The sequence below is a fragment of the Castor canadensis genome, chromosome X (assembly GCF_047511655.1).
Source record: "Castor canadensis chromosome X, mCasCan1.hap1v2, whole genome shotgun sequence".
NCBI lineage: Eukaryota > Metazoa > Chordata > Mammalia > Rodentia > Castoridae > Castor > Castor canadensis.
In genome coordinates, this window is record NC_133405.1 from 23,573,998 (window position 1) to 23,646,086 (window position 72,089).

The 72,089-nt window shown below is 37.0% G+C and overlaps 1 protein-coding gene, 1 non-coding gene and 2 pseudogenes across 2 annotated transcripts; 2 read left to right on the forward strand and 2 right to left on the reverse strand.

The window, feature by feature from the left end:
• The first annotated feature begins 2,420 nt into the window (after positions 1-2,420).
• LOC109675590 (5'-AMP-activated protein kinase subunit gamma-2 pseudogene) lies at positions 2,421-3,352 on the forward strand (annotated as a pseudogene).
• A 15,334-nt stretch (positions 3,353-18,686) lies between these two features.
• LOC109675589 (olfactory receptor 1S1-like) lies at positions 18,687-19,636 on the reverse strand (annotated as a pseudogene).
• Positions 19,637-27,608: 7,972 nt separating this feature from the next.
• LOC141420000 (small nucleolar RNA U3) lies at positions 27,609-27,815 on the reverse strand. The gene has a single exon (XR_012444715.1). It is a non-coding gene; the product is annotated as a small nucleolar RNA U3 (small nucleolar RNA).
• An 11,934-nt stretch (positions 27,816-39,749) lies between these two features.
• LOC109675592 (olfactory receptor 5AR1-like) lies at positions 39,750-40,673 on the forward strand. The gene has a single exon (XM_020152267.2). The coding sequence runs from the start codon at positions 39,750-39,752 to the stop codon at positions 40,671-40,673; it is 924 nt and encodes a 307-aa protein (XP_020007856.2).
• The last annotated feature ends 31,416 nt before the right edge of the window (positions 40,674-72,089 follow it).

Below are 72,089 nucleotides of genomic sequence, written 5' to 3' on the forward strand. Positions count from 1 at the left end.
CCAGGGCAAATACAGCAATGTTGTTGGACTTGGGTCACACACTAAGGGGAGAGCACATACAGTAGGTATGGGGATAGGTAAAAAAACCCAAAACATGAAAGTGTTTAATGTCCCCACTGCAGAGGAACTAATACAGTAGCCTTAAAGCAACAGAGGTCAACATGAGAAGGGGATCTGGAACCAGTGTAAAGGTCCTTTAGAGATGAATCAGTTTGCATTGTAACACATTTGTGCATGGAAGCAATGTTAGGAATCTCTCTGTATGGCTATCCTTAACTAGCAAAAATGCCATGTCTTCTCTTCAACAAAATTAGAGATAAGGGCAGAACAGGTTCTGCCTGGAAGCGAGGGGGGAGGGGGTGTGGGGGGGGGCAGGAGGGAGAAATGACCCAAACAATGTTTGCACATGTGAGTAAATGAATAAAGAAAAAGATTCTTTTCACCTTTTTCAAGTGGGGTTGTCTTCTCATTGTTGAGTTTTAAAGTTCATTTGTGTATTTTATATATGAGTCCTTCATTGGATGTGTGCTTTGCAAATATTTTTTCCCAGTTCATGGTTTGCCCTTTCATTTCTCTCTTTTAAATAACTCTCAAGGGCATCATGTTAAGTGAAATAAGCCAGACTAAGAAAGAGCAATACCACATGTTCTCTCTCATGTGTGGAATCCAGATCTTAATAAAAAAAAGAAAAAGAAGAATGGCATGATTTTTGTGGTGGGAACTGGCAGGAAAGGAGAGGGTAAAGGGGGTGAATATGCTGAAAGCAAAGAATAATGAAACCCATTTAAATTGTTTTCAAAAGTGAAGAGGGTAGATAAGAAAAAGTAATAGAGGGGTGAATTTGATCAAAGTACATTGTATGCATATATGGAAACATCACATTGAACCTCCTTTGTACATTTAATATACACTAATAAAAATAGAAATGGCCAACCAAAAGATGTGCAAAACAAACAAAAATGTTAGTTTTAAAAACTGAGTGAAAGTTATAATAAAGCTGTTGCAAAGCAACCTTGTTTACAGGGTAGCTCAGACAAAACATAAATATAAAAGTGTCATTGAAGTTTTAAAGTAATTATTTATATTAAAATGACAACTTTTCAATGAATCTAATGACATAAACTGATAGGGTAAAATGTTCAAAGACTTCCACATTCAAGCTCGGTGTCACTGCATGTGCACTCGGGTGGGGCAGGCAGCTGCGATGACATATTGTTGAATTCGGACATATGGCACCGTGATCTGAACATGCTGTACACTCACCTTATGTCACATCACCTGTTCCATACCAGTGAATTCATTGAAAACTAACAAAAATTTCAGGACACAGTGTACTTAATGACATACAGGCTTTAAGCTCTTTCTGATGAAAGTCTGAAAACTGTCTTTTTTTTTAATTTTAATTTTTTTTATTCATATGTGCAGACAATGCTTGGGTCATTTCTCCCCCCTGCTCCCACCCCTTCCCTTACCACCCACTCTGCCTCCTCCCTCTCCCCCCACCCCCTCAATACCCAGCAGAAACTATTTTGCCCTTATTTCTAATTTTGTGGTAGAGAGAGTATAAGCAATAATAGGAAGGAACAAGGGTTTTTGCTGGTTGAGATAAGGATAGCTATACAGGGCATTGACTCACATTGATTTCCTGTGAGTGTGTGTTACCTTTTAGGTTAATTCTTTTTTGATCTAACCTTTTCTCTAGTTCCTGGTCCCCTTTTCCTATTGGCCTCAGTTGCTTTTAAGGTATCTGCTTTAGTTTCTCTGCGTTAAGGGCAACAAATGCTAGCTAATTTTTTAGGTGTCTTACCTATCCTTACCCCTCCCTTGTGTGCTCTCGCTTTTATCATGTGCTCAAAGTCCAATCCCCTTGTTGTGTTTGCCCTTGATCTAATGTCCACATATGAGGGAGAACATACGATTTTTGGTCTTTTGGGCCAGGCTAACCTCACTCAGAATGATATTCTCCAATTCCATCCATTTAGCAGTGAATGATAACATTTTGTTTTTCTTCATGGCTGCATAAAATTCCATTGTGTATAGATCCAAAAGATCTCAAAAGAAAAAAACTAGACAAGGTGGCACACACTTGTCCACCTCAACCACAGCAGGAAGCATAAAATAGGAAGATTATGGTCCCGGTCAGCCAGAGCAAAGTAAGCAGAGCAAAAAGAGCTGGAGGCATGGCTCAAGCAGTAAAGTGCTTACATAGCAAGCACAAAGCCCTGAGTTTGAATCCCCATACCAGAAAGCAAAAACAAACAAAATAAAGCACTTCTGCCCTGTAAAAGATGCTGTTCAGAGAATGACCCACAATCCTAAGCTATCCCAGCCCATATCTTTACAGGTGTGACCTGCCAGAGGTGGTAAGGGCAAGTGTGGTGAAGGAAGAACTAGTAACAGCCCAAGACTCCCCAAAAGCCAGCATGATGAAGAAGCTAGAGTTGGAAGAGGAAGCAGCAGAAGACTCAGAAATTGGTGTTTACATGCAGTTCATGAGGTTACTTAAACATTATGAGATGGTTCCAATGACTTCAAAGTCTATTGTGTTCAATACTACATTACAAGTTTAAAAAGACCTTCTTTGCCTTGGTTTCAAGCAACACCGCCGTGGGAGAAAAAAAGCACAGAGTTTTATAGTAATGCTAACAATTACAGATTTCATCTATATACTACATAAATACTATACATCACCAGAGGTATGACCTTATGAATTTAAGAAGCATTTAAGCCCTTAGTGAACATATCTCCAGAGGCAATCCTCTTTGATGCTGTGTACTCATTGACCAAAAATAAAGTCCACAGGTTGTCAGTTATTGGCCCCACTGGTGGGAAAGCACTTTTATACTGACCCACAAAAGAATTCTCAAGTTCCTCCACCTTTTTAGGCCTTGAATGTCAAAGCCTTCCTTCATGAGTATCACCTGGAAGAGCTTGGGACAGGGACATAGTGCAACATCGCCTTTGTACTCCCAGACACTCTTTTCGTCAAAGCCTTGAATGTATTTGTGGAAATAAGTATAGCAGCATTGTCTTTGGTGGATTAGTCAAGAGAGGGTGTGGCCAAATATTTTATTCCAAATGTGGTGCTGCTGAGAAAATATACAATAACATAGACATCACAGTAACATGGACCTTCTAGCACCAATTGCTGTGTTTTGAAGGTGTCAGGAAATTCAGTAAGCTGGAAACACTAGAGACCATCATAGACTGAATCATTACAACCAAGATCCATCGGCTGGTGGTAGTAGATGAAGCAGACAGTATTGTGAGTAGCACCTCCCTGTCAGACGTTCTGCAAGCCCTGATAACCACACTAGCAGGTGCCAAACGAAAACAGACAGAAACAGAGTGAGTGCCATAAACAGATGCCTTCATTGGATAGCATGAAGTTTCTGGATCACATTTTGCCTCACAGACACAGGTAGCAATAGAAGAGGGTAAAGTGGCTAAAAATGTTTACAAAGTTTAGGGATGAGTATTTTTTTTACAGTGGCAGAATTGTAAAAAAAAAAAAAAAGAAAGATTTTACGTTTGAGGATTCAGGCTTACATTAAAAGACAGTTTTCACACTCTGGAAAAAATTTGGAGGCTACTTTTTAAAAAGCTAAACATTGATCTACTATTTGATCCAGCAATACCACTCTTGGGGATACACCCAAAAGACTGTGACACAGGTTACTCCAGAGGCACCTGCACACCCATGTTTATTGCAGCATTATTCACAATAGCCAAGTTATGGAAACGGCCAAGAAGCCCCACCACTGACGAATGGATCATTCTTCTGATCTCAGCCTCCCAAGTAGCTACAATTACAGGCATGAGCCATAGGCACCCAGCTGATAAGGCAGAAGTTTTTAATTTTAATGAAGTCCACCTTAACAGCTTTTTCTTTCATGTATTATGCTGTTGTTGTGTCTAAAAAGTCATCACCAAATGCAAGATCATCTAGCTTTTCTCTTAGGTTCTTTCTAGAAATTTTACAGTTTTGAGTTTTACATTCAGGTCTAAGATCCATTTGGAATTAATGTTTTGAAATGTGTAAGATTTATGTTTTAGATTCATTTTTTTGCATGTGGTTATCCACTTGCTCCAACATGATCTTTCTCCATTGAATTACCATTGCTCCTTTTCCAAAGATTGGTTGACTGTATTTGTATGGACCTATTTTAAGGCTCTCTATTCTGTTCAATTGATCAATTTTCCAATTCTTTGTTAATATCACACTGTCTTAGTTACCATGACTTTATATTAAGTGTTGAAGCTGAAAACCATCAGTCCTCTTTTTCTGTCTCCTTTCAATATTGACTATTCTGGCTCTTCTGTCTTTACATATAAAATTCAGATTAATCTTTTCATAGCCACAGAATACTTGCCTGAGATTTTCATTGGGATTGCATTGACTCAATAGACAAATGTGGGAAGAATTGAAATTTTGCATTCACCTGCAGTATCTGTTTAGATTTAGATTTTCTTTGAGTTTTCATCATTTTTATAGTTTTCCTGTAAGATCTTGTACACATTTTGTTGAAAGTATGCCTGAGTATTTCGTAGTTTTGCACTAATGTAAATGATGCTGTGTTTTCAAATTTCAAATTTCAAATTCTGAATTTTCATTTCTAGTATTTAAGAAAGCAATTGTCTTTTGTATTTTAATCCTGCATGCTGCAATCTTGCTGTAATACTTTATGATTTTCAGGATGCTTTACTCCTGTGGTCTTACTAATTAGCTTGGACTTCCTGTGTGATGTAGGATAGTAGTGGTGAGAAAGAACATCTTTGATTTGTTCCTGATAATAGTGAGAAAGCACCTCGTTTTTCACCATTAAGCTGGATGTTAGTTGTAAGTTTTCACAAGTTGAAGAATTTCCTTTTATTCTTAGTTTTCGGAGAGTTCTTATGCTTTCATGTTGGGTCTTATCAAGTGCTTTTTTAATGTCTATCAGTAGAATTTGTTCTTTAGCTAGTTGATGCGATGAATTGGATAGTTGCAATAAATCATGCTTGCCCATGTTGTATAATTATTTTTGTACATTGTTGGGCTTGTTTTACTAATATTTTACTGAGGATTTATATATATATATGCATAGGAAGTTCATCTTAATAATATTGGTCTGTAGACCAATGGTAATTGGTCTGTAGCTTCTGTTTCCTCTGATGTTTTTGTCTAACTTTTGGTTTTAGGGTAATACCGACCTCAAATAATGAATTAGGAAGTATTCCCTCTGCTTTGCTTTTCTGGAAGATATTTTATTTTTATTTATTTTCCTTCTGTTTGTTCTACCCTTTATTTATAACCTCGCCCTCTCACTGGTACCAACCCCCAAGCAGGATCTGCTTTACCTTCCTATCCTTTGTTTTTGAAAAAAGACATTTTTGTTTGTTTAAGATTGATATACAGAGAGTTTTGTTATGACATTTCCATGTATATATATATTGTATGCCAAATTAATTCATCCCTTCAATTTTTCTCCTTTCTGCATTAGTCCCCTTCTTTTGGTGATTCTAGAAGATATTTTAAAGAAATGATATTATTTCTTCCTTAAATATTTGGGTGAATTTACTAGTAAATTCATATGGACCTGGCATTTTCTATTTTAGAAGACTATTAATTATTGATTTAGTTTCTTTCATTAATAGTGGCGTATCCAAAAAATCTTCTTCTTGTGTGGGTTTTGATAGATTATGTATGTGTAAGAATTGGTCCATTTCAGCTAGGTAAATAGAACTCATTATATTCCTGTATTAATCTTGAAATCAAGAGTCATGGAATCAGTAGTGATGGAACCTTTTTCATTTCTGATACTGTCATTTGTGTATACGCCCCTTTTCTTTAGTTAACCTGTGCTGATATTTATCAGTAATATTTGTTAAATTTGTCATTTATCAAATTTATTATTTTTAAGTAACTTGTTTCATTAATTTTCTCAATTGATCTTCTGTCTTTTGTTTCATTGATTCATGCTCTATTTTTTTGAGACAAGGTATTTCTATGTAGTTCAGGGTGTCCTTGAACTTACTTTGAAGCCCAGGCTGGCTCAGTCTCCCAAGTTTTGGGATTACAGGCATATGACACCATAGCTCATTCTAATTTTTATTATTTCCTTTGTTCTACTTACTTTGTACCCTATATGACTTTGTCAACTTCCAAAGTTCCATCTCTTAATACCATCACCTTTGATGGTTAGGTTCCAATATATGTGGTGGGGAAGGTGAAGTTGAGAAAAAACATTCAGATATTGCCAGTCTCAGTATTTTAGTGAGCTTAAGGCTCTGAGAGTTTAGCTTCAACATTGATCCTTAGTTTTTACTCCATCTGTTAGATGAGATAGGGTATCTAAATGAGATTTGAGTTGGGTATTTCCCTTCACCAGGTTTGGTTAGCTTATGGTGAAAAGACAATGGACAGAATGGAAGAAAATATTAATAATTACATATCTAATAAGGGGTTTATATCCACAATATAAAGAACTTTAGTAATTCAATGCTAAAAAGATAAATAACTCAATTAAGATTACCCAAAGACTTGGGTAGATATTTTTCTGAAGAAGCTATCCAAATGACTCATAGCACATGAAAACATGCTCAACATCATTGTCACTGGGGAAGTAGAAATCAAAACCAAAGCGAGATGTCACTTCACACCGAGCAGAATAGCTAACAAAAACAGATGGGCAATAACATGTTGGCAAAGGTGATAAAATTGGAATCAAAACTCAAATACATTTCTGGTGAGAATGTAAAATTATGTGTTCACTTCTTCTTTTTTTTTTGATGAGACTGTTATTTGAACTCAGGCTTTCGTGCTTGCTAGGCAAGCATTCTACCACTTGAGCTACTCCACCACTCCTTTGCATTCACTTTTGAAAATAGTTGGATACTTCCTCAAAAAGTTAAAAATAAAATTATCATGTGACTAAGAAATTTTATTTCTAAGTATATATCCAAAATAATTGAAAATATATATTTACACAGAAACTTGTGCTTGAATGTTTATAGAAACATCAACCATTGAATAAACAAAATTTTTATATTCATACAATGAAATGTTATTCAGCCATTTTAAAGACTGCAGTACTGATACATTCTAAAGCATGAATTATGCAATGTGAAAGATGTCAATTTTAAATACCACATAGTGTGTGGTTCTATTTATGGAAAATGTCCAGAACAGACAAATCTACAGAGGCAGACAGTAGATTAGTGGTTAGGGAATAAATACTGACTGCAATGTGCAGACACTGACTTTTGGGGTGATGAAAATATTCTTAAATAAGATAGGAGTCATAATTGCATGATCTTATGAATATATTTAAAACTGCTAAATTGTAATCATAATTTTAAAATTAAAATACGTATGCTGGTCTATGTCATAAAAGTTTGGTATCACATCAACCCTTTTCCCTATAGTTCTGAGGATATACAATACGTGGCCAGTTATTCAGAAAGGATTATTAAGTTAGCTGAGTAATTTTCATGATATGACAGTTACCTCCAAGTTAGTTAGGTACCTATGAAAACTTAAGAATTGTTCCTTAATTGGCAACTTGGAAAATCTTTGCTCCAATTGATCATCTGAGTGTATAATCTTAATTTTTGCTGCCAATAGTTTATCTACAAAAGGAAAAATAATATTCATACAGTCCTAAATTAAATATATTATACTAACTCCTCCAGATTTGTATTTTAGTAATCAAAGCAAACCTTCAGCGAGCTATACATTGAGACCACACTATTTTGTCTTTTGTAGAATTGCTTTAGTGAAATTATCCTTTGACATAATGCTATCAGCCTGCATTGAAGTATATCATCTAAAAGAGTCCTGTGAAACTACCACTTATGGTACTTCTCTGCTTCTGAGGACAGTGTTCTCTGGGACATATTTTCCAGTTTTATAAAGACCTAGCATACAAATTTCTCTCTGAATTTGATACCAGAAAACCTTTTCTTATTAAAATTTTGTTCCATAATACTCTTCTGAACACTGTGACTCTTGTCACCAATTGTGTTTTTCCCTTTGCTTTTGCTACTATGTACCTCCAAAATATTTTTTGGGTCATTTGTTACCACAGTATAGAAATTGCGATATATGATTTGCACATTAACCTTATTCATGACTTTTTGTGTATCTTGTAATATACTTAGCTATGTGATACCGCAAATAAATTTTTTGTTGGTAGCATGATAGATGGCTACTTTGATTTAGAGAAGACAGCGAGACAGAGAGATCCTGTCAATGGCATTAGATTCATCATGTCAGCCACCAGTTTACTCAGTTTCACAAAGTCATGCTATTGCCCAAAAGGGATGGGAATAGAGACAAACGTTTTATCTTACATTCACATCCTACAGTCATCATTGTCATATTATACCCCATTAATCAGTAACCAGAAAGCGGGATCATATGTGCTGAAAGTGAACATGTTATTGTTGGCATGGTTTACAATAGTATTATGCCTGAAATATGAAGGCAACTTAAATTACCCAGAAGTTCAGTTGATGTGGGAATTTTAGAATATTTATTAACTCATTTCAGCAACATTAGCATTTTTATTTGAAATATATAGTTAAATAGGAAACTTGAAGAATAATTATTTGCTTCAATTGTTTGTACCATCACACTGAAAATGCCAGAAAAGTTTCAGCTGTTCCTTCAAGACACTATATGAATAGGTCATGTTATGCTTAGTAAATGGGTTGATCCTTCTGGAAATGGAAGGTTTTACTGTTTGATTGATTGATTGAATTTTTCTCCTTTTCATTAAATTGTTTGGTGTCATGGCAACCTAAGCATTGTCTCTTGCTTAAGAAGAGAGAAGATCATGACATTTTTATTGCATGTCTGCAAGAATGACAGCCTTGACAAGTCCTTCCTTGACATGGAAAAGTGTAATAATGTGCCCAGACACCTGAGGTTGTGGCATTTGAGTCATTGGTGAGGCAGGTGGTCAAATAACTATGATCCTTTGCTGTATGAGTGTTCCAGGAAGTAAACTTTTTCTTGACTGGTCTTTACAATGACCATACAACACTTCTTTTTCCTGTCATGCTCAAAATATGGTCCATAGGATATGAAATATCTCAATTAAAAGAGAAATAACTAATACCTGAAAATATGGTATAAACATCCATGTATTTTTAACTGGAAACTTCTGGATGATAGATCAAATTTTGCATCAAGATATTTTGTCATTGTGTTGACTGGGCATGGTGACGCATGCCTACATAGGAGGCTGAGGCAAGAAGATGAAGAGCTCAAGACTAGCCTGGGCTACACCACAAGATCCTGTCTCAAAAAAACAAAAACAATAAATAAATAAAAATAAAAAGATTGTCATTGTGTAAGTATTACCAGTATGATGACTTTTCAGTTCACAATGGATATACACAAAAATGAGACTATATTACTTACTTACCCTTAACAAGAATGGGTATATCTATTAGATTTGTTTTCTGAGAGTGGAGAGGAATGACCAGAAAGTCAGTTGCTTGACAGAGCTCCCAATTTTTACTTCAAACTTTTTTCCCCAGTCTCATCTCTCCTATTTCAGTAAATGAAATTGTCAGAAAATCCAGTTATTCAAGCCAGAAAACTGGAAGTTATCTTTTTATCCTCTTCTCCCTTTACTCCTTGCTTGAAATTAACCAGAAAATACTGTGTTTTCACTATAAAATTTGTTTTGAACACAGAGGTGTCTCTCCATGTTGTTCTGTTAGTATTTCTCTCATACTATTATATATAACCTGATCACTACAGCTCTAATTTTTCCTTTCCCTTTCTGTAGAATCTTTTCTCCATTCTACCACAAGAATAATGTTTTAAAAACCATAAATAAGGATGCATAACTTCCATGCTTGTATCAAAACTGCTGGAAGCCAGTGGCTCATACCTGTAATCCTATCTACTTGGGAGACTGAGATCGGGAGGATCACTGTTCGAGACTAGCCCAGGCAAATAATTCCTGAGACCCCATCTCCAAAATAACCAGAGCAAAATGGACTGGAGATATACTGCAAAAGCAGTAGAATACTTGCTTTACAAGCAAAGCCCTAAGTTCAAACCCCAGTCCCACCAAAACAAACAAGTTAGTAGATTCTCAATGTATTATAGTAAAATATTAAAGCGGAAGCATGGTTAATGGATGGGGTGGGGGTCTCCTTACTCATCCTTTCTGATATCTGCCTTGGGTTGTGTTATGACCGCTCATGATGACAGATGGTATCAATGAGTCATGTTTAGAATACTGGTCCAGAATTAATGAGCAGGAGTTTTCATTGAAATATCAGCTCTATCTCACTGGCTCTTCTTTGGAACAGACAGGAAAAGGGCCTGAGTCAGAGTTTGAGACTGTCAGCAGCCTAGCAGCCAGAGGAAGCCAAGCACATCAGGCAGGGAGAAAACTTTGCAACCAGGCTGGCTGGGAGCTCTGCCCAAAGTCAGGAGCTCCATATGGGTGCAAGTGAGCCACAGGTGTCTTTCTAGGCAGACCTGGGGATAAGCAGTCAAAATTATGAGGTTTCCTGGGGTAGAGGGGCACGGAACCTGTGCAGGAGTTGAGCAGCTAAAAGAGTCTGCAGCATTCTGTCTTGGGTGGGCTCTGGCCTCTGGCTGGAGGGTTGGTTCTGCCTGGAGCCTTCACTTTCTTTTCTGCAAAGCTTCTCTTCCTGCCACCAGCATGCAAGTGACAAAGACACAGTGCTGTCTAATTACCCCTGCCCTTGATGACCCTGGCTCCCGTGGGATGAGGACCAGGGACCCACCTCCCACCCCCAGGTCAGAGGAGATCACACCTGTTGGCATCACTCAAAAGAAGATGGGTCCATTTTTAATAGGGTGCTCTCATCTCTAGGTGAGTGTGGAAAGACTGTGACAGGAAGGAAAATAATTGCATTTTCTTCCAAAGCCACCAGAAATGATTTCTACTTTAATGGTGAAAACAGGACTTCTTGCGTCTCTAGTCATTTTACATCACAGGCTGTAATGAGCGAGAAAATGTCTTTCTTTTAATAGCGAATCCTCTGATGCTTCCTGTCTGGGAAGGTAAGTTGATGCGGCAAATTATCGTTGTTGAAGGGAGAGATTGAGCCAGTGACAATATCCTTGCTTTGTCCACTGCGTCACTTAGCCCTTGTTAGCACAGCAAGAAAATTTGCTCATGTTTGCAACAGGACGTTTTTGGCAAGGGTGGCCATCAGCAGGCACGGCCCCACCCAGAAGCAGGAGGAGAGGGAACACATTGTGCTCCAACCTCTCCCAGTGCCACCAGACTCCTTCAGCTGAATCCACTATGCACTCATAGTGCATAGTGTTCACATTCTTATGGGACATTCTAGTGCTTTTTGATGTTCCTTTACTTGGGAAGGCTTACTTCACATGCATTTGTGTGTGTCCTTCACATCACATGACTGACATTTAGCAAGTTTAGATTCATAAGTATTTTACCGTATATCAATGGAAATCAAACTTTCTTTGGGTTTTAATAGAGTTGTGGGATATTCTCTTCAATAGTAATCAATTAAATTTTGTAATGACACTATTGTTAGGAAATACTTTTACCTTATTATTAATCATAAGTAGGATGTTTTAAACCTAAGCTAGCAGAATTCTCTAGCTCAACCCTTCCTTTTTCTGTTGCTATGGACATACATCTCCAGGACGATTATCTAAATAGTCTTGCAATTTTGTGGATTGCATAGACTTTCTTGCTTATGTGAATTTCAAGACCCAGTGAATTTATAGATATGCTAGGAAGGTATGTATTAAGTTAACCTCAATTTAGATTTCAAATGTCTACTCTGTAAGTGGTCCATAAAGCTGCACTTCACTACGAAGAAGAGAGAAAAATGCTTGCCTATTAACTTTCAAAACATTCAATTAGTGTTATTTTTGTAGACCTTTATTGCACGGTAACAAGGAAAAGATGTAAAGCTAAGGCAACTGCCTGTGTGACACCTTGTTTGACTTTCTGATGACTCCTGAAGGAATATTAAAAACAATATGCAGTTGTACATAATGTTTGAAGAATACATTAGCTCTAAGGAAACCCACACTAGGGTCTTATTCCTGACCCAAGTGGTATGGTACCCCTAGGACTTGGGATAACCTAAACTCACAAATTCTTCTATTGAAATTTTGATTTTTTTCTTAGCTTTCTTTTATAAACATTACAAACTTAATATTGGTGTCAGGCAATATTTTTTATCATGAAATTCACTAATGTTGAGGTCAGAAACAACTTTGAAAGCATGTGGTTTAATCTTATTTTGCAAATGGGAAATCTTGAGAACAAAGAGGCTCAGACACTCATTGAGATTCTGTAGAGTCCATAGCATTGCTCCATGACAACAGGTAATTGGCCCCATGGACATATGTACTGAATCAGCTCATGCCACTAAGCCCTATTATTGTGTTTATGGCAGAGTCTATTAAAATGTATCCTCAACCCCAGACCTCATTCACCTTCCACACTGCAGACTTACATACTGCTAAATAATGTGCTGTAGTATCTGGTTGACTTCCCTTTGGGGCAAAATATTGAAAGAGGTGAATTTTACGTTTGACAATTAATGTGAGAGACAGGTGCTTCACTTACTTATGTAGTAATGGACAATTACAGGTTTCCAAAGCATAATAAAATGTAAATCTCAATCTTCATCTAATAATTTTTTTCATGCCCTATGTTTTGAAACACAAAAATCTTTTAAGATGGATTTTTCAGTTCATAATTTAAATAGACATACTCTTCTAGTATCCACATACTTTGGTTTATAACCAATATACACTGGTCATCTTTGACTCTGTCCTGTATGGAAGTTTGTGTTAGTGTTTCCCAAAATTGATTGTCTATCAGAATCATTTGTGGATACTTTTTATATTGGAATGTACACAATACATGTGGGTTAGAAAATAGTATGTCCTTAATAACTAATGCCTTAATGGATACTTTTTTTGTGTTATTTTCCCCAAAGTTCAAACACATAGCCAAAAAGTATGAAAATTTCTCAAAGCATCTACTGTATACAGAACATTAGGCTATGTTCTATGACGTTTTAGCTGTGAAACTTGTATTGGGACAATGTAATGATCTAGTTGCCATGACATGCCAATTTATTTACTGTTTTCTGAGATGAGATCTGAAGGAGGGTCTGTACAGCTTGCGTTTTTTTTTGAACATTCTTGTTTTGAGTTAATAAACTATAACAATTATGGGTAAAGATGTACAAAAGAATCACAGTTTGTTGAAAAATTTGTTTTATCTAGAAGCACATGTGAATACAAGTGTTCTGTTTTGGTTGTTTATTGGTATAAACAGTTTCCTTTTTTAAGAAACCTTGATCTGTTGATTCTTATCAACTTTAGTCACATTACCACACCACCATGTACCTTTTCCTCAGAATATCATTAATAGATTTTTGTTTGTCCCCTGCAACTGCCTTCAAGATACTGGTGAATTTTTGTGCAGAGAAGACCATTTCCTCTTCCTGTTGTATGGTCCATTTACAGGCATTTTTGTTTTATTTTTGCAGTACTGGGTCTGAACTCAGGACCTCCCGCTTGCTAAACAAGTACTGTACAAGCTGAGGCATATTGCCAGCCTAAATGCAGACATTTTTGCTCTTTGTGACTACTGAATATTGTCTTCTAGCTTTTCTTGGCTAGAAACTTTATAGAACAATCATATATTTCCTGCTCTATCCTGTGCCAATCCCTGGCTTGTACTAACTCCATGCTGCATGTATGGAGTTATGCATGCTGGGTTTCACATACACGCACACACACACACACACACACACACTATTCTTCTTAATATTCTCTGGTCCATTTTCTACATGGTACTATTTCCTTTGTTAAACTCCATTGTCTAATATTTAAGAAAAACAGAAATGGTATATTTCTTTAAAAGGTTCCTTTATAAAGTTCAAGACTAGCCTGAATAATAAGTACACAAGGAGATGCTTAGAAAATTTCTTATTTTTCTTAATATGTGATACATAATTCTATTACCTGTATTATATTATATTAAAATGAAATTTTCCTTTGATTCTTCATATAATTCTATTTTTTCCACATTTACTTTCAAGTTATCTTCTTTTTCTCTTTTGGACAAGTTTCTAATCTGTGTTTTCTTTGAGATAAATTTCTAGAGGACTTAAATAGGGTTAATGTCTTTTTGGGCCCTAAGGTCTAAACATATAAGGAAGGAAGAGAGGGAATTTACATTTAATAAGCATATATTATGTGCCAGAAAATTTATAGCCAATATCTTATTTAATACCTGAAGCACATTACTAAGATAGTTATTATTAATCTCATTTTTCACATGTAGAAATTGAAGCTAAATAAATGAAGTGACCTACTCAAAGCCTTGCAACTAAGAAATTGCAGGAAGTTGAACTGAAAGCCAGGTCTATCTGCCTCTGTGTCTATTAATTTACTCTAAAAAATTCTCCTTCATAATAATTTTCAGTAAGCATTCCATTCTTTGCTGCTTCAAAGCATAAAAGCATCATTTATCATTATATTTATATTTTTTTGTTTAATTGTTGAGTGTTCTTCATTAAGATTGTTTGTCATAGACTATAGTTTCCTAAGAACAGGATCTATCTTCTCTGTCTGGTATTGAGAACATTGCAAGTGTATGTATGTAAGATAGATAGATAGATAGATAGATATTGTGTTTCTTAATTTCTTCACATGAAATCTCATAAGTATGTTATGTAGTCTTCCTTTTTTGTATTTCTGAGTCATCTCAAACCATACCCTATAGGCTACTATTGACTTTACCTACCAGTGAATTTGCTCTGGCTATGGAATACACAGTCAGATATACTGAATTCCCAGATATTTTGAGATTGAGTGATTGATTTATCTTAGGCCCCAGTCAGACTCAGGATAATCCAGTCCAAGATCTTGGAGTTTTAAGCAAAATTTTATTTATTCATTTCACAAGTAAATTTAGTTACTATTTTGTGAAATACACAAGGGTGGAGAGTAGAGCCTTAGAGATGAAGAAGACACAGCCCCTTGTTTCTTGAAGCCACATGTTCCAAATTCTCCCTTTCCTCCAAGATAGTAAAATCAGGAACATAGAGGCAGGACCTTCTCTTTGGTAGTCCCATTTGTAACTCAGACACTACATGAAAGGATTTTCTGTCATCTCTTCAACATCTTAAGCTAAACACCATCTGCTCTGGCCTTTTTTGACCTGATGGTGTGGTCTGAACTGAAATCTTATTTTGTTATTGTGGCAATAGTTCCATCTTATTAATACTTCTTTCTTTCTTTATACCCTAACTTTGGGATATATATATATATATATATATATATATATATGTATATATATATATATATATATCCCAAATATATATAAATATATATATATCCCAAATATATATAAAAATATATATCCCAAATATATATATATGTATATGCTTTGTGAATGTGTTTCTGGGGTGGGAGAAACCACACACATAAATCAAATCATACGTGAATATATACATATACACATACTGCAACAAGAATTGTGAGTGGTTTAGAATGGGTGAGTGACAAGATAATATACTCCCTAGGGCATAGGGAACCTGTAGTAGCTATTAATAAAAATTTTTGCTTCCTACCGGAGACCAAATTTCTACACATGACCCAAGATAAAGTAAGACGTACACTGAAAGAGCCAGTCCTCAGTTCCCCTGCCTCAGTTGTAATCAGAGAGCTCTGATTTTATCTTTTTAATGTGCATAAACCCCTATCTCAACTGATCTCAATGTAAACTCTTAAGAGTAGAGACACTATCCATTCCCTGTACAAAACTTCCTGGCCAGTGGTCAAGCCCTTATGAATATTTGTAGTATGTAGCCTGTTCTCTAATATGGCCACACTGCTATGGTCTTGTCCCACCATTTGGTATTATTTTACCAAGAATCAGTTGTGTTTTTTCCAAAACGTGCTCATGTTATTTGCACTTGTTTATATAAGGTATGTTTAATTAAAAGTATATGTACTAATGTAATTTGAAGGCAACAAAGTTATTTCTGTACAAACTAAGCTACATGCACTGAAAAGACTTAATCAGGTCACTAATATAATGTTGAATTAGATGTAAAAGATTTGGGACAAATTTGAAAACTACCCTAGGATGATTATACATTTATCTTGCTCTTGGAGCTTGCTTCATTTTAAAGAGACTAAATCAGAAGACAAACAAGGTTGATGTATTATTGGTTAGGTTTATGTAAAAAGTCTCATGCAGAACTCAGTAGATCCATAATCAAAGAAAGGGTCTCATCTCTACATCCAAAAATTTGCTAAGGAATGTATCTTTACATGATGTAATTTATTTTATTTTTTTATTGTTGTGCTGAGTGGGGGTACATTGTGGGATTTACAAAAGTTTTTACAATGTATCAAATATATCATACTGAAGTAATTTAAAATAGACTACTTTGAAAAATAAAGTATTAAGGGTATTTGGGTTTACTTAATGACTTTTTTATTCAATTGATACTTAAATTTATTAACCAATAGCAAATCCTAGTTTTATTGACTAACAAAGGTATTTATTATGTAGAGTCCTGCCTAAGATTTTATGAAGAAGAGGAAGACAAAGGAGGGGAAGGAAATGGAGGAGGATGCAGAAGAACAAGAAGAAGAAAAGGAGAAGAGAAAAGAGGAAGGAGGAGGAGGAGGAAGAAGAGAAGAAGTCCAGTGCTTCTCCAACTATTTTAAAGTCAACTTTTTATTTATTTATTTCCAAATTTTCATACACTCATCTTTTTATAGAATAAAATTAAAATTTCAGGTTAATGTGAACTTTCTCCATGTTTCTGAATGGTCACTCTCAATTTCTCAAATTAACTCACCCTGATATCCTTGTTGACACATAATAGTTTTGTTATTAGCACAGCTCTGAAAACTACACTTAGAGTAGCATTGACTAGACCATTATGGTGCCTGTGGAACCACAAACCCACACACCCAGTCCAGAAAGGTCCCATGAAATGAAGATCCAAGTTAATTCAACCTGGGCAGTATAAGTCAGCAAGATACATTTTGGTGGTACAACGTGCATGAAAGCTGAAGTTGATTCCATGATCAAACATTAGTACAGATACAGCATAAAAGGGCCCAGGCATCAGGACTTAACTTCCATATTCACACAAAAGTTCTTTCATTCTTCAAGCCCTCATATTATGTAGGTCTTATGTCTCTTTTGATTTCTTTTGAATTCCTGGCATCTATCTAGCATGGCACTTTCACAGACATCTGTTTCAGAACATTTTAACTGCAAAGTGTCCTGTATAGTCCATGGGAGTAGCTAGGAGATAGAAGTTAGTATAACTGATTCACAGATTGTAGCAGAAGCTACAGAGATTTATTGATTCATCTAAAAAAAGTCAGAAGAAGATAAACGAAACCTAAATTTTCTAGTCTGAAAAATGACAACTTCCTTATTCAATTCAGCTTACTGAGTACCTACTCTGCTTTAGGCATTTCACTCAGACTACAGCTACAAAGCTTCATAAAACACAATCATCTACCCCATCCTACCAAAGCTCAGCACATCTTGAATAATATAAGCAAATATCCTATTAATTTTAATTCATTTTGTTAAGTGATATAATATGGTACATGGAGTATTCATCAATGTACTAGTGGCTGGAGATATAACTCAGTGGTAGCTTAGGATTCATGAGACTCTGGGTTTGATCCTCAGCCCCCCCCTCCTATAAAGAAAGTGTTATAGGATATTACAGGAGAAAAGTGAGCAGTTGTACCCAGAAAGGTATAAAAAATATGAAAGATTTGAGAGATGTAACATCTGAGAAGGGACCTTAAATATATTGATCATCTTTCAGAAGAAAGAGTGGAACACACATTCGAAGGAGAATATAAAACATGTACAAAGACAAGAGTTATGCAGATAAATCCATAAGCTGCTCAAGGAATGATAGTGCTCAGAGTAGCTAAAATATATAGTGTACAGATAGTGGGAGCAGAGTGAGTGATGTTCCACACTCCAGGAAATGTAGGTGGGTTCAGGTGGTAGAGAATCATAAACTTTAACTGGTGAGGAGACTCTGTACAGCTCACAGCAGTGCAAGAGACACGATTGCTTTTGGCTTAGTTTTTTCTTCTAGTACATACATTTGTTTCTTCTCCAGCACACGGGAATACTATAATATGTACCTCAAAGGGTCATACTGAGAATTAAGTTATTGTTTGGAAGCTGTAAACTTCAAAATGGTATTGTCTATGTCTATACGGCATTTTAAGCTCTTACTATCAGTTTCTGCCTCCCTCCCTCCCTCTCTTCCTTCCTTCCTTCCTTCCTGTCCTCCTTTCTTGCTCTTTTCTTATTTACCATCTAGCATGTAAAGTTTGATGTAGAGAGACAAACACAAACTAAAAATTAGAAAACACTTATCAAACACTGACTATTCACGAGCTTATTCAGAAAAATATCTGTATGAAAGTGGCAAAGACTGTGGGATAAAGGAGTGTTTTGTTTTCTTTTGTTTTATGCTTTTTATAGTGAGGTGAACCTAATTTAGAGTCTTGGGCCTGGACTGGAGGCAGGAAATTGATGGGAAGGAAATTGCTAAGAGGGCACAGTTGTCTGAAGCCTTGTAACCTTTGTATGCCCATTCAGGTCTAAGAAGTTGATTTAAAAAGTTACTTATGACAGGGCTCACCAACTGCAGAAAAAGGTTTTGCTGCTGGATAGTCTCCTCAGTGCTCTTTTCATGTCTCTGTTCCTTAGACTATAGATGAAGGGGTTCATCATGGGGGTTACAACTGTATATATGATAGCAGCTACCTTATCTCTGTCTGCTGAGTAACTAGAAGAGGGGAAAAAGTAGACCCCAATGATGGATCCATAGAAGAGGGACACAGCTGAGAGATGGGAGCCACATGTAGAGAATGCTTTCTACTTTCCCTTGCCTGAGGGAACCCCAAGCACAGTGCTGCCAATAAGAGCATAGGAGACAAGAATGAAAGCAAAGGGGATGAATATAACTGCTCCACCAATGACTAGGATTAGCAGGTTGTCGATTTGAGTATCTGAGCAAGCAAACCTTAAAATGAGTTCCAGTTCACAAAAGAAGTGTGGGATTGCTCTCTGATCACAGAATTAGTCTGTGGGATTAGCAGACTGAGATGTTGTATTGAGACAAGGTTGGAGATAACCCATGAAGTCACAACCAGTAGGGCACAATGCTTGGGATCCAGCAATGCAGCATAGCGCAATGGATGACAGATGGTGATGTACCAATCATATGCCATGGCTGCCAAGAGAAAATTGTCCAGGTCTACCAGAAGCATAAAGAAATACATTTGAGTAAAACATCCTGCAAAGGAGATTGTTGGACTCTTGCTTTGAATGTGTGCCAACATTTTAGGGACTGTAGTGGTTGTGAAGCAGATGTCAGTGAAAGATAGATTGGCAAGAAAGAAGTACATAGGGCTGTGGAGGTGAGTGTCGCTGATCACAGCCAGGATGATAAGTAAGTTTCCTACCATGGTGACTAGATACATGCATAGAAACAGAATGAAGATGGTCTGAACTCACAATTCAGACCCCACTGTGAGTGCCAGGAGGAAGAATTCAGAGATAGTAGTTTGATTTCCTTGGTGCATGCTTCTGCTGTGTCTATAAAGGGAAAAAGTCAACTTCACTGTAAAATGGTAACCCGACACAAAAGCTCATAAGTGTATTATACTAGTGTATAGAATGGAATCAGACCTTGGAACAAGACAGTATTGGATTGTATTCTCTCCCTACTAAAGTAGCAGTTTGATGAGGGCATAGATTTTGATCTATGTTTAATGCTCTATCTCAGTGCTAAAGATAGTGCCCATTACATAATAGAAGATCAATAAATATTAGTTGGATTTAAATAAGTATGAATAAATAAATGAAAAAATGACCTTCTGTATTGATAACTCGCTATTTCCGAGTCCTTGTTATCTGTGCTTTTCTGAGCCATTTTGTCAACTTTAAAAACTGGAGAATATCTATCTTCCAGCATGTTGTGAAGATTGCTGTGACACATACAAATATTCAGGCCTATATTTTAGCTATTGCTGCACAAATAGTAGCTGCTGTCATTCACTAATTTGGAAGAATTATAGGCTCTAAAGGCAAAAAGAAACCTCCACAGAAGATCTGAACCAATCCCTATCTTTGGGCAGGTGAATATCCAAAACACATGTGATGATGTAGCTAACTACTTTGTAGTCCTCCAGAGGGAGAGACTCCACAATTCTCTTCCAGCATCTGATCAAAAAAATGCATCCTCTAAGTAATTCACTTGCTCCTCACATCTTCCTGAAATCTCCTCTCTTTTCACACTTCAACAGGGGAAAGTAGTCACTTCCGTGAAGCACAGCAGAAAAGTCTTGTAGGAATGCCCATTGAAGTAAGCAACAGAGAGGTAGTGTTTAATGTCTTGCACCACACTATTTGTAGAGAAATATTGGGCAGAAACAAGAATGAAGAAAGTTTAGATGTAACACTTTAGAAACTGGTATTTACATGACTTACTATGATGTAGGTATTTTGCTAAGTACTTTAGGTAGATTCCCTTATCAAATATTCACCACAACCTTATGAAATAAATAGGACTACTGAAATGCCCAATTTACAGATGGTGAGCTCAACATATGAAAAGGTTAAGTTGATCAAATTGATACAAAGTTAGTGTAGTTGAGTTAAGATTGTGAGCTCAGTCAATACAACTTTAGAGTCCTCTTGCTTGGCCACTATGCTATAAAGTCACTACAGTGATTATGGCTTCATTTTGTTGGGAGATGCCATGATCAATATTTGTTAAGCTTCACCTATGTTCCAGGTACATGAGAGCTTGCTGGGCCAAAATTACACAGGTAGTAAGTGAGGGGCAGAGTTAGACTTTGATTTTTGACTCTAAAGTGTTTTTTGTTGTTGCTGCTATAGTTGTGAAAGTCTAAATTAGATCAAATGGACTTACAAATGGGAAACTGTCTTTGCATATTCCAATCTGCTTGTCTTTGCTTATCCTAGGTTGCACCTTATCTGAACTATTCTATATGCTGCTGGAAGATCCACTTTACATGCATATTTCTTACTTGAGGGCTTGTCAACTAGATTAACACAACTAGACTGCCATTGTGTAAATTCACATACATTTGCTGGTGTGTTGTTTTGCTTTGTGTCCCCTGTGAAAAAAAGAGGTTGGTAGCACTAACAAATAGTTGCAGCAAGATTACAGGAAGAATGCTGCACTTATTTCATAACACAATTTTTCCTATGTACCATAACAGTATCATTTGCATACTAACAAATAAATGTGCTAATTATAAATCAGGAAGGATCAGGTCTGGTGGGACCTCTGCTAGGCAACACTTAGCCATTTCATGTGTACAGAATGTACTGAAAATACTAAAGTGGCATATTATGTACATGTAATCTAAGCTTTTCATTAATGCAGATTGTATTAGCAAGGTTTGGCAGCCCACATTCCTGATTTGACCTTCAAGGCATCATATTAGCTAACTGTATTTAACTAGTTGTTCTCATCTACTCTCCTCAAGATGATGCTATCTTTTACAACCAAGCATATATCTTGGTTGTAAATTGTCATTCAGCCTTTACATTCAAGTCACTAAGTTAGCATAATATTTGTCATTCAGCCTTTACATTCAAGTCACTAAGTTAGCATAATATTTTTGCAGTGAACCTGGGAAGCATATGTTTTTGTTTGGGGATTGATGCTCCTCTTTGATGGGACTTACCTAGATTTTTGTGGCTCTTTCCAAAGCTATTCCATAAATAGACAGTTACACTTTATCTATGTTAAAAAAAAAGTCATCAATTTTTTTCCAGCCTCTATGTGAACCTTTTCTCCAGCTAATACACAAAAAAGACAGAAAAGAAGGCAGGATCAGGACTGAAAACCTCAATTGGTCATGTTGTCTCTGCTTCTGGATTTAGAATAAGGATCACCTTAGGACTCAGGACACAATTCTGAAGGCTGCTTATTAGAAACCAATTTCAATTCTAGCCTCTGTGGACCAAGTAGTCCCTGTTAGGATATGTTGATGCTCTTTGAGTTTCTGGTATGTTAAAAATTATAGTTATCTATAATTAAGAATAGAAGTAAACTTTGTATCCCTACTTTATTTTTACTCTAGTTAGAAAAGAAAATATCAACTTTTAGAGAAAAATTTCACCTTCCCCATGCTTAATAGTTGCCTTTTGCATTTCTATGTATGACAATGATTGAGGTGTTGACAATTGACTAAGGTGTTGTTTGGAAAGCTTTAACAATGAAAGTAAAACTAGAGGGCTTATTATTTTTTCATTCACTATTCTAAGATCCTCAAATGTATTTAAATTATTTTCATAATGAAACTGTGAAGTAGGTAAAATTATGATCCCTTTTTCACACATGTTAAAACTGAGGACAAAAAAGTGAGTGATTAAACCAAAGCCATACAACTAAGTGGTAGTGGAGCCAAGTTCTTACCAAGCCACTCTTGCTTTAGATCCCCTGGTCTTAAGCCCTATATCACACTCCCTCTTAATAACCATGGGGGAGCAGTAGAAAAATGGCATACATAGAACTCCACCAATTATATTCTCAAACTTCCTTCCTATTATTCTCCCTCCCTTCAATCTCATCAAATGTCCTCACCATCTATCTATTCAACCCTACATGTAATGCTATACAACTAAACCTAGAGACGACACTATTTTTAAATCAAGAGATGATAAATATTTTAACTGCTCTCTTTTTCCTTTGTGTTTCTATGGAGGGATGTCCTTGCTTCTATTAAAGGACAATCCATCTTATTTTCTGGATCCCATTCTTATTGCCTTGCCAGAAGACTTATGCCATCAGGTAACTTCTTCCTTGTTTATATCTTCACCAAATCCTCGACTGGACTCTGCCTTTGATTTTTAAACGTGTTCTAGTCTTTTCAATGTTCAAAGTAACCCCTTGATACTTCAGCACCCTCAGTTGCTAAAAATCTCATTCTTACCATCAAACACAAATTTCTTGTATTATCTACATTTCTGTCTCTAGTTCTTCACCTCAACCCACTCCAATCTGTCTTCTGCCCCACACAACTCCACTGAAATAGCTCTTGATAAGGTCACAATGACACTCATGCTGCTAAATCCACTCTTCTTGGCAACTCAACAGCATTCACCTCAGATGATTGCCCTTCTTCATAATGTATTCTCTTTCCTTGGATTTGGAGAACCCTCACTCCAAATCACTTCAATCTCTCTTACCATTCTTTCTCCATCCCTTAATGACTTTTTATAGAACATTTAAATGTTTATTGTAATGTTACAAAGCTTTCCTTGCTCACTTGAGTCTCTCCCTAGAATAATATCTACTTCTTGACTTCAATTACCATTTTTATGCTTATAATTCTCAGTTTCTTACCTCTAGTTTAACTTTCTTCTGAACTCCAAAATGATACACTTATTTATTTCCATATGCATATCTCATAAGCACCTCAAATTCAGTATTTCAAAACCAATCTCATTGTCTAATTACCCCACTACCTTAAGCCAACCTTGATCTTCCTCCATTTTTCCTGACCTTAGTAAATTATAGCACTATCATTTTTTGTCATTTTGACACCTCTTGTCTCTCTTAAGACTCAATTAAGTCCTATAGATTCTCCATTTTTAATTTCTCTCAAGTGTATCAACCATGACACACTGTTTCAAGTCATCCTCATACCTCTGCATGTACTTTTGTTCCTCTGAACAGTCCCCACACTGATACTTTTCAGTGACTTCCTGTTTTTCTTAGTTTAAGGTCCAAAACTATTAATGTGGCCTATAATGCCCATTACTGTGGCCTGTAAGTCTTCTGATTTCTTACGTTGTGCTACTATCCCTTTCTTTCAGTTCTTCTGAAAGCCCAAAGCTCCTGTCTGCTTCTTTGTTCTTTCCTATGCTTGTATTCTGTCTGGAAGGCAATAACCTCCCGATCTGGATCATTCATGTTCTGATTTCAGATCTCAATTTAAATACTCCTTCTTCAATTAGACCTTATATGATCACTGAATATTTTAGGTTAAATTCTCTTGCTATAACTCCTATAACCTCTTGCATATCTCCTATGAAGAAATATTTATTGTAACTATGTATCTTTCCTAGTATCCTATAAATTCTAAGGGGAGAAGGACCATGAGTCTTTTTGCTGCATTCCCAATGCTTAGAACAGTGCCTGGAAAATAGTTGGTTCTCAATAATTTGGGAATGACTTAATTAACCAAAGAATAGAATTTATATAAAGAAGAATTACTTTGGAGTGGCAGTAGAGATCATGGAAAGCTTTAAGGAGAAAGTGGCTTTTTAAATGAATTTTGAAGAACTCAAGGGGAGATTGAGCATTTGAGACAATGTTATAAAGATATAATAGAGGCAGGCAGTGTGAGGTTTCAAAGTACAAGACTTGTACAGGAATTTAGAGTTGACCACTGTGGCTGTAGCACAGAAGAGAGCTATGTAGAATTTGAGACTGGCCATGGGGGTTGGGCAAGATGTGAAGGTCTTTGTGTGTCCCGCTTGAGTAATGATGTCTGGCAGCATCAATGAAAAACAGCAAATGTAAATTTATTTTGTGGAAAATTCAGAATTCAGAGCTTACTAAATAGGTACCATGAAATAACTAATATCAGAAACACGAAGCAAACCCATGCATGGTGGTGTACCACTATAATCCTAGCACTCAGGAGGCTGAGGTAGGAGGATTCAGAGTTTGAGGTCAGCTTTGGCTACAAAGTGAGTTCAAGGTCAGCCTGAGCTACATAGTCACAAGATCTGTTTCAAAACAAAATAAAACAAATCAAATACACACCAAAATGACCACAAATAATTGCTTTTTCCTTTGTGGCTCCAATTCCCTGTTCTGAGCACCCTAGAGATCTAACTCACTCACTATTTCTAGTGACTGGAGACCGTGTCTTAGACCTGTCTGACTTCCTAAGGCACCAGAGAAATGGCTGAGTATAAAAACAGAGAAATGGGGAGTCATGTCTGGCACTCACATACCCATCAGCACAATTCCCCTGGCCAGTAGAAAAATAGTGTCTTTTCATGCCCCCTTTCTATTCCTTTTTCAGTTTGGTAAATCACATTGCAACTTTCATTGGATTTGCCATTTTTTCAGGAGCCTTGGACTTTCCTAGAGGAGATTTGTAAGTCTTTGGGCAATTGGTATTCAATATTGTAATGTCTGATTTTTTTAAAAAGAGGCATATTTGGAAACAGAGGACACTGACACTGACCTTTTCTCTGAGTGGCTGCCTTTGCATACGTCATAGAAAATGCATTTAGGAATTGCTCATTCGTGAGGGCTGTTCAGAGGCAGAAGAACGGAAGTGTCCTGGGAATTGACAAGCAGCAAAGCAGTGCAGAAAAGAACAGGGACATTCAGACATGATGAATGGGGTCATTTTTGCTTTGGAAAGATTAGTGTTTCCTCATTTGGAGGATGGATCCATATACACTTTTGCTCTTGGTTAAATATGCATTTGTTTGTTTGACTTAGAGGATCATAAACATGCCCGTGATTTTAGTGTCATTTCTGTTCTCAGCTATCAGAGTGACCTTTGGAAAGTCCTCTCTCTGGGTATTAGTTTTAACTTCTTTAAAAAAGGGGATGAGATTAATTATCTCTACACTCCCTTCCCACTCTGACATTTGACAATTCTATGATTTCTAATTGGGTACATTTATGCATGTTGTGGTGGAAACATGGTTGTATATGACTAGAAGGTGGGTAGCAGAAATAGGACAATTTCTTTTCAACTAACAGTAGGTTTTGTGTATGTGTTTTGATGTATAATTCATGAAGTTTCCCAATTTCCTGCTTAGAGAGAGTCCATGACAATAAAATTACATTCTGCCTAATGTGTTCACTAACGTTGTATGTGTGGGTAGGGGGCTTATTACAGAAGAGTGTTAGTTAAGAGGGGTCACCTGGAGGTGGTAGTACAGGTAGGCTCCTGTGTGTGAGGAAGAAATGGGAGAATGGGTAGAAAAAATATAAAACAGCTTTAAGTAATCCACTGAATAAAACTTGTGAAATGGTTATGAGGTTGTTAACCAAATTGGAGTCAACTCCCACTTATTGAATCCCTCTGAAGGGGCTCACCAGGCTATCCATCCATCCATTGCTTCATAATGGGGAAAGGAGTTAGGGTTGAAGCTCTTGCTCAGGATGAGGGAAAGAGGAAATGATGCAAGTAAAGTATCCCGTAGGTCCCCTTTCTTCTCCAAATCCCATGCAGTTGGGAGATGAGGCCCAAGGATCTGATAAATCCTTTTCTTACCTTCTTATCCTCTCCCCAAAACATCCTTAGCAAAAAAGGAAACACTGGAAAGACTGAGAGAGCAAGGACCAGATTAACTATAGCATCCATGCTCCATCCAAACCCAGGCATTAATTTTTTGCTTCCTGTCCCCTGTAGAAGTGTTCCCACTGGTATGTTTCCTTTAGAAGCAATCATATTTTCTTTCACTCTCGGGTCACTCTTTAATGATCAGTTTCATCAAGGCTTCATTGGCAGCTACATACGGGTGGCACCAGGACATAAGAGGATTATTGAAGTGTAGTATCAGAAGGGAAGTATTTGGGAATCAAGGTTTAACCACTTGGCTCTTAATTTTGCAGACAATTGTAGCTTCTATTTACCATTCAGCATACAATATTTGACACATGAAATATATTTTATTCACCCTTAGTTCTATGTTTCCCCACAACTTCAGATTATTGTGTCAGTGAAAAGAAATGCAGGAAAGTGAAATTTAGAACACATAAAGCATAGGTAGTCAACACCATAATCATAAGCATCTATGTGGAACTTATAAGTCAGGGAGGGCAAATGCATGCACATGGAAAACTGTGCATCCCAAAATTTGTGGTTTTTTTAAAGCAACAACTGAACAAGAGCAGACAATAGAATGCAAAATGGAACAACTGAGGGTTTTTGTCATAAAAGGTTTCCTAGAGGACTTACATTTTGGTTAAGTGACAGTTCTCATACCCACAATTGCTTCATAATCAGATCATTGGGACTCTTTTCTAGTCAATGTTTCGATCTCAGTAGTAATCTGATATTTTCAGTTGTAGTATGGAATTGTTAGTGTATGTTAAGTACTATTTATTGTCATGTGGGTCTTAGGGAGCACACTGTCCTTAAAGACGGCTGGCAGGGGAACAAAGTGCTTCCAAGCTTCTAATTGGCCTGAGAAAGGATGAAATTTTGCCACCTGAAGTGCCAAAAGAACAAGTACACTGTGTACTTCTTTCTTAATGAGATTTGGAGGTTTTTGGAGAAGGGGGAGTCTTCCTTATTTTTCAGCTACTTGCATAGAATGTCCAGGAACATACAATTGAGTTCTATTCAATTCTATTCTTCAAGTGCAGAGTGAAGGTCACAATGACCCAGAATTTTAGCAGTCCTTAAATCTCTGTTGAATTCTCTCAGAGCCAACCTGAAGCCCAGATCTACTGGGACAATAGCTACATCCTCAGAGGGAGCAGTCTTCTGCTGGGGGACAATAGTTATGTGTCCCAAATCTGGCTTGAAATATTTTTTTTATTACTCACCCTCTTCCCCCTCCAAGAGAGGGGAAGAACAATCATCAATGGCAAATGGCAGCTGTCATACGGCAGCACCCAGAGCTGGCTTCATGCTCAGGTGAGGACGTTGTCCCTCCTCCTCGTGGTTTCCTGTACTCTATACGATCAGAGAAACTTCTCTAGGAATGAACTATAGAAATGATCCCTGAAAATATAGTCTTTGAAATCTTATATTCTGTGTGACTTGGAGCATATTATTTTCCTAATATGTTTGTTAGATTTCTTATCTACTAAACCCAAAGAAATTCTTTCCCTGGCTATGGAACTTGATCCTATCAGGTGACTTTAGAATATGACAATCTTTATATTGATCACATAATGGTTTGGAAAGGTAGTAAGATGGAGAGGGAAGTGCTGGGTTTTGGAAAATTGGAAATGTAGTCCTGCTTCGGTGAGCTCCACAGATAGACAAATCTAGACTAGAAAATGATTAGGGACTCTTTCTTCTATCAGCTCATTGCTGCCGTAGACTTTATTGTGTTCCCCCCAAATTCATATGTTGAAGTACTAACCTCTCAAGAGATAGTATTTGGAGATGAGGCCTTTGGTAGGTAACTGGGTTTAGATGAGGTCATGAGGGTAAAGACCTCATGATGGATTAGTACCCTTATAGGAAGAGACACCAGAGAGGTAGTTCTGCCATTCTTTCATCTCATGTCTCTCTCTCTCTCTCTCACTCCAAGTGAAGAAATAGTGAGAAGGTGACCATCTGCAAGCCAAGAAGGGAGCCCTTACCAGAAACCGACCATGCTGACATGCTGACAATCTGATCTTGGACTTCTAACCTCCAGAACTTATGAGAAAATTAATTTCTGTTATCTAATTCACCCACACTCTTGCTTTTTTTTATTGCAGCTGAGTGGACCAATGTAATTTCTATTCCCTAAATAGGGCCTGTTGTGTGAACTTCAAGAGAAGGAAGTTTAATATCACCAGTCTAGGTTAATGTTCTTGGGAATCCCGAAGAGCCTGGATCTTTAAGGGTCTTCATTTGCAGGGCAACCCAAATTAATATTATTTCAGATAGTGAAGAACTGGACTTGATTTTCCAACTCTGTAGCAACCAGTCCCTTTACACACACACAACTTCATTTAACTCTGTGTATTTCTTCCTCACTATTTTTTCATTGCTCCACATTTGCTACACTGCAGTCATAGAAACAAAGGTGCTAGAGGACATGGTAACAGCTTTAAAATATTTTGGCCTCTTTGGGGTATGACTGTGATGAGTCTGTTTATCCTATTCTTCTTTGCCATGGGCTACCTTTTGAATTCCATAATATATGGCCACCATATCACCGTATATATCCTGCAACTCTATTCCATTACTGTGTTCTTTAACAACTATGAACTGTTGGCTGATAATCCATTAATAAATTAAGGCAGTAATTATTCAGCACCTATGACATGCAAAGGTCTATGCTTTCTTTCTTTCATCTCTCTCTCTCTCAATTTTTTGCAGTAGTAGGGATGGAACCCAGGGCCTTGTATATACTAGGCAAGCACTCTGCCTCTGAGTTGCATCTCTAGCTCTTGGATTTTTGAGATAAGTTCTTGCTGTGTAGTTCAGGCTTGCCTGGAACTCACTAATGTAGCCCAGGGTGACCTCAAACTCTTGATCCTCCTGCCTCAGTCTCCAAAGTGCTGGCATTATAGTCATGTACCACCATGGTCCACTAAGGCTCTGCTCTATATGCTGCTATAAAGATCAATAAGAAACATTCATTTTTTTGCCCTTATTGTGCTTGAATTTTAGTTGGAGATAGAGATAATAAATGAATGGGCAAATGAACATAAAAACATAATTCTATCTTGTAATAATTTGTATGAATAAAATGTACCAGAGAATTGTATACCAGAGAATCAGTGTTGTTAAAAGTAGTAAGAAAGATAGATGACGAAGTCAAAAAGTGATCAAGGACTATAGTATGAGAATTCCAGAAAGCTATTGTAAAGAGTTTGGGTTGAATTTAGAATGCAGTAGAAAACCTTCAAGGGGATTAAAAAAAGGGTAAAGGGGTTTAATTTATACTTTACAAAAATGCTTCTGGCTGCTGTCTTGAGGATGGACTGCTAGGGGCCACAGTGAAGACCCCTGCAATAGACTGCAGTAGTACTCTATGAGAAAGGTGGTGCTGAATTGGACTAAGCTCAGTACAGGTAAGGTAGAGAGACTGGATGTCCTTTCAGAGTAAAGCAGGAAGAAATTTGATGGGTTAAAGATAATAGTGGTACATATTGCTGTGTAATTATGATCTTCTTCGGGGCTCTTACTTTTGACTTTCTACTCAACTTCCATCATTCAAATATAATCTTCTCTTGGTTTCCAGTGTTTTTAACTTTCAACCCTGTATGCCTTAGAATGGATCTACTTCCAAAAATTTTGCAGTTTGAGGGTGGGAACCAGCAGGATGGTGAGGGGAGAGTAAAAACAGAGGGTGAAGGGGCATGAGTATCATTGAAGTGATTTATACACACATATGAAAATAGAATAAGCAAAACCTGTTCAATTGTTTTAAAAAGGGAGGAGGGGGAGAAAGAGTAACAGAGGGAGTGAAATTGATTGTAGTACATTGTATGCATGGTAGATCTTATTTTTAGTATTTTTTGCAGAGCCACCATAGTACTCTCCATAATGGCTGTACTAATTTAAATTCCCACCAACAGGGTCCAAGGGGTTCCTTTTGACCACATCCTCACTAGAACTTGTTCTCTTTTATCTTTTTGATATCAGCCATTCTTTTTAAAATCTTTTTTTATTATTGTTGTACTGGGAGTACATTCTGACACTTACAAAAGTGCTTGCAATATATTATAGTTGAATTCGCCCTCTCCACCATTCTCCTTTATCCCCTCCCTCCCTCCCCCCACTCCCAGAGTGGTTTTGCCAAGTCTCATTTTTTTCATTTACATTCTTAAGTACATAGTATTTGCACCATATTCACTCTCCTATACCCTTTCCTTATATCCTCCCCTCCCACTGGTGCCAACCCCCAGACAGGACCTGTTGTACCTTCCTGTTCTCCATTTTTGAAAAAAGACATTTTTGTTTGAACAAGATAGCTATACAGGGAGGTTCATTGTGACATTTCCATGTATACATGTATTACAACCTGAATTGGTTCATCTCCTCTGTTTTTCCTTTCTACCTTAGTCCGCTTCTTATGGTGGTTTAAAAATTCTATATTCATTCTGTATAAAGAGTACATCAAACTGGAGGTGTGGCTCAAGTGATAGAGTGCCTGCTTTGCAAGTACAAAGCCCTGAGTTCAAACCCCAGTCCCACCAAAAAACAAATGACAACAAAGATGAGAGTACATCAACCATATTCACCTTCTTAATTTCCTTCTTTTACCCTCCTGTTCTTTTATGTGACCTCCTCTTAGTGTGACCTGTTTTTCATAATATTTCTTGTATTTGTATTATGTTTATCTCCCACATATGAGAGAAAACATGCAGCCTTTGGCTTTCTGAACCTGTCAGCCTCTCTTGCAAGAGTGAAGTTATAGATCATTTTGGCTTTGATTTAATCACCATGATGATTAGTGATGTTGAACATTTCTTCCTATACCTGTTGGCCATTTAATGTTTTCTTTGGAGGAATATCTAGGCATATTTCCCATTTTAAAATTGGTTGTATATTAAAATGTTTTGGAGTTCTTTATTCTGAGTACTGACCTTTTGTTGCACATATAGTTTGCAAATATTTTTCCCACTGTTTAGGTTGTTGAATTTTTGTTTCCGTCATGGAAATAGAAGCTTTTTAGTTTCATGTAGCCCCATTCATCTGGTTTTGCTTTTGTTTCCTTTGATTTTGGTTCTTGTCCAAAAAAATATTTGCCTCTTCCAAAGTTCTGAAGCATTTTCCCATATTTGTCTAGTAGTTTCATAGTTTCTGGCATTATGTTTGAATCTTTTTTTTTTTTTTGACAGTACTGGGGTTTGAATTCAGGGCTTTGCTCTTGATAGGCAAGTTCTCTACTGCTTGAGCCATGTCTCCAGTCCTACATTTAAGTCTTTAATCCATTTTGAGTTGATTTTTCAAGTGATGAGAAATAGTGGTCTAATTTCATTTTTCTACGTGTGTATTTACAATTTTCCAGGTCCTGTTTATGGAAAATACTGTCTTTTCTCCACTTCATGTCTTTGGTACCTTTGTCAAAAATCAGTTGCTTATAGATGTGTGGATTTATTTCTAGGATCTCTACTGGCTTCCATGTTTGCTTTTATGCCACTACTGTACTGTTTTCATTACTATACTTTTGTAGTATGTTTTGAAATCAGGTGGCATAATATCTCTTGTTTTGTTCTTTTTGATCAAGATGGTTTTGTTCATAGCAGGTTGCCTCTGAAACACCACTGGAATTTGACTCATTGAATCTTGGAAGTGGAATCAAAACTCTGTAAATCTTCTGTCCAATCTTGTGTTTTACAGACAGATGAGGAAGTTGAAGACCAGAAAACATGTGTCAATAGCCAAATGTCAGACAGCTGATTGGTGTGAGACTAAGGCCAGGCCCCATCTCTTAGATAACTTGCCCATTGCTCTTTCTAACTAAGGAGTCTAAAGACAGGGTTGGATCATAAATCAGTGTGAATGTGTTAAGTGTATATCTTATAAGGATTTTAGGACAATAAATATGGTATAATCGAATTGACTGACATTTGGAGGAAAAAATGGTGCAAGGGTTTTCTTAAGTGTTTGCACAAACAAAAGATAGGATTAAAGAAAAAGAGCTTATTTACACACAGCAGGCTTTAAATTAGTCTCAGATTTCCTCAGGGGAGAGTGATTCTGTATTATATGATGTGCATCACTTTTCACAGTTGGCTCAGGTTGGCCATTTATATGGCTAGAAGTCCAAGAAGTTAAATATCTTGGTTTTTTCAGAACAAAAAATTGGGGCAATGAATGAAATGCTTAAGAAATAACAAGAAATTGTAGGTGAGTAGCATGGCCTTGTGCTATGCGGAAGGGAGAAAACAATGGGTGGGCCTTTTGCTGAGAGCCACTGATTTGGGTCATACAATAAAAAAAGACCTATTTTGATGCGTTTGGCTAGGGCCAATAACTTGAAAAACTTCAGGCACTGACAAGTTTTTTTTTTTGAGTAACTCTAAATTGCTTTTCACATTTCTGTTTTATATCTGCAGAAGGAACACACAATAAATTTGGATAAGAATGTAGCAGGCAGAATCAGAGCTGATGAATTCCAAGCTTACATAAACTAAGGTTCCCAATCCTGGGTGCTTTTCTTCTTCCCTGTCAGTAGACTTAGTAAAACAAGACAGATGTTCTGAGTCCTCCCAACTCCTGTCCCATTACTCAGAGATTTGGAGACTAGGCACTGTGATTGCTTTGTTGAAATAGAAGAAGATTTAGTGGACTAGGTTGGGAGGGGAGAGAGGCTGAAGGGAGGAGGACAGCATATCAAAGAGATGACTGGTTCATAGGGGATATGAGAGGGGAGGACACACGGAATTCAGCCCCCTATAGTATGCAACAAGCAACTACCACTTTTACTTTGCAGGAGACACTGTAGGAACCAAATGCTTACTGCCATCCTGACCCTGGGAATTTAATCCCAGACAAGGATCAGAGCAAATGCTTGTAGTTTTGACTTATCACTCATCTTTGTATAGTGTTGTTGACTCTTTAAAATTTTGGAACTTGAGCAACTATACTGAATCATTCATTTTGGATATTCAGCACTGTGATTACCTGACTGACCTTTTTAAGGTACAGTCATGATTTTATGTAGCTTGAGGTTATTTCACAAATATATTTCTTTTGGTTGTTTCTAGTGATTACATGACCATGTAGCCTGCAAATGTCTAATAGTATGTTTAGCCATTTCTCAATTACTAGGTAGTTGGAATTTTTCAAAGTGCCCTTTTCTTTGGTAACTATTCACATTCTTCATCAAACTCTATTCATCTTTCAAGATCCATGTTCTGTGTCACTTTCCCCATAATATTTTCTTCTCTCTGCCTCCACCCTGCTCCACTCTCATGAATGAAACCAGCCTTTCTTTTCTTTTTGCTCTTACAGTTCTTTGTCTTTATTTCCATGACTGAAGTTATACCTACAATTGCCTTCCCTAATACTGTATGCATTCCTTGCAGGCACAGATTAGGTTTTACACACAAATGCATCACCTAAGCATAGAACACTGTGATTTACAGATATACATATACAGTAGATGAATATTTAAACAGCAATGTGATGACATTTTTTATGTAATTCATTCTCATTTATTGTGGATTATATCCTTGGGGGTGTATTCTTGCAAATGGAGTTACCTAGGCAAAGAGCAGTTACACATCATCTTAGTAGATTCCAAAAATGTAAATTCCACCAGAAATTTGCATGGTGACCTCTTTCCTAACAGTGAATGCCATGTGCATACTTACCATATTGGGGGAATTTTGTGTCTTACTTTGTATTTTTTGGAGATCATAGGTTCTGTCATGATTACATACTCTCTGTGTTCCCTACTGTGCATGTGATGTATTCTTTTGGACCAAGAGAATGTGTCAAGCCAGCTTTATACACTGATCTCTTATGTTTTGTTATTTCTTCAAGTGATTTTTACTAGTGTGTTTTAAAAATTTTGCTCACTATACATCTTACCCCTTTTGGTTTTTCCCTTTTTACTTTTCATTTTTATAGTACAATATACAAAAGATTTTTAGTCACTTATTTGAACACATCAGTTTAGTTTCTCAAAATATCACTCTGACTTTGATGATACCTCATTTTTTTTCAGTAGCCACAACAGACGGAAAACCAATGCTTTCTATTTTTATCTCTTAATTTCATGGGAAAGATTTTTATATTTAACCTTTTGATCATTATATATATATATATTTTGATCCATTATATATATATTTTAAAGTATATAATGTTAGTTACATACCCAAGTTCACTTCTCTTCCTAATACTACAGTTTTTCCAATAACATTTGTTAAATGCTCTCTTTATGTATGTGTATATGTGTGTGTGTGTGTGCTCTATCTTACCAAACAAGTTTTTATAAGAATTTGGCACTCTTTTTCTTAAATGTGCAATATTCTTGATCAATCTTTGTTTTAACTCAATGCCAAATGGTCTTTTTATGTGTATGGTTTTATGATAAAGTTTAAAATCTAAGAGGCTTTCAACCTTCATTACTTAATATCTTTTGACAGTTTTGCCTTCTTACCCTTCCACATGAATTGTATCAATTTATTACAGTCTTCAATATATCCTGCAGAATTTTTAATTGACATTGCATTAAATTTATACATTAACTTAAACAGCATCCTTTTTCTTACATTTTAGCCTTGGCAGTCAGGTGGAAGGTGTCTTTCCATTTATTCAAGTCTTTGTTTTTACAATTATGGTTTTATTATTTCCTTTGAATACATTTCTTTTGTTTTTGTTAATTTTAAAATTTTATCTTTTTTACATTTACTCACATGTGTATATGTTGTTTGGGCCACCTCCTCTCTCACCCCTCCCCCTGGTTCTAGGCAGAACCTGTCATTATTGTTAAAATTTTCAAAGCACTTTTAAATTAGTGATCTCATCCTAGTGCTGTAGGTCACTAGAAGGATTTAGATACAGCCCAGAATGACTGATCTATAAGGGAATTTTTCCTCCAGTATTTATCATGTTTTTTTAGTAAAAGCTTGACTGAGATATAATTCACACACCATACAATGCAGATATCTAAAGTGTAAAATTCAATAGCTTTTAGTATATTCAAAGTTGTGGAACCATCACTGAGGCCAATTTTAGAACATTTCCATCACCCCCCAAATAAATCCCATACCTTCCAACTTTTGTACCAGTCTTCAAGGCCTTGGCGACAACTAGTGTACTTTCTGTTTATAGATTTGCTCTTTTCTGGACATTTCATGTAAATTGAATCATATGACAAAAAAGGACTTTAAGAAGAAACAAATGCAACATTTATTAAGTCATCCCTATCTGTTAAGCACTTTATGTCATTTTCTTATTTAATCTTCAAAACAGTCATTTAAGTTAGGTAGTATTATTTCCCAATCTAGATAAGGAAATAGATAGCAGAGAGGTTGAGCAATTTTGTGCAATCATACTATTAGGATGTGCTAGGATGTTTTGACCAAATCTTTGACCATATACTTCTGCTTTCTGGTAGTCAAGAAATTTGAAAAACATTCCTTCCTTGCTCTTGACTCTATGGCTCTCAGTGCCTCTCACAAAGAGCAAACATCAGTAAGACATTTCTGACACCGAGAAGTGAAGGGCCGAGTGGTTTTTATAGAATAGATTCTCAGAGCCACAGAAATTTGCTCTTATAACTTTTCCCCATAAGATATTGAGAATGACTGGTGACCTTTGTATAGTATGACTCACAAGAGACATGGGAAATTAGAGCTCAAAGCTGGAAAGAGCTTCAGAGACCACCAAGTTTAGCTGCTCCATTTTATTGATGAAGAAACTAGGACCCAGAACAAGCAAACAATTCGCTCAAGATCATATTCATCTGCTATTAAAAAGGTGACTGTACCAATGGCAAAAGTCCATTTCAGAATAACCTCAGAAAACAAGTTATAAAGAGGGCAAAGTAGTGTTCTGAAAAGTCAGTGAATTAGGTCAGGAGATATAGGCTCCAACACCAACACTGCCACTAATTCACTGAAACAAGTCATTTGGCCTCTCGAGTTGTGTGCAAGTGTGTGTGTGTGTGTGTGTGTGTGTGTGTGTGTGTGTGTGTGTGTGTGTTTTTAAAAATTAGTGAATTGGAAGAGATGCTTCCTTTTTGAAGTCTGGAACTTACTAAACACTTAAAATTAATGAATAGGTAAATAAGTGAACTTTTACTTAAATTTTAAATGTTAGGCTATTTTTGGAAGACTCATGGTGAACTGCAGAACTAATGGAGTGAAAGGGGTAATCAACTTTTAAAAGAACAAGTACTGTAAATTTAAATGTCTCTAAGAACAAGTACATGAGTGTATTTTAAAAAAATATGAAAGGTCACCTCAACAAATAGGAGTGCCTGGGAGTCTCTACCGGGTAAATATCTAAGACACATTAGCTAAGATAATAATAAACCTGTCATGGTTGTCATCATGACAGTAGTTAATGGAGCATGTTTGGATGAAAGTATCAAATCGTTCCTTTATAAAGTCTTATTTTTGTATGTTTATTTCCTTTGGGAAGAAAAAGCAATTCAATCTTTTTTTAAAGTAAAAAAGATTTCACCATGTTTTTAAGACTAATAGTCACTTACTCATTCAGGTAATACTTATTGAATACCTTCCATGCACGTAGATGCCAAGAAAAAGTTATCCAAAAATGGGAAATTTAAAAAATGACACAAGAATGAGAGACTAACATTTTAGAGACCTGTCTTTCTTATAATCCAAGATATGTGAACAGCCTAGAGTTATTTGTTTAAGCCTTCATGGGTTGAACGTTTCTCGGTAGAGGCAGAGCAGATGATGTGTGTGTGGAGGGGGGAGCTGAGTGGGAGGGCAGAGAGTGTAGCTCTGTAAGCAAAAGCTGGAGCAGGTAGCAGAAATGAGCACATTGACGTGTTCCTCCTCCCTCTCCCACCTTCCAAGATGTAATAATAATAGGGATCCTTTCCATGTGTATTGTATCACCCTTCAGAGTTTACGGAGTGCTTTCACATTCATTATTTTATTTGATTCTCATGCCAACCCTAAGAGAAGCATAACTGGTATTATTTTTTTCCAATTTTTGAGATGAGAAAATATGGGACTCAAAGAGGTTAAGTGGGTTTTTTTTCCCACCACTGAATTACAATACAAACTAATGTTAGAAATAAAACCCACGTCTTTGTTTCTGAAAGCAGCTTTCTTTCCATTACTTTCATTCAGCCCAATATTTTCTCCTCCAATCTCTTCACTCAGAGGCATAAGTTGTGGAATGTTCCACTTACTGTGGTAGCAACAGGAGTAAACCCAAACAGGTTGGGTAAAGCAAAAAGAAGTGAACTATTAGCAACAAGTGAAAGAAAGACCCAGTTTTCATCTACTCTGAGAAAACTTTGTGAGGAGTTGGTGGGAGGTAGTAAGAGAATGCAGCATGAAGATTATATATTCAGCTATTCTCTATAAAATTGATTTCTGTCAATCTAAAACAATAGTAATGCATGTGCATAATATCTCTGCCTCCAGTTAGTGCAATTTTGAGAAAAAGGTAGTAAATATATAATTCATTCAAGAATGGTCATGAAGGAATGGAGAATATAACTCAGTAAGCAGCTAATATGTACCAAGTTCTTATAATATTTCATTTAATCTTCACAATTGCCACATGGCATATAGGTCCTATTAGTGCCCTTCTTTGACAGAGTACTACAAAGCTTTGGTAGGCAGAGTCCTAGGTCATGAAGCTATTGATGTCCTGATCAGGGACTCAAATAGGTCCATATATGGCTCCAGAATCAGAGATCTTAACTAGTAAACCATGCAACAAGCTAGTGTTCTTTTTCTTTGTTTATTTTTGAGACAGGGTCTCACTATCTAGCCTAGGCTGAATTGGAATTCACTATATAGCCCCAGGTTGACCTCAAACTCTTGACCTTCCTGCCTCAGGCTTCAGAGTGCTGGGATTATATATGTGCAATAACATGCATGTCTAAACTTGTATTTTTCTGATGATTAAAGTAGATAATGATTTTTTTCTTCTGTCCTTCCCTTCCTCCCTCCCTCCCTCCCTCCTTTTCTTTCTTTCTTTCTGTTTCTCTCTTTTTCTTTTTTCTTTTGCAATACTGCAATGGGGATGGAAGTCAGGTCCCCATGCATTCAAGGCAGTGTTCTCTTAGCTACATCTCCAGTCCATGATTTCCTTTTTTAACTTTTTTTCAGTACTGGGGATCAAACCTAGGGCTTCACACATGCTAGGAAAGAACTCTACTGCTGAGCTATACTCTCACTCCCATGGTTTTTTAAAAATTAAGATTGAGATTGCTCTTCGGAGGCCCTCTCTAGACAAATACAAGAATCTCTTCCAGATGCCATCACTGATGGCTACTCAGTGATCCAGAAGGCTGGGAGTTGGTTTAGATTTTATAAATGGAGATGGATCTTTATGAACTCAACCCTTCTATTATCTGGTGCTTCTCCCAGTGCAGGGCCCTAGCACTTACGCTAGGCAGCACGTCAGCAATCACAGACAGCCTTTGACCACAGGAGTGAGGGCTGGAACCCATTCTATTCGTGTTAGTACCACCTGGCCCCACCCATTTTGTTTCTTGGTCTTTTGCTCAGACATACTTGCTCTCAAAATCCATGAGGAAGCCACGGTTAGTTTTGTATCTGCAATCCCTTTAGTCCATGCATGGTCAAAGGAAGAAGTCAAGCGATGAGCACCTAGAAACTGCATAAATCCTGAGATGTTGGTTGCTCTCTCACAGGGTCCAACGTGAGCTCAGCTTCTTATGATCATTTAGGACATTCTGATTTGTGTGACAATCTTCAGTGAAGAAGTGACTATGGTCCTGGGAAACCCTCTGCTGACCAAAACAAATGGTGAGTATTGGTGACTTCTACTGTAGCTTAAATACCATCACAAATACTGAAGGTGTGGGGAGTGACTGTGTGTGAAAATGAAATTAGTTGATATATTTACTCTATTGTTACCTCATTTTCTACAATTCCCTAGGCATGGTTTTGAAAGGGGAGGGAGAATGAGATGAAATTCCACAGTACCAATATTTTTTTTCTAACAGTGTGTCAGTAAACAGCATAAGCCCTCACTCATTCATTCAACAAATATCAACTGTCTTTTGCCTCCTGGGCCTTTACTTCCTTTCCTATCTGTATTCCACTTGCTTTTTGAGTTTTCTTTGCCTCTTTTTTTCTTCCTATTTTTCTTCAGCAAAATTTTGTATGCTACGCGTGGGAAATGGCAATGCTAGTTGGTAAGGTGTTTAATGTGAGACTACATGAAGGGAGGGGTAGGATAGTGTCATCTGTTTTGAGTGGGACTGTTTTACCCACACCATTCAGGTTTTTCCTGTTTTTTTTTTTTTGCTCTTAAAGTATGTCTAAGGAGGCTTTAACAAGTCAAGAATAATTCTTAGCTTATATCGATGGAGAATTCATCTACAGAGACTGAATTTATCCTTCTTGGCATGACAGAAAATCCTCAGCTCACAATCCTACTATTTGGAGTATTCTTTATTGTTTATACCATCACTGTATTGGGGAACTTAGGCCTGATGGTCCTCATTCAAGTCAGCCCCCGCCTCCATACCCCCATGTATTTTTTGCTCTCTAATCTGTCCTTCCTTGATGTCTGTTTCTCTTCCATCACAACCCCAAAGACTTTAACAAATTTATTATCTCACCTTCAGGAAGTTTCTTTCCTGGGTTGTGTGACTCAAATGAGCTTGTTCATAATCTTTGCCTCTGCTGAATGTAATGTTTTGGCTTCCATGGCTTATGACCGCTATATTGCCATCTGTCACCCACTGGTCTACCACATTACCATGTCAAGAGTCCACTGTCTCCTCTTGATAGCAGGATGCTACCTTGGCGGGTTAATTAACATGGTTGCTGTAACAACTTCCATCACACAACTAACATTCTGCCAACCACGTGCCATCCCACACTTCTTCTGTGATATCCCGCCACTATTGGCATTGGCTTGTTCAGATTCCTGGGTCACCCAAATCTTGGTTGTTGGCTGTGGAGGATTCACCTTGGTCACCTCTGTTGTGGTGATTCTTGTCTCCTACATGTCTATAATCATGACTATTCTGGGAATTCCCTCACCTTTTGGAAAACAGAAAGCTTTCTCTACCTGTGTTTCCCACTTGACAACTGTTGGCCTGTATTATGGGACAACTATGTACACTTATTTGCAGCCCTCTCAACATGGATCCCAGGCAGGAAATCAGATGATTTCAGTGTTTTATACAATGGTGATCCCCATGTTAAATCCTCTCATCTATAGTTTGAGAAATCAGGAAGTGAAAGCTGTGTTATGGAAAATTTTGAGGAATAGTCTTTAATTTTTATTGTGTATCTCAAGAATATAATAGATTTGATGGAGACTTGCTCACATTTTATTCAGTGTTTTCCTTGCCTGTAAATAAAGCCTCGTTAAGAACAATTCAATTGCTCTGGCTAAGTGTTTAGAAGTAGTTGTTTAGATAAACAGAAACTCAATAGAGAGAAATTATGTGAACAGAATAATGTATATTTTCTGGATCAATGATCTGATGAGAAATGTTTAAGAAGAAAATATTTAAGTTTATGTGTATAAATATGTTAATTTGACAATTGAACCTTTAGGATAATTCTAGTTAAAAGTTAAAATAATTCAAAGATAACAAGAAGGCTGGAAAACATATAATTTCGCTACATTATAGAAGAGAGCATTGATGGTAACTGAAATGCAAATAACTTCGTTTAACCACACATGTGCTTACATTAACGATTTACTCAGTATACTATAGGCTGAAGTAGGTTCAGACCATGTTTGTCATAAGGATTCAGAAAATGCTGTACCACCATTAACACTCTGAGACTGTGAAATGTGAGTTTCTACATGAATTTCTAGTTGCAATTATTGAGATTTGCAGAGATAAACTTTTACAGAGTGATAATCAGCCAAAAAATAGACTTGAGTTCAATAATCAGAATTTGAAGTTCCTGTACAAAAGACAATTGATCATTGCTTAGTGGGATCTCTAGTCCTGAATTATATCTATGATTTTTTTATTGTAAATTCTGAATGGACCTGGACCATGTCCATTGCTATTCTTGAATGTAGTTCTAACAGGCAATGTAAATGTTAAATATAACCCCAATTAATTCATTAGTCCATGGACAGTCATCAGAATTTGTACTGATGCAACAAATACATGGATATTGCTATCTCATCTAAATACGTTGAGCAATGGGGCTGTGAGTGTAGCTCAGTGATAGAGCACTTACCTAGCATGTGTGAGGCCCTGGGTTTCATCCCCAGTCACCAGCACCAAAACAACAAAAGAAACCTATCCATAAAACTATGTAATCCTATGTCTGAAGAACATAAAACCATAATGTTTTCTTACTTTTTACATGAGGAAACTAAGACCTAGAAGAGAAAGAGACCAAAATCCAACTAGCTAAATAGTCTCCTATCTCTTCTTCCTGAATTAACCTTGATCCTACCAAATCTACTTTTCACACAACCACCACAGTGATTTAAGTGTTAAGTCCAACCACATCAGCCCTCTCTTACCTTCACATTGTTTAAAAATGTTTCCATGTCTCCCTTTGTTGTAAGATAAATTCCAAACTCCTAATATGGCATATAAATCTCTCCCTTCCCTAAATCTTATTCTTCTTTAAAGTCCAAATGTAAATCTCATCTCTTTTTCTAGATAGTGTTTCCAATGTTTCAGAGAAATGTAAGAATTCGTACTGTTTATCCATTGCACTTGCACATCCATTATGGCCGTATGACACCTGGCCATCTAATGAAATACGTGTTTTTCTGAATTTTTGTTTTGCCCATCTAGACTTAAACCTTTGGAAACAGTGCAGCCATATTTGGTTTATTTCCTCATCTCCAACTAGCATAAGTCCTGCTTAACTGGCAAAGGCTCAAAAAACATTGCAGAGTTGAAATTCACTCACAACTAACCTTCCTTAATTCAGTCCACATTCCCACCAGGAATTGTTATATCCTGTTGTGTAATGGAGAAAAAAAATACAACCACTTGAGGTATCAGATTCTAGCAGGATCTTCTGGTGTGGGTGTTTCTTGTCACCCCACAGTAGGGAATCTGAACTGCATTCACCTTAGCTTTCAGCTCTCCACTACCAAGTTCAATCACTTCTCTCTAGAGACTTGATCTTCTCTAATCTCTGGACCAAGGACATGACAGATTTCTTCCTGGAATAAAAAATCATCTTTTTGTAGGTTTTAAGGTTTAGAGACTTTCCAGATAAGAAGCTAGAGGTAGGAAGACCCATAGAGAGAATAGAGAATGATAGACTTACATTTTTTAGTCACTGGAATGATTTCTTTACACTTAAAATATAGAAAAAGTAAGTGTGCAAGAGGTTTGTAAGAAGAGAGTATGATGCACCCATCACTTGACTCCCACCTGTCCTTCCCTTAGGCATCACTCTAGAAACTCAATGACAGAAAGCAATAGATTAATCAAACTTGTCCTTTTCACAGTATCCCCAAGAGGCAGTAATATTATGGAAATAATTCAGCTAGTCAGTGGCAAACGCAAAACGAGAATTCAGACTTCCTGATTCATAACCCTAGATACTGTGTATTACTATCCTTTCATGTAGTACAATGTTTAACACAGCTGGGATCATGGGATGAAATGAGCCTCATCAGATTGTGCAGCTATTTCCTTGGCATGTGAAAAAAGTGTCTCCAATCTCTTCAGCCCTAAAATAGCTACTGAAGGCTACAACTTCATCAGATTTCATCATTTCTGTATCGGAGGTGTTGGGCCTTAGAAGATTCCAAGCTACGTTAGTAATGGACAATCTTTATACTCATTGGTCCATTGCAAAATGTATCTATGAAGCTCCTTTTTCAAAAAACAGGAAATTTATTTTACTGAAAGTAATTAAATATGAACGTTTTTCATTTCTTCTACAGTCTTTATCTCTACTTGTGTTTTTATTATGGTATTTAATGCCACACCCTCACAGGCACAGGGATGCTTGTGAGGCAAGTGCAAAACCTTATAGGTGTCCGTGACTCTGCCCTGTGACTCTGTGCATGAGTGTATGGCCTACTGACTACCAGGTTCCTCCTCTCACAAGTTTCTGGTCAGATGATGCATTGTGCCTTGGATAGAGGGGAGGAAGTTGGACCCAGGCATATCTCCTTTCCATGAACAGACAGCTTCAACCCATCAAGAGTATTTCAACCTTTGCACAGGGTACACTGGGTACCTGGATTGGGATGGGAAATAGGTCTCACTGAATCAACTGCTAAAGACAATGTGGCACTGACATTCTGTGGCTAGGGTAGCTGTCGCCATGTCTAACCCTAAGACTTTACAGAGTGCTTTTGCCTCCGCTCAATGCTCCCTGTGCTCATGCCGAGGCCCCTGTGAGTGGAGGGTTGCAGCTGTCACTGGGAGGGACAGAGAGCAACAGGTTTGATGGTTTCCTAGTTACTATGGGTCAAGGGTGGGCAGCCAATAACTTATCCCAGGGAATTGGAGAGGTGGGAAAAATAAGCCTGCATGTTATCAGAGACTTCAACCTCTCAGACCATACACAATTGTCCCAGTAGAGTTCTCATTTTACTTACAAAAACATTCAAATTATTAAAACTGTCACGACAGTGCTGTTAAACCATCAATGCAGGGCCCTTCTGAACTCAAGAACCTGTACACATACTGTGACCACATACCCATGAAGCAGGTCCTGCTTACAGATGGGTTTCTTTTATCTTTATCAGTTAGCATAGAAGACTGGCTGAGAGTACAAACTCCCTGGACCAGGAATGTAGCTCAGTGGCTGATCGTTTGTCTAGTGTGTAGAAGGCTCTGGATTTGATAGCAGCACCACAAAAAGAGTACTAGCTCTGGAATCAGATTGGAACACACTGAGACCCACCTCCCTCACTTTCTAATTCTATGACCTTAGACAAGTTACTTAACCTTTTACTGTCCCCGTTTTCTTCTAGGATTGTACATTTTTCAGATCTCTAATGCAGGAATCAGGTTTTGTTTACTCTGGATCTGCTGCAGCAGACATGTGTTTCAATGGTATTTACCCAGTTTATACAGAACATAACCAGACTGAGCATTCAGTCCCTCTCAGGCTTAAGGGAAACTCTGCTAGGTCGGTACAAACTGAGGGAGTCCAATCATGTACCACTGGCAGAATGTTTTTGCTGTTCATAAGACTCGGGGCCTGACCTGCTGAGTCTCAAGTCTACCAAGTTCAGCCTAGGGGACTGCACATCCAGTTCTACTGCTTATCTAACAGGCTACCAAGAAGAGTATGTCCTCATTGTCTCATAACTAGTGGTTCCTGGCTATTGGATCAATGACTACTCATGGGAATCTCTGACATCTCCATCTTAGTTCTGCTGCACCAGGGCCACCCTTTAGGGCCACAATAAAAACAGCTGGAGCCACAACAAGATGTCACAACAAACCAGTGGAGCTAGGCTAGCTGAGAGAGCAAGGCTTCTCTCAGTGAGGGGTTAAGGAATGGTGGGTAGCAGGTAGAGCGTCGGGAGCGAGGGATGCAATATGGTCAGGCTGCAGTGACTCTGTCCCCTCAGATATTACGAGAGAACAAATACTGGCCTCTGTCTGCATATGCTCGTCAGAGATGCAGGAGAAGCTTGCTTCCCAGAGCTCTTGGCACATGTCTACACCCTCCCTGTCCTCCACACACAGGTGGGCTGCAGCCCCTTCACTTGGGGACTGTGTTTCTCCAGCTGTTCTGGGCTGAAGACCCCCTTCTGGCTGTCTTGCTCTAGGTAGTAATGCTCAGAGTAACATCTGGCCCTGGGGCAGACCCTGGGGAGACAGTAATCATCCTTGCTGACCCTAGCCAGAATCAGTCCTCAGGCTGCATCCAGTCCTCAAGATTGAGGAGGGACATTTCCCAAGGACACAGGAACAAGATCCTATAGTCCTGAAGGCTGAGTCAGGGGCCAGATGGCCGTGTGGTGTCCAGCTATTGTCCAAGGCAGGGACATTTGTAGGGACTCTTTTGATCCAAACTGACATTCTGTCAATCAAATGGGCTTCTGGGAGGTGTTGTATCAAGGACATCCTATTCATGACAAAATGTCCTTTACTGGGCTTCCCAGATATTGACTGGTCTGCTGCTCAAGCCACATTCATCAGAAAGACTGGCTGGATCTAACCTGAAAACCCTGCAAGGGGAGAGATTCTGGAGTTTGGAACTAACTGAGGTTTATCTGCACTAGTGAAGGTCTAAGGATGGTTCTGGAATCTAGGACACTAAGCAAGGACAGAAAGGAGAGACGACAATCTTCTGAAGAGGCACCTTGTGCAATTCTGAGAACACGGCTAGGCTGATATTAGTGAAAACCAGATTATGCAATCTCAACAAACATTTTCTGAGTACATGTTGTGTCTATAAACTTATTCTTGGCTATGTAGCAGCATAGAGAAGAGAGTGGGAAGAAAGGTGGGAGATGCAAAAGGAAATAGATGTGGTCCTTTCTCTTGGGAAGCATAAAATGTGGGCACTAGAGGAAAAAATGGTTAAGAAGTTGAAAAATAAGTCAGATGGAAATTGGCTTTCCTTTATGTTTTTCTTGCAAAGTGGTGTATAGAATAACTCGAACTCAATAAGTTCCAATTTACTTCCCTCTTAATTTTAGAGATATGTCCCTACATTTTTTTAAACTAACCTCAATTCATAACAACAATAAAGGTGTTAATTTCTCTTCAGTAAGAATTGTCACCTTTTCTACACATGCTGGTTGACCCTGATAACTAATTGAATTACCTAAAATTGCCTTTTTCTGATTATGATGGAATCACATGCTCATTATTGGGAATTGGAAAATATGGAAAAGTAAGAGGAGCATAAAAATTGACCAATCTCAGCCCCTAGAGACAACCAGTGTTAGCACTCTGGTGTGAGTCTTGTTAGTGTTATTTTAAAAATATATACATAGAGCTGTGTGCATGTGTAAATGGATTTATAGCAGAATAACAATGTAATCCTATTTTGTACCCTGCTGTCTTCACTTAAAATATATTGGGAAAAATATGCACGTCAAGAAGCATTCTTCTTCTTGAATTTAATGATTGCATAATACAGTGTATGGATGAGCCCTCATGACTAATTGTGAACAAAGAACTTTGAAAAGGCTGATATAAAGAACATATAGCTAACAATAGCTTCTATCAATTTCCTCAAAGTAAGAGTGAAATACACAATTTGGGATGTGACTGTATTTTATTAAATGCATAAATAGGAGCACAGGCAGAATAAAGTCACTGGGAATAAGAATTACCTCCTGTGATCAAATCTCATGTGAACACAAAGATTTTAAATGAAACTTTAATTTGAACAGGTGGAAAAGAGAATTGGTTGAAATTCTGAAAGCTTTTACCAGACATTTGTCCTCAGATCATGGAATGGGACATGTAGTTTACCCCAATGTAGAGCATGGAAATCTGCCTATCCCAGCCCAGTAAGTGTCCATCTCAGGTACAGGGATCCAGGGAGATCAAGTAAACACCCTGGGTCTCTAGCACAGTCTGAGAGAAGTGAAGTGGGAGGCTAGGGCTTCCAGAATTTGTGCTTGTCCTGGAGCAGACAATCTAAAGATCATCTAAGGGTGACTGGATGTTTATGGATACAGTGCAGAGGGAGTTGAAGGGTTCCAAGTTACACAGGAGAAAGAGTAATGCAGATTAGCTTGAACAAAGGAAGAGTATCACAGAAGATATGGTCAGGAGTGGAAGTTGCAGAATAGAAGGTGAAACAAGAAGGCTAGTAATAACCCTGGAGCTGATAGTCACGATGACGCTTGAAAAACAGGTTAGATAGCACCAAAAGGCATCTAGAAAACAATTCCTAAGACAAACTCAGAGATCTGACAGAATTCTGGCTCATTCTCCTCCATGCTGGTGAATGTTTTAGTCCCCAGTATTCTAACTTATCACAAAATCAGGACAGTCAATTTGCAGTTATCCCAAGGGGTACAACCAATTCACATCATTTAAAATTCATTTAAAGCCATGTTTAATTACCATAATATTTAATTTTACTTTAATTACTTTTAAGAACCCACATATTGCTTTGGGGAATTAGTAAAATTAGACAAAATTAGTGTGTCATAACATGGAACATGTTGCGAATCATTAGTGTAAACCATCTGGATAGATGGCTGTCTCCTTTCTACTTGATAATTGCCATTCTTGAATACCCTACATCTACCTTCCCCCTCTTTCACCCACCTCCATCAGGTATTCTCTTGAAATCTGGGAGTTCTTTCCTTTGCCAAGAACTATTCCTTTATCTTTAACTTTATCCTCTGATCATTTCAAAGGCAATATAGCCTCAGTTTCCTTATATATAAAACCTGAAAGTCTTCACAGTCTCTGGATGATAGTTGGGATTCAATAAGTCTATGCACCTAACTTATATATTCATAAGAAATTGTCATTACTAGTAAAATTTACACCTAAGGGAGATTCTGGGGAGGTCTTTATACTGTGAACAAACAAGAGGAAACACAAATGATGGCCACCACAAGAGACAACTTTTGGGTAGCTTTGCAACATGAGAAAACTCTAGTGTGTAGAATTAGTATTCTTCTTACCTAAAAGGTATGTTCTCTGCTTCTATACAAGGCACAAACACTACCTGAAATGCCTCATAACATCCATCTCAGGCACCAGAATTATCCATCAAGGCATCTTCTAAATCATGAAGCCCGTGTGAGTGGGAAAAGCCCAAACACAAAGATTCAGGATCTTGGAAGAGAGGTCACTACTCCTTTGTACCTGATTGGGAGGTGAGAGTGGCAAGGCAATGACAGATGGAAGTTGCATAGTTTCAATCCAGTGTAAAGAAAGAACCATCCTCTTACAGATAGGATGTGGCTACCGGTATCCATCGCTCTGAGTTGGCGACAGCAGAGAAAGGATAATTTTTGGTAATTTTCTACCTCATTAGGTGCTTTCTTATCCTCTTCCTCTAACCACTCATTTCACTTTCCACTCATTTCATTTTCTTGTTTCTTATACTGAAATATAAAATAGTGAGAAAAGCTGTGATTCTGAACCCAGACAGGCTTAATATCTAATCCTCTTGAATTCTTGGTTTTTATGAAGCCATGAACCTTTCTAATCTTTGTCTTTTTCCTTGGCTCTGTCCTGGTCCCTTCACTGCTACTATTTCTTATCACCTTCCTCAGTATGTAAGTCCCTTCCTACCTAAAAATCAGTTTATTTGCAAGGATATGATCAAACTTCAAACTAGACTCTCTGATGGTGGGAATGCGAAATGTTGTGTACACTGTGGAAAATAGTCAAATAATTCCTCAAAAGTTTAAGCATAAAATTATCCTATGACTCACAATTTCCCCTACTGAGTATTGAGCCAAGAAAAATGAAGTACATGCCTACAAAAACCTGGATATCAATGTGTATAGAAACATTAATCACTGTAGCCAAAAGGTGGAACGAACCCAAATATCCTTTGACAGATGAATGGATAAACAAACTGTAGTACATCTATACCATGGAATATTATTCAGCCATAAAAAGAGTGAACTACTGATACATACTACAATATGGATGAAACCTCAAAACATCATGTCAAATAAAAGAAGCCACATAGAAAATGCTACATACTGTATGATTCAACCTACATTAAATGTCCAGAGTAGTTAACTACATAAAGACAGAAAGTCAACTTCTTGTTGCAAGGGACTGGGATGGGAAAGGAATTGGGAGTGACTGATTATAATAGGTATGACTTCTTTTGGGCCTATAAAATGTTCTAAATTTGTTTTTCTGGTCACTATTGTATTTATGGAATTGAAAAACAAAAATGTACAAAGAACAAGCATGATTTAAACACATTTCTCTCAAAAATACTGTATACATTGGGAGATTAAAAAATTTTTTTTATTATTTTTGTACTGGGAGTACATTGTGACATTTACAAAAGTTTTTACAGTATGTCATAGTGAATTCACCTACTCCATCATTCTCCTTTACCCCTCTGCCTCCCAGTCCAGGTATAGTTTCAACAGGACTCATTTTTGTAGAAAGTATTGTAAATTTGGATTGTGGTGATGGCTGCACAACTCCGTGAATAAATTAAAATCTGTGACTTGTGCATTTTAAATGAGTAAATGTCCTGACATCTGTATTATATCTCAATAAAGCAGTTAACAAACTGACACGTGCTGACTCCAACAAATTGATGGTAATGTGGATTGAGTTACTAAGACTGACTTAATGTGTAAGATTTTTCTTAAGAATGAGGTTGGAAGCTGGTGTATGCCTGTAACCCCAGCTTTTGGGAGGCTGAGGCACAGAAGTCATGCAGCATCATTTCCACTGGATTCTAGTCATTAAAACGGTCAAAAAAGTCCACCCAAGTTCAAGGGGTAGTGGTCCAGCTGTGCTTCTTGATTGGAGCCCCAAGAATTTATGAGCATGTCTACAATCTACAACATCAAATAACGTGGAGATATTTTTGTTTAATGATTGCATGGTATGTCACAGTATGAATGCACAGTAATTGAATTAGCCCCCAACTGATGGACATTTATGGAGTTTTCCATCTTTTGTTACTGCAACAATGTGTAATAAATATCTTTGTGTGTAACTCTTTGAAAGAATGTGTAAGAATATCCGTAACATAAATTTTATCACTCTGAAATTGCTGGACCAAATAAAATGTGACTTCAAAAACTCTATCTCTATCAACAGAATATGAGGTACTTTTCCTCACATATTTGTCAATGAATTATACTATTAAACCTCTTAATCTTAATGCCTGCTGTATTTGATAACATTTTCAGTTTTCTGAGAACTATTGTTCATTTTCTTTTGTCCATTTCTTCATTTTTTACTGGCCTTTTCTCTAATTGACTGCTAGGCACTTAATTATTACAATTAAGTGCTGCAGATAGTTTCGCCCAACTTTGTTCTTAAGCTTTTATCATTGTAAGGTTTCTTTTTTGTGCATAAATCTTACAAAATGTTCAATATCGCTATTTTCAAACAAATTTTTGTTCATTAATTTTCTGTATTGTTTTCCTGTTTTCAATTTTACTGATTTATTCCTATTTTTAGACTTTCTAAATTGACACACAACAATTATATTTATTTTATGGAGTACAGTGTGATTTTTAAAACACTAATGACCAAATCAGAGTAATTACCATATCCATAAGATATTCAACTTCTTATATATGTTGGTATGTGTCTTCTGCCAATTTTGGAAACTTCTTAGCCATTATATATTCAAATTTTTTACTTTAAACCTCAAGCATTCTTAGTTCTATCCTCTTTCTTCACTTTTCTGTGAATGCTAATTTGTCTTTTATAATGCAACATGTCTATTTCTACCTATTATTCAAGTTAGGTTATTTCTATTTTTTCGTCTTCAAGTTCACTAATTCAAATCTAAGCTCTTTATCTGACAGAAATAGGAGTCTGGTCAAAGATTTTCTGTAGTATGTGGCTAGAGTAGAGTACTTACCATCTTTTTTTTTTATTCATATGTGCATGCAATGTTTGGGTCCTTTCTCCCCCCTTCCCGCACCCCCTCCCTAACCCCCCGCCCCCTCCCTCTCCCCCCCATCCCCTCACTACCCAGTAGAAACTACTTTGCCCTTATCTCTAATTTTGTTGAAGAGAGAGTATAAACAATAATAGGAAGGACCAAAGGTTTTTGCTAGTTGAGAGAAGGATAGCTATACAGGGAGTTGACTCACATTGATTTCCTGTGCATGTGTGTTACTTTCTAGGTTAATTCTTCTTGATCTAACCTTTTCTCTAGTTCCTGGTCCCCTTCTCCTATTGGCTTCAGTTGCTTTAAAGTATCTGCTTTAGTTTCTCTGCGTTGAGGGCAACAAATGCTATTTAGTTTTTTAGGTTTCTTACCTATCCTCATACCTCCCTTGTGTGCTCTTTCTTTATCATGTGATCAAAGTCCAATCCCCTTGTTGTGTTTGCCCTTGATCTAATGTCCACATATGAGGGAGAACATACAATTTTTGGTCTTGTGGGCCAGGCTAACCTCACTCAGAATGATATTCTCCAATTCCATCCATTTACCGGTGAAAGCTAACATTTCATTCTTCTTCATGGCTGCATAAAATCCCATTGTGTATAAATACCACATTTTCTTAATGCATTCGTCAGTAGTGGGGCATCTTCGCTGTTTCCATAACTTGGCTATTGTGAATAGTGCTGCAATAAACGTGGGTGTGCAGGTGCCTCTGGAGTAACCTGTGTCACAGTCTTTTGGGTGTATCCCCAAGAGTGGTATTGGTGGATCATATGGTAGATCAATGTCTAGCTTTTTAAGTAGCCTCCAAATTTTTTTCCAGAGTGGTTGTACTAGTTTACATTCCCATCAGCAGTGTAAGAGGGTTCCTTTTTCCCTGCATCCTCACCAACACCTGTTATTAGTGGTGTTGCTAATGATGGCTATTCTAACAAGGGTGAGGTGGAATCTTAGTGTGGTTTTAATTTGCATTTCCTTTATTGCTAGAGATGGTGAGCATTTTTTCATGTGTTTTTTAGCCATTTGAATTTCTTCTTTTGAGAAAGTTCTGGTAGTTCATTTGCCCATTTCTTTATTGGTTCATTAATTTTGGGAGAATTTAGTTTTTTAAGTTCCCTATATATTCTGGTTATCAGTCCTTTGATGTGTAGCTGACAAATATTTTCTCCCACTCTGTAGGTGGTCTCTTCAGTTTAGAGACCATTTCTTTTGTTGAGCAGAAGCTTTTTAGTTTTATGCTGTCCCATTTATCTACGCTTTCTCTTAGTTGCTGTGCTGCTGGGGTTCCATTGAGAAAGTTCTTACCTGTACCTATTAATTCCAGAGTATTTCCTACTCTTTCCTGTATCAACTTAAGAGTTTGGGGTCTGATATTAAGATCCTTGATCCATTTTGAGTTAATATTGGTATAGGGTGATATACATGGATCTAGTTTCAGTTTTTTGCAGACTGCTAACCAGTTTTCCCAGCAGTTTTTGTTGAAGAGGCTGCTATTTCTCCATCGTATATTTTTAGCTCCTTTGTCAAAGACAAGTTGGTTATAGTTGTGTGATTTCGTATCTGGGTCCTCTATTCTGTTCCACTGGTCTTCATGTCTGTTTTTGTGCCAGTACCATGCTGTTTTTATTGTTATTGCTTTGTAATATAGTTTGAAGTCAGGTATGGTGATACCTCCTGCATTGTTCTTTTGACTTAGTATTGCCTTGGCTATTCGTGGCCTCTTGTGTTTCCATATAAATTTAACAGTAGATTTTTCAATCTCTTTAATGAATGTCATTGAAATTTTGATGGGAATTGCATTAAACATGTAGATTAGTTTTGGGAGTATTGACATTTTTACTATGTTGAGTCTACCAATCCATGAGCATGGGAGATCTCTCTACTTTCTATAGTCTTCCTCAATCTCTTTCTTCAGAAGTTTATAGTTTTCCTTGTAGAGATCGTTCACACACTTTGTTAGGTTTACACCTAGGTATTTGATTTTTTTTGAGGCTATTGTAAATGGAATTGTTTTCATATATTCGTTCTCAGTTTGTTCATTATTAGTGTGTAGAAATGCCAATGATTTTTCTATGTTGATTTTATATCCTGCTACCTTGCTATAGTTATTGATGGTGTCTAGGAGCTTTTGAGAAGAGTTTTTTGGGTCTTTAAGGTATAGGATCATGTCATCTGCAAATAGGGATATTTTGACAGTTTCTTTACCTATTTGTATTCCTTTTATTCCTTCTTCTTGCCTAATTGCTCTGGCTAGGAATTCCAGTACTATGTTGAATAGGAGTGGAGATTGTTGGCATCCTTATCTAGTTCCTGATTTTGGAGAGAATGGTTTCAGTTTTTCTCCAGTAAGTATAATGCTGGCTGTAGGTTTGTCATATATAGCTTTTATGATGTTGATGTGCTTTCCTTCTATTCCTAGTTTTCTTAGAGCTTTTATCATGAAATAGTGTTTGATCTTATCAAAGGCTTTTTCTGCATCTATTGAGATGATCAAGTGGTTTTTGTCTTTGCTTCTGTTAATGTGGTTTATTACATTTATAGATTCTCATATATTGGACCACCCTTGCATCCCTGGGATGAGGCTGACTTGGTCATGGTGAATGATCTTTTTGATGTGTTGTTGAATTCGGTTTGCCATTATTTTATTGAGGATTTTTGCATCAATGTTCATTAAGGAGATTGGCCTATAGTTCTCTTTTTTGGAGGTGTCTTTGCCTGGTTTTGGGATAAGTGTAATACTGGTTTCATAAAATGTGTTAAGCAGTTTTCCTCCCCTTTCTATTTAAGGAGGGTTGATGTCAGTTCTTCTTTAAAGGTCTGATAGAATTCAGCAGAGAATCCATCAGGAGAGACTCTTGATTGCTGCTTCAATTTCATTTTGTGTTATAGATCTATTCAGGTGATTAATTTCCTCTTGGTTCAGTTTTGGATGATCATATGTATCTAGAAATCTGTCCATTTCTTTAAGATTTTCAAATTTATTTGAATATAGGTTCTCGAAGTAGTCTCTGATGATTTCCTGGACTTCTATGGTGTTTGTTGTTATCTCCCCTTTTGCATTCCTGATTCTACTAATTTGGGTTTTTTCTCTCCTCATTTTAGTCAGGTTTGCCAGGGGTCTGTCGATCTTGTTTATTTTTTTAAAGAACCAACTTTTTGTTTCATTAATTCTTTGTATGGTTTTTTTTGGTTTCTATTTCTTGATTTCAGCTCTTATTTTTATTATTTCTCTCCTTCTATTTGTTTTGGGATTTGCTTGTTCTTTTTTTTCTAGGAGTTTGAGATGTATCATTAGATCATTGATTTGGGATCTTTCAGTCTTTTTAATATATGCACTCATGGCTATAAACTTTCCTCTCAGGACTGCCTTTGCTGTGTCCCATAGGTTCCGGTAGGTTGTATTTTCAATTTCATTGACTTCCAGGAACTTTTTCATTTCCTCTTTTATTTCATCAGTGACCCATTGTTCATTAAGCAATGAGTTATTCAGTTTCCAGCTGTTTGCATGTTTTTTCTTTACTTTTGTTGTTGAGTTCTATTTTTATTGCATTGTGATCACATAGAATGCATGGTATAATTTCTATTTTCTTATATTTACTGAGGCTTGCTTTGTGCCCTAGGATATGATCTATTTTGGAGAAGGTTCCGTGGGCTGCTGAGAAGAATGTATATTGTGTAGAAGTTGGATGAAATGTTCTGTAGGCATCAAGTAGGTCCATTTGATCTATTGTATATTTTAAATCTAGGATTTCTCTATTGATTTTTTGTTTGGATGAACTATCTATTGATGACAATAGTGTGTTAAAGTCTCCCACAACCACTGTTTTGGAGTTAATGTATGCTTTTTGGTCCTTCAGGGTATGTTTGATGAAATTGGGTGTGTTGACATTTTGTGCATATAGGTTGATAATTGTTATTTCCTTTTGGTCTATTTCCCCTTTTATTAGTATGGAATGTCCTTCTTTATCTTGTTTGATCAATGTAGGTTTAAAGTCTACTTTGTCAGAGATAAGTATTGCTGCTCCTGCTTGTTTTCGGGGACCATTGGCTTGGTAAATCTTCTTCCAGCCTTTCATCCTAAACCTATGCTTATTTCTGTCGGTGAGATGGGTCTCCTGTAAGCAACAAATTGTTGGATCTTCCTTTTTAATCCAGTTCATGAAATAGTGCCTTTTGATGGGTGAATTAAGTCCATTAACATTAAGCGTTAGTACTGATAAGTATGTGGTGATTCCAATCATTTGGTTGTCTTAGTTGTTTGAAGGTTTGATTGTGTGTACGTAAATTGAGGTTACTCTCTACTTTCTTGCTTCTTCTTTTCATGTAGTTTGGTGCTGCCTGCCCTTTCATGGTTATGTTGGGTTTCACTTTCTGTGTGCAGAATCCCTTGAAGAATCTTTTGTAGTGGTGGCTTTGTGGTCACATATTGTTTTAGTTTCTGCTTATCATGGAAGACTTCTATTATTCCATCTATTTTGAATGATAGTTTTGCTGGGTAGAAGATCCTGGGGTTGAAGTTATTTTCATTCAGTGCCCGTAGATCTCACCAGAAGCTCTTCTTGCTTTTAATGTTTCTGTTGAGAAGTTTGCTGTGATTTTGATGAGTTTACCTTTGTATGTTATTTGTTTTTTCTCTCTTACAGCCTTCAATATTCTTTCTCTAGTTTCTGTACTTGTTGTTTTAATGATGATATGCCATGGGGTAGTTCTGTTTTGGTCTGGTCTGTTTGGTGTTCTGGAGGCCTCTTGCATCTGTATGAGAATAGATTTCTCTAGATTTGGGAAATTTTCTGTTATTATTTTGTTGAATATATTGTGCATTCCCTTTGCTTGCACCTCTTCTCTTTCTTCAATGCCCATGATTCTCAGGTTTGGTCTTTTGATGGAGTCGGTGAGTTCTTGCATTTTCTTTTCACAGGTCTTGAGTTGTTTAACTAATAGTTCTTTGGTTTTTCCTTTAATTACAATTTCATCTTCGAGTTCTGAGATTCTGTCTTCTGTTTGTTCTATTCTGCTGGACTGGCCTTTCCATTTTTTGTTCTGTTTCATTCTTTTTTCTGAGGTTTTCCATATCCTGAGTCCCTTCCTCATTAATGTTGTCCATTTTTGTCCTGAGTTCATTTATCTCTTTGTTAATCATGTTCTTTGTTTCACTTTGGTGTTTATACTGTGCTTCTATGGTTTCTTTTTTTCTTCTTGTGCTTTTTCAAATTCTCTATTTTTGTTGTCTTGGAATTTCTTGAGTGTCTCCTGTACATTTTGGTTGACCATGTCCAGTATCATCTCTATAAAATTCTCACTGAGTACCTGTAGTATGTCTTCTTTTAGATTATTCTTGTGGGCTTCATTGGGTTCTTTGGCATAGTTTATCTTCATTTTGTTGGAGTCTGGATCTGAGTATCTGTTTTCTTCATTCCCCTCTGGCTCCTGTACTAATTTTTTGCTGTGGGGAAACTGGTTTCCCTGTTTTTTCTGTTCCTGTCATTGCCCTTGGTGTTGTTATTGTGCCTGTACTGTGTGCAATTAAATATTTTCTAGCTTGTAATAATAACAATGGTGATATTTAGAATGGAAGGGTGAGAGGAGATGGAAAGCAAAAAAGTTAAAGAAAAAAGGAAAAACAAACAAACAAGTAGAAAAAACAAAACAAACAATCAAACAAAAGGTTTCAAAGATATAAACAGGGAGAGATAGTGTACTAATCAAGAGTAAGCTGAACAGGCATTAGAGAGACAGAGAGAGGATTGAAGAAAAAAATAAAAAATAGTAAATAAATAAGTAAATAAAAATCTCCAAGTTCAAATGCAATAAAGCTTCAGTCTTAATAATTTTGGTGTTAGTCCCAGAGCCTCCAATCCTGGAGATGGTGTCTTAAAAGTAGTTCTGTCTTTCTCTCATCAAAGGGGAAAAAAACTAAAAAAGAAACAAAACAACACAAAACAAAAAAACACCACAAAGTATCCCAAGTTCAAATGCAATACAGTTTCAGTAAGTTTTTTAGCATGCTGGTGTAGTTCAGTTGTTGTCTCATCAAAGGTAGGGAGAACAAAAAAAGAGTCTGGAGACAGTTCTGTGAATGGCTATCTGAGGCTGTGACTCGCCTGCCCACTGCTGTCAGCCTGCTGTTGCTGGAGGCTTTATTTATACAGATCTCAGGGGTGAGCTTAACACTCACCTGGCCCCTCAGGCTTTGTTTACTTAGAGTTCTCCTGGGCACGACCGCCACTGCTACAAGCTTTCCCCCTTCCAAGCACACTGGGGGGGGGGGTGACACTGCACCAGCTTTCTCAGGTCTGCATGTTTATTTACAGTTCACATGGGAAGTTGGTCTTCCCCCCTCTCCTGTTGAGTTTTCCTCCCACCGCCACTTTTACAAGCTTTCCTGCTCCTGGTTGCTGGGTGTGTGCCGCTGCTCCAGCCTTCTCCAGCCAGCTTGTTGTGAGGGATTTCCCATCCCCCCTCTTAAGTGCTCAGGGCGCCCCGCCCTCTTTGCTATTTGTCTTTTTTGTTGTTATTGCTTATTATTCAGTGTTTTTCTTTTTCCCTGGGTGGGGTTTGACTGTCCAGGGGGCTATGCTGATCTGGCCCAGTAATGTCTGTGGGAGTACCGTGTGCTGCTTAGCTCACTTTGTGGGCCGTGTTTTGCCTCTTTTTGGTGGTTTTCCCTGTAAGGTGTATCTCCAGCATCTCTCCAAGATTTTACTTTAGGAAGCTCCCTTTCTGCTTCCTCCCTCTAGCCACCATCTTGGAATCTTTCGAGTACTTAACATCTAAAAGTATTCTAGACTGCCTCTTTCTGGTTCCCCTCTCCCTCTTTCCCTCCCCCTCCTCCTTATCTTTCCCCTCCTCCCAGTCTTCCCCTTCCTCCCTCTTCTTCTCTTCCCCCTCCTCCTCCTCTTCCATCAGTGTCCATTGGTGTTTCTATATTTCTGGCTCCTACATTATCCTGGCAAGATAGTCTGGCTAAGGTTGCCTTAAGACTCATGATCCTCCTGCTTCTGCTTCCCAAGTTCTGAGATTATAGGTATGCATCACCATACCCTTCACCATGCTGAGAATTTAAAAAGCAAAAAGAATACCCAAGGAACTCACCACCACACAAATCCTTGTGTCCTGAGGCCCTTAGACTGTATGCCTTTTCCTTTGTACCTTATGGTTGTTTTATATATAGTGTCTAGAGTCTTCTCTGTACTTAACAAGAGAAAAATGAATTAAACACGTTTTCCATTTTTTTTCAGAAATAGTTAATGAATATTTGAGTAATTTTCTGTCTTTTCTTTTATGGCTTCTAGCTTTACATCATAGTGAGGCCTCCACTCTGAAATTAAAGACAAGGTCTTTCATGATTTTTGTCTAGTACTTGCTTTTTTGTTGTTTTGTTTTGACTTACATCTTTGATCCACCAGAGATTTATTTTGGTGCATGAAGAGAGTGGGATCTAACTTCACTTTTTGCATTGGGAACCTGTTTGTCTCAGCACCATTTATAGATGAAGTCACTTTTCTTTTTCTTGTGCATTCAAAGTATCATTTGTTTCCTAAGTTCACCTGTGATTTGGGTCTTTTTTTTGTCTCCGTATTTTGTTTCACTGATCTCACGAACAAGTGCCATCTTGTTTTTTTCACCTTTACTATATTACATATGAAATTCTGGGCTGGAGATGTGGCTCAAGTGGTAGAGCACCTGCTTAGCAAATATGAGGCCCTGAGTTCAAACTCCAGTACTGCCAAAAAAATTCTGTATGCCAGTTCTATTTCATTGTCATTGTTTTACCAAAAGGCCTTTGTTTCTCTTCAATTTTTTTCAGAGAAACTTTAAAATAAGCTTGGCTAATTTTAAAGTTCCTGTGTTTTCATAGGAATATATTAACATTATAGATGAACTTAAATGGCAAAGTATTTCTTCCATTCATTTAAATCTACTTTTATGACCAAACACAGTGTTTTAGTTTTTCTCATGGACATTTATGGTTAGCTTTATTCCTAGAATCTACTTTTTTGATGTTTGCTATTGCGGTTTTAATGCTAAATATAACGTTTTCTTTCATGGCATTTAATAATAATATTTATATATGGGCTCACATTTTCTAAGTTTTATTTTTGCTTCATTGATATTACTTATTTCTGATATTTTTAATTTAAAAAGCCACGTATTCTGAGTTTAATAAATTATATTTGATATTAGAAATCTTAATATTGAAACCTTGATAATCAAGGTGATCACACAATTCTTATGGCTCTTAATTTTTCTGTATTTTTTAGTTTCATGATCTTATTGGGTCTAAGTTACATTTTGCAGTAGACATGTTTTTCATAATTGATTTATTTTGAAATATTTCAACCTTACTAAAAAGTGTAAGAACAAATAAGAACTCCTGTATTCTCTTTCTCTTTAATCCCCATTTGTTAACATTTCAACACATTGACATTCTCCTATGTGTTCCTCTCTCTCTCAATCTCTCTGTATTTTTTTTCTCTTTCCATACAAATACACACACATACATAAAAATTACTCTTTTTAAATCAAATATTTTTATGCTTTTATTGAGATGACAATGTGATTTTAAGAAAATTTTTATTCACCTATATTATTTGTACAGGAGGCTCCATTGTGACATTTCCATATATGCTTTCAGTGTACCCTGATTAGGTTTACCCCACCATCATTCTCCCTCACCCCCTCCCCCTACTTAAAACAATTTCAGCTGGTTTGATTTTTCTATTTTCATATACATGTAAAAAGTACATTGACCATATTCATCTTCTTTCATCCACTTACACCCTACTGTTCAACCGCTTTTACTGCATTTCGTTATGCCATCGTCCTAGACACACATTGTATTTCAAGATTATTCATGCTCCATCAATCTTTTTCTTCTTCCTCCTCTCCCTAGTCCCCTCAAACAGTCCTACTATAGCAAACATGATATATATGATCATGTTGGTATTTGTGTATTCCATTATCTTTTGGATCTATCTTCCACATATGAAAGAGAAGATGTAATCTTTGTCTTTCTGAACCTATGTTACTTTGCTTAATATGATGATCTCGAGTTCCATCTATTTACCTGTAAGCAATAAAATTTAATTCTTCCTTATGGCTGAATAATATTCCATTGCAAATATATACCACACTTTTCTTAATCCATTAATCAGTTTTAGGGCATCTGGACTGTTTACAAAGCTTGGTTGTGATGAATACTGCTGCAATAAACATGGGTGTGCAAGTGTCTCTGTTGTATCCTGACTTACATTCCTTCGGATACATGCCCAAGAGTGGTGTTGCTGGATTGTATGGTAGTTACATTTTTAGTTTTCTAATGAATCTCCATACTGATTTTTCATAGTGGTTGTGCTAATTTACATTCCAATGGACAGTGTATTAGGGTTCCTATTTCCCCACATCCTGGTCAGCATTTGTTGGGTGTGTTATTGTTGATAGCCATTTTGTCTGGAATGAAGTGAAACCTTAATGTAGGCTCAATTTTTATTTCTTTTATGGCCAGTGATGTTGAGCATTTCTTCAGGTATTAATTGGCCATTTTTGCTTCTTTCTTTTAAAAACATCTGCTCAGTTCATTTGTTCTTTTCATAATTGGATTGTTGATTCTTCAGTAGTTTAGTTTTTTGAGTTCCTGGTAAATTCTGGTTATGAATCTCTTGTCAGACGTATAGTTGGCAAAGATTTTCTCCTGTTCTGTGGGCTGTCTCTTCAGTTTGGTGACTGTTTCTTTTGCTGTGTAGAAGGTTTTTAGTTTCATGCAGCCCCATTTGTCAACACTTTCTATTAATTGCTGAGCTATTGGAGTTCTAGTCAGGAAGTTATTACCTATGCCTATATGTTCCACTGGTTACCCTATTCTTTCCTGAAGTGTTTTCAAAGTTTTAGGTCTTAAATTAAGATATTTAATCCAGTTTGAATTAGATGGCTGTAGACATGTAGATTTATGTATGAGTCTTCTCTTCTGTTCCACTGGTCTTCATGTCTGTTTTTGTGCCAGTACCATGCTGTTTTTATTGCTATTGCTTTGTAATATAGTTTGAAGTTGGGTATTGTGATACCTCCAGCATTGCTCTTTTTGCTGAGCATTGCCTTGGCTATTTGTGGTCTCGTGTTTCCAAATGAAATTTAGGGTAGATTTTTCAATTGCTGTGATGAATGTCATTAGGACTTTGATGGGAATTGCATTAAACATGTAGATTGCTTTTGGTAACATAGCCATTTTCACTATATTGATTCCCCCAATCCATGAGCATGGGAGATCTTTCCACCTTCTGTAGTCGTCTTCAATCTCTTTCTTCATTGATTTAGTTTTCCTTTCTCATTGTAGAAGTTTTTCATTCTTTTATTAAATTTATTCCTAGGTTTCTTTGAAGCTGTTGCAAATGGGATTGTTCTCCTGATTTCTAAGGACTGTTCATTGTTGGCATATAGAAAAGATACTGATTCTTGTACCTTGATTTTGTATCTTGCTACTTTGCTGAAAATGTTTGTGGTGTCTAGAAGTTTTTTGGTGGAGTTTTTCAGGTCTTTTAGGTATAAGACCATATTATCTGTAAATAGGGATAATTTGACTTTTTCCTTTCTTATTTGAATCCCTTTTCTTTCTTTGGTCTGTCTTATTACTCTTGCTAGGAATTATAAAACCATGTTGAGTAGGAGTGGGGAAAGTGGACACCCTTGTCTTGTTCCTGACTTTCGAGGAAATGGTTGCAGTTTTTCTCCAATTAGCATGATGTTGGCTATAGGTTTGTCATACGCAACCTTTATTATGTTTACATACATTCCTTCTATTCATAGTTTCTTCAGAGCTTTTTATCACAAAGTGATGTTGAATTTTGTCAAAGTCTTTTTCTGTCTCTATTGATTTGATCATGTGATTTTTTTCCTCCTTGCTTATGTTTATATGCTGTATTACATTGATTGATTTGTGTATTTTTGAAACATCTTTGCATCACTGAAATGAAACCAACTTAGTAATTGCTCTTTTCATGAACCAATTGATTTTAGAGCAAGGTTCAGAAAATTGTGCCCAGTCACTCCAAGTATTTCAATGTATGCTTCTCAAAAGTACAGGCATTATTTTGCATAGTCACAAATAGAAGCATCCCTGCTAGCATATAAACACCAACCACCCAAACCACACACTCCATTCAAAGTTTCCCAAGTGCCCCAACAATGGGACCCTTTCTATTTTCTTTGTATTTTCTGGTTCAGAATCCAATCCAGGATTACATGTGACATGTCTTCATGTGTTTTTAGTCTCCTTCAGTCCAGAATAGTTTATCAGTCTTTCCCTGACTTTTGTGACTTTGACAGTTTAAAGACTAATTTTTCATTTTCTATGGTGTTCCTCAACTTTGACCCACTTCATAACTGTGCCTGTCCAAATTCATGCATGCATTCCTGGCAGGAAGCCCACAAAAATGACATTGTGCTGTAAGTAAAGCAGTGCATCAGGGGGAATATGATGGCAACTGTGTTCCAGCAGAGGTGATGACAATTTTCATTAATCAGCCAGTTTTCTCCAAAATAGTGGCACAATTTCTCTCCTTGTAATGGTGTGTATTTTGTAAGGAGATTTTCTGAGACTCTTTCACTATGCTGTTCTTCAAATACTCACAGTCAGAGGAGTGAATTTAACTAAGGTATATTTATTGTAATTGTTTTTGTAAAGGTCACAATGTACCTTCAGTACAATAATAATATGATAATAAAATTAAATAAAAATTTAAAAAGACTACTTGTCTTAGCAATCATTGATGATTCCTGCCTAAATCAACCACTAGGATGGCAACTCTCAAATGGTGATTTTTCTATTTACATCATTCCTTTTACATTCATTAGTTTATGTTGTACTATAAGGACTTTTCTTTTTTTAATTATTCTTTTAAATTTTCAGTATGGACTCATGGGTGGGTTACCATATTATTGAATTGGTTGTAAGGCTTTATTATTATTATTATTATTATTATTTTGATTCTCAAATTTTCCTATAGATGGCCAGCAGAAGCCATTTCAGACTTTTTCCTGTGTACTTCTGACATATCTCTATCATTCTGACTTTCCAACACAGTAAGATATTCCAGGATTATTTTGTACTTTCTCTGGTCTAGTCCAAGAATCAATCCTTTTTAAGAATCCTTTGCGAGGAAGATAATATTCAGAAGTGTACTCAGTACACTTCTCCATGCCAATGTTGATGTTTCCTTTACTTATTTTTGTCTATTTGCTATAAAAAGCACCCCAAATAATGTTAAATAATAAAGATGACATTGAACATACTTGCCTTATTCCTGACTTCAATATAATACTTCTAGTATTTCACCATTAAGCAGGATGTATGGTTTTCTGTTTCTCACTTTCTCTCATTCTTATCTATTCTCTGCCCAATTTATAGTATTTTAGTGATGACCTGCTTTGATTAATTATGCAAAACCATTGAAATTTATAGATTTCTCTTTGATAAATTTACACATTTAATTATATTAATGTATTTTTCAATATTGAATACTTTTTGAATTTCTGGTGCAAACTTCATTTTCTTTGTCTATTTTTTCTTTTAATGGGGTGATGTCCTCAATTTGTTAGCATTTAATTTGGTATTTTTGCATTGGTGCTAATAACTAAGAAATGACTACAATTTTCTTCATCAGTTTTTGGTATTTGCTTTAAAGATTTTTCTCTTTATGTTCTGGAGTAGATTAAATAGCAAAGTATAAAAGTACTTTGTTCCTTTTAATATGAAGGAATTGGAGACTTAAAAACTTGGAAGTTATCAGATTTTAATCGATCTAAGATATAATTGTCTAAAGTAATAACAGTAGCAATGTTCTGAGTGATTTTTAGCATACGGTGATGTTAACATATTTCTATGCATGAGTAATAAATGATCCAAAACAACAAAAATGTTTAAGGAGACAGAAGCATTATCTACCCTAATTTGATCATTACACCTTGTATACATGTACTGAATTATCATAATATACCACATAAATTTTTATAATTAAAATAATAGACAAGGCAATGCTCAGCAAAAAGAGCAATGCTAGAAGTGTCTATACTTCAGAGCCATAGCAATAAAAACAGCATGGTACTGGCACAAAAACAGACATGAAGGCCAGTGCAACAGAATAGAGGACCCAGATATGAATCCACACATCTATGCCCACCTTATTTTTGACAAAATTTCCAAAAATGTACAAGGGAGAATAGACAGTCTCTTCAACAAATGTTGCTGGGAAAAGTGGTTATCAGCCTGCGGAAAACTGAAGTCAGATCCATGCCTATCACCCTGTACTAGTATCAACTCAAAATGGATTAAGGACCTTAATATCAGACTTGAATCCTTGAAGTTAGTACAGGAAACAGCAGCGAATACTCTGGAAGCAATTGCTATAGGTAAAGACTTCCTCAGTAGAACTCCAGCAGCCTAGCAACTAAAAGGAAGGATGGACAAATGGAACTACATGAAATTAAAAAGCTTCTGCACAACAAAAGAAATCGTCTCTAAATTGAAGAGACCACGCACAGAGTGAGAGAAAATGTTTGCTGGCTATACATCAACAGACTGATAATTAGAATATACAGGGAGCTTCAAAAACTAAACTCCCCCCAAATCAATGAACCAATAAAGAAGTGGGCAATTGAACTAAATAGAAATTTTTCAAAGGACGAAATCCAAATGGCCAAAAAACACATGAAGAAATGCTCATCACCCCTGGCCATGAAGGAAATACAAATCAAAACCACACTAAGATTCTACCTCACTCCTGTTAGAATAGCTGTCATCAAGAATGCCCACAACAAGAAATGTTGATGAGGCTGTGGGAAAAAAGGAACCCTCATACACTGCTGGTGGGAATGTAAGCTAGTAGAACAACTTTGGAAAACAATATGGAAGCTTCTTAAAAAACTAAACATAAATCTGCCATATGATCCATAATACCACTCCTAGGGGCATACCCAAAGGAATGTGACTCAGATTACTCCAGAGGCTCCTGCACACCCATGTTTATTGCAGCACTATTCACAATAGTCAAGTTATGGAAACAGCCAAGATGCCCCACTACTGATGAATGGATGAAGAAAATGTGTTATTTATACATAATGGAATTTTATGCATCCATGAAGAAGAATGAAATCTTATCATTCCCAAGTAAATGGATAGAACCGAAGAACATCATCTGAAGTGAAGTTAGCCAGGCTCAGAAGGCCAAAAATCATATGTTCTCCCTCATATGCAGATTATAGACCTAAAACAAATGCAGTAATATTATTGGACATGGGTCACACACTAAGGGGAGAACGAGTACAGGAGGAATAGGGAAAGGGAAGGACACCTAAAATTGAAAGTGGTTGATATCCCCACTGTAGAGGAGCTAATATAGTAACCTTGAAACGACAGAGGTCACTATGGGAAGGTGACTGGGAAGTAGTGAAGAGGTCTGGTAGTGATGAAACAATGTGGGTTATAATACATACGTGCATGGAAGCAATGCTAAGAATCTCTCTGTATAGCTATCTTTATCTCAAGCTAGCAAAAATGCTACATCTTTCTTATAATTGCTTATGCCTTCTCTTCAACAAAATAGGAGAACAAGAGGGCAGAACAGGTTCTGCTAGGAAGTGAGGGGATGGAGGGAGGGGGTGGGGGGAGGGGGAGAGGTGGACTAAACAATATATACACATATGCATAAATGTAAAAAAAATTTAAAAACATACTATAGAGCTATTGTAATCCAAACAAAATGTGGTATTGACATAGGAATAGATGCATAGATCAATGGAAGAAAATTTAGTGATCAGAAATAAACCCTCATATCTATATTTAATTAGTGTTTAAAAATTCCAAGATAACTCAGTGGCTAAAGAACAACTGTTTTCAACAACTAGTGATGGGAAAAGTAAAATATTTACATTTCAAAGAATCAAGTAGAACACTTGCCTTACACTGCATACTCAAAAATGCATCAAAGACCTAAATTTAAAAGCAAAAATGCATCAAAGACCTTTAAATTTAAAAGTTGTTCTTTAGTTGTGGCTAAAGAACAACTGTTTTCAACAACTAGTGATGGGAAAAGTGAAATATTTACATTTCAAAGAATCAAGTAGAACACTTGCCTTTCACTGCATACTCAAAAATGCATCAAAGACCTAAATTTAAAAACAAAAATGTGAAAACTCTTTTTTTAAGTGTTCTTTCTTTCTTTCTTTTTTGGTGGCACTGGGGTTTGACCTCAGGGCCTCACAGTACCTAGGTAGGCACTCTTTCTGCTTGAGTCACTCTGCCAGTTGAAAACTCTTAGGAGGAAGTAAGGAGAAATCTGAATGGCCTTGGGTTTGTCAGTGGCTTCTTAAATATGGCATAAAATACAGGCAACAAAATAATAACAAATAAAAATATATGAATTGGCTTCATTAAAATTTAAAGCTTTTGCACAGCATAGGACAATATTAACAGACTGAAAAGACAGCACATGGGGGTGGAAATATCTGCAAACTATATATCCAATAATGGTTCAATATCCAGGGTATATAAAGATCTCCTAAAACTCAAGAGCAAAATGTCAACCAATTAAAAAATAGGCCAATGATTTAAGTAGATGTTTTTCCAGAGAAGACATGTAAGTGGTCAACAAGAATGTGACAATATGCTCAACACTGGTAATCATTAGGAAAAAGTAAATCAAAAGTACAATGAGATCACATTTCATATTTATGAGGATGGCCTTTTTTCAAAAACAGAAAATAACAAGAATTGGTAAAGATGTAGAGAAACTTGAACATCTGAATATTGCTGGTGGAAATGTAAAATGGTGCAGCTGCTGTGGAAGAGGTTTGGCTATTCCTCTAAAAGTTAAACATAGAAATCAATTGACCCAGAAAATTCCATCTATTTGTATAGATCCAAAAGAATTGAAGGTATGAACCCTAAAAAGTTACCTGCATGTCAATATCTAGAGCAGCATTATTCACAACAGACAAAAGATGAAAACAACCCAAATACCCACCGGCAGATGAATGGATAAACAGAATGGGGCTGTAAAAAAGAATGAAGTCTTAATATTTGCCTCAATATGAACAGACTTTAAAAAAATTCTGCTAAATGTAAAAGCCACTACTGTATTATACAATTCTATTTATATCAAACTCCTGTAATAGATACATTCATAAAGATAAGAAGTAGGGCTGGGTATGGTGGTTCACACCTATAATCCCAGCTACTTTGGAGGTGGACACAGGAGAATTGTGCTCTAATGCCAGGCTAGGCAAAAGTAAAAGACTCGATCTGGAAAATAAACTAAAGAAAAAAATGACTGGGGATATGGTTGAAGTAGTAGAGTACTTGCCTAGTAAGCACAAGGCCTTGTGTTCAAACCCCTCTACCCTCAAAAAACAAAATAATGAAAAAATAAAGATAGAAAGTAGGTTAAACTTACACAGTTTCTTCTAGGGGTAATGAAAATATGGGAAACATAATGGTATGGTTACCTGGCATGGCAGTATATGCTTGTAATCCCAGAACTTGGGAGGATGAAGCAGGAGAACTGTGAGTTTGAGATCAACCTAGGCTTGACTACATGGTGAGTTCTAGGCCAGCCTGAAAAACTCTGTCTCAAAAAATCAAGTACAAAAAATGGTATGGTTTTTCAAACCTTCTGAAGGTAATCAATGTCAGTGAATTGTACCCTAAAATGGTCTGGTTGTTCTCACCTCCCCTCCCCAACCCAGAAAAAGTTTTCAAAATGTAAAATTGGTATCCTAGGAGAAGAAAGAAAAGTAATCATACAAAATGCTCAATTAAAACCAAGAAGGCATAAAAAAGGGAGAGAAAAGTGAACAAATACAACATATTGAAAAAGATAGATATTAATACAATATTTATTAATGTTAATACAATATCAGTAAACACATTAAATATGGAAGGGGATTGGGATATAGCTCAGTGCAGAGTACCTGCTTAGCATGTGTAGCCCTTGGTTCCATCTCCAGCACATATACGTATATATATACATTCACATGCACATTTACATTTACATACATGATACATGGCAGTGGGATAGTATGGAGAGTGAACAATGGGTAAAAGAATGGGGTTTATTTATGGAGGTGAAACTATTTTGTATGATACTATAATGGTTACTACATGACACTATGCATTTGTCAAAACCCATAAAACTTTATAGTACAAAGAATGAATCCTAACATATGCAAACAAAAAATAATTTAGAATGTCAGGGGATCCCAGAAGAGAATACAGATTGTGACAAGTTAATGTCACTTTATTATTAATACATGAAGCAACTTCACTGAAGGGAATAGGGGCAAGCGAGGCTGACACAAGCGATTGTGGAAATGAGTAGTCTGTAAGACTAAGTGCAGAAAGAACTGTACATAAACACTGCACTCTAGATAGTAAAGTTTTGCCCCATGGAAGTATGGGTGAGAAATTCTGATAGTGCAATACAGTATAATATTATTGAACACTTAAGCGAATGGATAGTGAATGGTGGGAGCCATATTTCCCAACTATTGAGTGGGAGTTTACTCAGCGAGAAAGGGAAAGAGGCTAGAATAATCCATGTGCTTTATAAAGGATTATAGTTGAATGTATCACTACGTTTAGCTTAATGTAAACACAGTGTTATATGTAGGAATATTTATGGATATGTGTATATGCATGACTTAGTATACATACATATATTTGCTTTTTCTTTCAGGTGAGAGGTTCTAGCACCCAGGTATTGGATTCTATTAGCATTCTCCAAAAAAGGAATTTCTTTCTCTTTGGAGAAATTACTGATTGTAGGGCTGAGGCAAGAATTATATAAAATAAGCCTCAGTTATTTTATAGTGCCAGAAAATAAGTGCTTTAAATTTTCCAACATTAACAGGGACATGTTATGGAGACACAGGAGCCAACTCCCATGAGCAAAGCTAGATTTTTTTTGTCAAATTAATAAAAAGCACTAAATGTTATTTCATTAATGAAATGTTCCCAGGACCCTCTACTGTAAGTGATCTTTCTTGCTTCTTTGGGACTCTATAGATGTACTTCACATATGTTATGGATTTATCACATTCTACCTGTCACTATACTTACTTAATTTATCTCTGTTATTCAACAAGTTTCTTTTAAAAATTAATCAATTAAAAAATTAACTGTATATCTGGGTGATGGTGGCTCATGACTATAATCCTGGCTACTCTAGGCAAATAGTTCTTGAAAACCGATCTCCAAAATAACCAGGCCAAAACGGCCTGGAAGCATGGTTCAAGTGGTAGAGCACCTGCTTTGCAAGCATGAAGCCCTAAGTTAAAACTCCCAGTCCCACCAAAAATATTAACTGTGTTTATTTACCACGTACAATATGACACTTTGAACTACATATACATTTTCAAATGGCTAAATCAAACTCGTTAGAAGATATATTACCTTGCATCCTTATCAGTGGTGAGAACACTCAAAATCTCTCCCAGTGACTTTCAAGAACACAAAAAAGTAGAGAAGATGGAGTACTAGAAGCATCCGCCATTTTTGACTTTATGATGAGAAGAGTCAGGTAACACAGAAGAGACTTTATTCTGAAGAGAGAAAGAGAATTAAGCATCATGAAAAAGTAGCAGAACAGCAGAAAAGCACAGAGAAACAGAGGCAACAGACAAAAGTAGTAAACATTCCAAGCTCCATCCCTGACTCCCAGGGTGTGGAGAGGGGGGATATGGAGAATACAATCACATGGTAAGCCAGATGGCACTGGTAACAGACTGGCAATTGTAGCTGCAAGAGAAGCCACACTTCCACAAACCTTAAATTCTCTGTGGGGATTTGGTGAGACAGTGACTGCTCCAGTGTGGAAGGCTATGTGAAGCTTTTAAAGATACTGTGTCACTCCCCTCATCTCTGAGAACTATGGCAAGACACCATCTTTACAAACAGCTTATTCTTTGAGACCGAACTATGCTAGGGGCTTGAAAACAAGGGACAATCATGGCTCAGCTCAGAATACCTTGTCACAGCTGTCTGGGAGACAGCCATGAAAAGTGGCTGTGGAAAGGGAAAGAATCTGACATATTCCCTCAGAGAAATTCATGCAGTTGGGAGCTCCAGCAGCAAAGGCTGAATGGTCAGAGGCTCCTTCCTTCCTGATAAGGAGCAGCAATTACCATCACCTGAGAGGGCAGAAACAAAGCACTGAACCTGTGGCTGGTGAAGTATTAGGCCTTAAGAGCCTTCCTCCTAGCTGTGTATGTTGGCTACTGGATGGTCTGAGGGATGAGCCCTATAAATTATGTTATATCCACAGTCTCCCCGCACCACACACACACACACACACACACAGGGAGGCAAACTCGTGGGCTGGCACTAAGTCCCACCTCTGGGAACTGCATCCAAGTATGTGTTTACTGCCAGGTGGGACTGAGGGCCCCAAGCTCAGACCTTCTAAATCACATGAATTCCATAGCATCTCCTATCCACAGGAAGGTGTACTGCTGGATGGGGCTCCAAGCATTGACACCAGAAAGCAGAGTGCCTACATACTTCAGTTCTCCCCTGGTCAATTCAGAACTCAATGCTCTGTTTGCTCCCCACACTCTCTGATACATTTGGATGTCACCCTGAGACTTGGATGCTTTCTGCTTCTGGGGATAGGAACTAGAAGGCTGTGGAGACAGTGCTCCACCCACAGGCTATAAAATTCCCGTAGACCAGCAGTAGCTTTCAGTACACAAAGAAGGGATACTTTCATAGTGAAAGCATCCCAGAAGTGGACAGCTGACACATCTACAAGAAATTCCATCTAGAGTTCCTTGATCTGAGTAGTACTGGGGTACTGAGTAGTACCCGATGTACTGAGCATATGGGTAGTCCTTGGTTACAGAGCCATACTCTCAGTACAATTGCTGAGAATCAGCACCCCAAATCCAGCCACTACACTATCTTGCATGAACACTGAGAATACTCCAACTGAAAGACTACAGTTGATTAAAACTTCCGACCAACTACTTGATCTCAGATGTGCAAATCCCAGTGCAAAAACAAAAGAAATATGAAAAACCAAGGTGACATACTCCTTTAAAATTCACAACTCCAAAGTAACAAGACCAATGTTAGTGAAATAGATGAAATCTCAAAGAATTTAGAAAAACAATTATAAGAATGAAATTAAAGGGGACATTAATAAATACCTGATTGAATTCCAAGAAATCTCAAAGAAAGAGGTGAGTGAAGTAAAGAAGACAATGCAGGTCATGAAAGAAGAATTCAATAAAGATGTAGAAATTCTGAAAAAAAATCAAATTGCAAGTCTAGAAATGAAAAGCTCAGCAATTTAAATAAATATCTCAGTTGAAAATCTCTCTAGTACACTGATCAAATTGAAGGCATAAGATCCATAAGATCAGGGTTTGAAGACAAGGTAGATGTATTAGAACATGCAGATAAAGATAGTGAAAAAAAGGAAGTTCCAAAGGAGAATATGTACTTTCTATAGAAGAATGAATATAGAATTTTTAGACTTGCTGAAATTGCCATAAGAAGGGGACTAAAGTAGAAAGGAGAAAATAGAGAGGGTGAATCAATTCAAGTTATAAAACATATATACATGGAAATGTCACAATGAAACTCCCTGTGTAGCTATCTTAAACAAACAAAAAAGTCTTTTCTCAAAAACAGAGAACGAGAAGGTAAAACAAGTCCTGTCTGGGGGCTGGTACCAGTAGGAGTGGGAAAGATACAAGGAAAGGGTGTAGAAAGGCAAATATGGTGGAAATACTATGTACTCATGTATGAAAATGGAAAAATGAGACCTGTTGAAACTATTCCAGGAATGGAGGGGAGGGAAGATAAAGGAAAATAATGGAGGGGGTAAATTCAACTATCATTGTAAGCACTTTTGTAAATGTCACAATGTATCCCCAGTATAACAATAATATGATAATATAAAAAGTGAAAAAATCCCAAAGTAGTAAAAATGGAACATTCAATACCTATGGGACACTATTGAAAGACAAAATCTATGAATCATTAGCATAGAAAAAGGAGAAGAAATAGAAGCTAAAGGCATAGAAAACATATAATAAACTGATAGCAGAAGACTTCTCAAATCTTGATAAAGCAATGTTCACCTAGGTACAGGAAGCTTTTAGAAAGGCCTCAAACAAAGATGTCCAAAAAAGAACTTTCCCATGTC

Coding starts and splice junctions, on each gene's coding strand:
- LOC109675592 (XM_020152267.2), top strand. CDS start 39,750: ATGGAGAATTCATCTACAGAGACTGAATTTATCCTTCTTGGCATGACA.